General features: G+C 33.3%; 5 protein-coding genes and 1 long non-coding RNA gene across 8 annotated transcripts in view; 4 read left to right on the top strand and 2 right to left on the bottom strand.

Moving 5' to 3' along the window:
• The window catches only part of LOC139527865 (sodium- and chloride-dependent glycine transporter 1-like), a 15,487-nt gene extending 10,015 nt beyond the window's left edge, over positions 1-5,472 (bottom strand). For 2 of the 3 annotated variants that reach the window (XM_071323539.1, XM_071323542.1), the window contains exons 1-6: positions 5,368-5,472; positions 4,640-4,805; positions 4,262-4,393; positions 1,966-2,278; positions 1,071-1,203; positions 613-747 (exon numbers count right to left, since the gene is read on the bottom strand). In XM_071323539.1, coding sequence (XP_071179640.1) covers positions 613-747; positions 1,071-1,203; positions 1,966-2,278; positions 4,262-4,393; positions 4,640-4,805 — 879 coding nt within the window. In that variant the 5' untranslated portion in view covers positions 5,368-5,472. Of the gene's footprint in view, positions 1-612; positions 748-1,070; positions 1,204-1,965; positions 2,279-4,261; positions 4,394-4,639; positions 4,851-5,367 lie in introns of those variants that run through there. The other variant, XM_071323541.1, reaches the window with a different exon arrangement.
• A 15,679-nt stretch (positions 5,473-21,151) lies between these two features.
• Positions 21,152-31,408, top strand: LOC139527866 (protein HGH1 homolog). Its single transcript, XM_071323543.1, has 4 exons — positions 21,152-21,164; positions 28,061-28,726; positions 29,506-29,696; positions 31,139-31,408. Exons 2-4 carry the CDS (start codon positions 28,063-28,065, stop codon positions 31,397-31,399), a joined length of 1,116 nt encoding a protein of 371 aa, XP_071179644.1. The 5' UTR covers positions 21,152-21,164; positions 28,061-28,062; the 3' UTR covers positions 31,400-31,408.
• Positions 31,409-34,608: 3,200 nt separating this feature from the next.
• On the top strand, positions 34,609-35,628 carry LOC139526477 (uncharacterized). Its single transcript, XM_071321628.1, has one exon. It carries the CDS (start codon positions 34,609-34,611, stop codon positions 35,626-35,628), a length of 1,020 nt encoding a protein of 339 aa, XP_071177729.1.
• A 1,380-nt stretch (positions 35,629-37,008) lies between these two features.
• Positions 37,009-41,445, bottom strand: LOC139526478 (uncharacterized protein DDB_G0290685-like). Its single transcript, XM_071321629.1, has 2 exons — positions 41,421-41,445; positions 37,009-39,449 (listed from the first exon to the last, which is right to left on the bottom strand). Exons 1-2 carry the CDS (start codon positions 41,443-41,445, stop codon positions 37,009-37,011), a joined length of 2,466 nt encoding a protein of 821 aa, XP_071177730.1.
• A 5,684-nt stretch (positions 41,446-47,129) lies between these two features.
• LOC139527867 (uncharacterized) lies at positions 47,130-55,345 on the top strand. The gene is made up of 2 exons (XR_011665471.1): positions 47,130-47,264; positions 52,787-55,345. It is a non-coding gene; the product is annotated as an uncharacterized lncRNA (long non-coding RNA).
• Positions 55,346-59,200: 3,855 nt separating this feature from the next.
• Positions 59,201-64,150, top strand: LOC139527868 (uncharacterized). The gene is made up of 2 exons (XM_071323544.1): positions 59,201-59,373; positions 61,635-64,150. Exons 1-2 carry the CDS (start codon positions 59,361-59,363, stop codon positions 64,001-64,003), a joined length of 2,382 nt encoding a protein of 793 aa, XP_071179645.1. The 5' UTR covers positions 59,201-59,360; the 3' UTR covers positions 64,004-64,150.
• Positions 64,151-72,089: the final 7,939 nt, after the last annotated feature.

Genomic DNA, 72,089 nt, shown 5'->3' on the forward strand with positions numbered 1-72,089 from the left:
GAATATCTTGAAAGTTGACAGCCCATCCGACCTTCTAGGTAAGGAATCGTATATGATAAAAGTTATGAGGACAAAGATAAGTATAGTTAACCTTTGATTTCCCTAGATACATCACCTCCTAACATTATGTATACAAGCATTTGTCAACAGAATCATTAATTTCTTTGTTTTAGGTCAACTATCGAATGAGTTGTTTCACCTCCAAGAAATGGAACCTAAATTCTCCATCGACTGGACTCTCCGTTTTGACCGTATTCTTTCGTAATTTCTTCGTCATTGTGAAGATAAATAATGTGCCTTTTTATGGAAAGATCCAAAGAGATGCATAGATAGATACATTTGAAAAGTCTAAGGGAGGCTAAATGTCTGCCGATATCCAGCTCTCTCTAATTGTCATTTTGGGGTCCAAAATTACCGTCCTTCTCTCGTTATCCATCCATTAAACTATTATACTACACTTATACACTGACAATTCTAATCAAATAAGATTGGAGTCGAGCACAGATGCGGATTACGAATCCAAAAGACCAGTTTTTGAAGGCTAGTGATACAGTATTTGGACTACTTAGACCACTCGGCCACCGATGCCCTCATTTAGTAAATAATACTTACTTCAAATGTGAAGGCTTTTGCAAAATTTGGTTTAAAAAAGAATATTATGCCATCTACTGAACCGTCGAGGGTAAGTCCATGAACCAGAAATATAAATAGAAGTATGTATGGGAGGGTTGCTGTCACATAGACTATCTAAAAGTAGAAAAAAATTAAATTAAGATCATAATAAAAGTGAAATGTAATCAGCTCGGTATTGTGTTCAGGATATTTTCGTGTTACATGTAACCTACAAAGTTTTACAATCTAAACGAACAAAATAATTGCAAAGCTTTGCTTTTTATGCTTTTTCAAGATCAAATATTGAATATTTAAAAAAAAAACATTTACGATAAAGACAAAAATATATTAGTGATTATTTCACTTTTAAACATTCTTTCGATTAAGAGTGATACAGTATACATGCAATAACAACTATTCTGTAAGTTAAAAGACAAGACATTTTTGATTTTACAAACCTTGCCAATGCTTTTAACGCCTTTGATAACACACAACCCGACAACTAACCAGATGAAAAAGAAACACAACATCAACTTCAAGTTTATAGTACCGAGTTCACCTATCCCAGAAGACATCTGGAGCACATTCTCCCTGCAACATATGTAAAAGGTTGATAACATAATTACTGAACAAGTAGACGTATTTGTTTAGGGGCCAGCTGAAGGACGCCTCCGGTTGCGGGAGTTTCTCGCTGCATTTAATACCCATTGGTGGCCTTCGGCTTTTGTCTGCTCTATGGTCGGGCTGTTGTCTGTTTAATTTACACATTCGCCATTTTTCTTCTTAGTTGTATGATAACATTTCACAGATAATAGTAGATATGCGCCTAAATAAAACTAATGTAGTAACTCAAATCCCGTCCACTTTTCTCTAATGTAACATACCTAATCAGACTTATTACCGGGTTTGTATGAGCAACACGACGGGTGCAACATGTGGAGCAGGATCAAGTTATTATTAATATATCAATATTATTGAGTCATATATTCTATAATATTTTCTTATATGCGCCTTTTCTATATTACAATATAACATCTCAAACACTTTCTAAATAGTCGGGAATAATTTAAGTGGATTTTAAGTAGTGGTTAATTTCTATTGCAAAAATAAAGACCTAGTAGAAATTTCTAATTGTAATCCTGTAAATGATTTGTAGTCGTTTGATTGATTGTTGATTCTTAATGTCAAGTGATGTACTTGTTTGAAGCAGGATTAATATAAAACCTCTTTCATTTATAACTTCATCGTTAATCACAAAAATAGGAGGTTCCCAGGTTTGAACAGAAAATTGAATAAGTTAACTTGGTTTTTATCTTTTCATCATTTCTGAAAGGTAAATGTCAGATAATGTACCTCCAAAATTCTTCCGGTGCTGTAATCCAAGATCCATTTGTGGTGCAAACAACAGTCGCATTTACCAAACTTGCATTGTACTGCTTGTAACTTGTTACAGCATCAGTCTCATTTGTGGTCATGTTATGGTATTTAGACTGACATTTATACCCTTGATGCGAAATGCAATTTGGACTGTTCCATTCGTTGTCACAGGTTGTCCAGGGTAGGGGACTAACGAAAGAGTGTCCAATATAATACAATATCCAGGCGTTGATGATAGTATAAATTACACCATAAAGGAAGATAACTGTTGTCATGGAATATCCTACTCCTAAAATGAAAGACGAGGGATCTTTAAAATTTATCAATACATACAGGGTTTATCCTATTTTGGGACGTCGGTATTTGGCCTTTCAAGTTGCGGGAATATGGGTTTAGTGAATCTTTTTCCCCTCGATACACCCTTTTAATATAAAACAAAAATAATCACTTTGCTGAGAAGTTCTATGTTAATATAGAAAAGAAGATGTGGTATGATTGCCAATGAGACAACTATCCACAAAAGACCAAAATGACACAGACATTAACAACTATAGGTCACCGTACGGCCTTCAGGTTGCTAAAAATAATGGGAAAAAAAACAACATTTGAACGATTGTGTTTTTGTTCCGATGTTGTTTTGTTGTTGTTGTACAAAGTAACATCCTTTAAATGCGTTCGTATACCCATCGGTAAATGGTCTGCTATCCCTTTCGGAGAACCTACATGAGGTCTCTTGTTGTTGTACAAAGTAGCATACTTTAAATGCGTTCGTATACCCATCGGTAAATGGTCTGCTATCCCTTTCTGAGCACCTACATGAGGTCTGTTGTTGTTGTACAAAGTAGCATACTTAAAATGCGTTCGTATACCCATCGGTAAATGGTCTGCTATCCCTTTCGGAGCACCTACATAAGGTCAGTTCCCCCTTTCTTTTATGGGTTCGTGTTGGTCATGCATTCTAGTTGTCTATGTTGTATTTTTGCATTGTTTTGTGTATTGCTGTTGGTCTCTTGGTTTTTTTTAAAGACATGTTTGCCATGGCGTTGTCAGTTTATTTTCGACTAATGACTATGAATGTCCCTAAGGTATGTTGTTACTTTCGTTCAGTGGCGCTAATAAGAAATATCAATATTTGTCATTAATGACGACGAAAAAACAGTCGCCATTTTGCATAACGATCAATAATTATTATACCCATAGGTAATCCTCGGATTCCGCTATTCTCCTTCTGTAAAATCGGAGAGTTTTGACGAATGGATCAATGCCGTTAACAAAAACCCAATTGTGAAATATGTTTTGACGCTCTTAATGGTCCGAATGTCACGAGAATCGGGATATGGTGCAACAAACTTAACTATCCAAAACGAAAATTTGATTTCTGAATGTATCGATTAATGTTGTTGGGAACATGATCTGTGCTTACCTTTCAGTAAATGGCTAAACATTCTGAATTTGTCGACTAATGTTGTTCGGAACATCTGTGCTTACCGTTCAGTAATGGACAAATATTCCGAATTTGTCGGCTAATGTTGTTCGGAACATTCATGCTTACCTTTCAGTAATGGACAAACATTCTGAATTTGTCGACTAATGTTGTTCGGAACATCTATGCTTACCTTTCAGTAATGGACAAACATTCTGAATTTGTCGATTAATGGTGTTCGGAACATCTATGCTGACCTCTCAGTAATGGACAAGCATTCTGAATTTGTCGATTAATGTTGTTCGGAATACACATGCCTACCTTTCAGAAACGGACAAAAATTCCGAATTTGTCGACTAGTATTGTTCGGAACATCAATGCTTACCTTTCAGTAATGGACAAACATCCTGAATTTCACGACTAAAGTCGTTCGGAACATTCATGCTTACCTTTCAGTAATGGACTTACATTCTGAATTTGTCGACTAATGTTGTTCGGAACATCAATGCTTACCTTTCAGTAATGGACAAACATCCTCAATTTCACGACTAATGTCGTTCGGAACATTCATGCTTACCTTTCAGTTATGGACAGACATTCGGAATTTGTCGATTAATGGTGTTCGAAACATCTATGCTTTCAAATGTACCTCTCAGTAATGGACAAGCATTCTGAATTTGTCGATTAATGGTGTTCGGAACATCTATGCTTACAAATGTACCTCTCAGTAATGGACAAGCATTCTGAATTTGTCAATTAATGTTGTTCGGAATACATATGCCTACCTTTCAGTAACGGACAAAAATTCTTAATTTGTCGACTAATGTTGTTCGGAACATATATGCTTACCTTTCAGTAATGGACAAACATTAAATACATTTGTACATCCTTTCCCTAAAAACTGCCCAACAGATGCTTCAAGAAAGAAAATCGGCAAGGAAAATGTCACTAGACACACGATGTATGGTATTAGAAAGGCACCTGAAAATATATATTTTCAAATATCATTTCACAAACAAGACGATTTTATAAAAAGAGGTAAAGACAATGTATAGTTCAACAAGTGCCTTACAAAACACCAGTTTAGTTTTTTTTATCTTACATTTACCAAGTTTAGTTATTATGAAAAATTTCGTTGAGTATTTTACCCTTATATGTTCAGTATTCAGAAAAAATCATTTCTTGTTTAATTGCAGGTTTGACAATGTGCTACTAGTATACTCTAACCTCCTCCATTCTTCATGCACACGTATGGAAATCGCCACAAGTTTCCAAGTCCAACACTCCAACCCATGACTGATAAAATGTAATCCATCTTATTTGACCATTGTCCTCGATCAATTCCTTCATCAGCAGTAACTGTTGTTGTCTTGCTTAACGGCATCTTTAACATCTATGATATGAATACAAAACAGGTGTGTGCTTATATACATTAAAAACAACAATCAACTAAAATAACAGGAACATGCTTAGAATGAATAAGTAGGTAAAAATATTCATAATACAATAATACAGTACTTTAAAAAATATTTCCACCGGACGTTCTGAATAAACTCATCATAGAGGGGGAGGACAAGGGTAAGGGAGACAGGGAGAAAGGGGGTAGGAGAAAGGAGATGAGGGCTGGGAGAAAGGAGAAAAAGTTGGAGAAAGGAGAAAAAATAAAATATCTCTCCTTTTAAAAACATTTCTAATATTTCAAGAAAAAATATCTCAAAAGGAGATGTTTTATTCTAATGGGAGAAAGGAGAACGGGAGTAGTAGAAAGGAAAAGAGGGGTGGGAGAAGGGAGAAGGGTACCCCCTGTCCTCCCCCTCATCATAGATACCAGGATTGAAATTTTGTATTAGCACAAGATGCAAGTTTCGTCTACAAAAGAGTTAAAAAGGCCGAAAAAAGTACAAAAGCATCAATTAAGTGAAGGTCAAAGAAAATATTTATATAAATTAACTTACCTGCTTTTAAGCCTCGCGTATGTCAACGACTGATCAAACGAAGTCATTGAGCATAGCGAAAATGTCGTACATATAAAAAAAATGTTGAATAAATTTACAATTCAGTTACAGCATTTAAAAAAACAAACGTCAAGCATTAGTGATGTTAAAAAGAAATAAAATAAATATCCTAAAATTTTGTTAACAAAATTTGTCTCTCATTCAATTTATTCATTCAAATTATAAAAATTACCAAAAAATAAAAAATAAAAACATTATAACCAAAAACTATAACAAGTGATGTCTATTCAAGCCTTACTTGCAAATATGGCATTCATATTCATTATACATTTCATAAAATTTTAAATTATACCCTAACAATACATTTTCAAATTTAAGTGAATTAATTAATTTTACGAAAACAAAAAAAGATTATTTGGTAGGTCAAACAAGTGTACTGTCTAGTCTAACTGTAAACAGTATGTCATGGTTGGTCTTGTTTTGTGTAAAATTAATGCTATAACACTTTCATTATTATTTTTCTTTCAAATTTTTAAATTTAAAGTGTACAATACGTGTAGCTAATCGCAAAGCACATACACGTTTTTCACTGTAATTGAGCATGTTGAGGGTAGAAGAGAAATCAAGCAACTCACCTGTTAAATCAAAGTACTGAAGTACTGAACATCGGAAGTCCGCAAGTTCTTGTGGAAGGTCACTAGCACTTGTCTCAGGAAAACAAAATCACATTTCTAAACATGAAAAAAAAATCACATCTCTATACCCGAGGAAAAAATCACATGTCTATACCTGAAAGTGAGGTATATGTACAGAGATATATTTTTTTCTGAGACAAGTTCGTGTGTGGATGATGAATACATGACAGTGAATTCAACCTCATCGTGATAACAATTATATTGATATATTGATACAAATCAGTATAGTCTGGTTTGTTGTTATATATTACATTATTATTTGTATATAACAGTTACATGTATATAATGTTCATTCATTTGTATATTATTTATTCTACTATTCTAATAATAGTGCAGTGCAAGTGCATGGTGGACGCTCTGTTTTTAATAATTCGACATCTGACAGCTCTGTTATCAGGACAACTAGGAGCAAAGTCTACTCTGACTAAGACAACTCGGGCCAATTTAAAGACAATTCGGACCCCTTTTATAGAGAGTTCAGACTAGTTTGTAACACTTGTCAGACAAGTGGTTCTTCGTTGTTCCTACGTTTACTGATTTTTTCTCTCAGTTTATCCAAACTAACCATCTTAACTTGTTGAGTCAACTTGTCAATTTGACGCATTTCAATAAGTTCTGTACCTATATGTTGTTTAATCATGGCCTAACGACAATGAACGATATCAATATATAAAAATACAACAGCAAATATCTTTAAATGCAATGAAAATATAAATCAGTTATATATTCGTCTTAATATTATACGGGCCCTTTAGTTGTTGTAATAAATAATCCTAAAATCTTTCAAAATGATTGAAATGTCTTTTACTGCCATGGCCAAATGGTAATTTTCGACTATCGTTAGCGTCGATCAACTTGATCAAATTTTATATTATGGTTTGTAAAATCCTTATTTGTCAGATATCTCAATAATTTAGATATTACCGTTATAATAAAAAGAAATATAAGCGGACTTCTCTTGAACTGAATTTTGATGTGGGTAGTGTTATGCATTTACTTTCTACATTGGCTAGAGGTATAGGGTGAGGATTGAGATCTCATAAACATGTTTAAACCCGCCGCATTTTTGCGCCTGTCCCAAGTCAGGAGCCTCTAGCCTTTGTTAGTCTTGTATTATTTTTAATTTTAGTTTCTTCTGTACAATTTGGAGTTTAGTATGGCGTTCATTATCACTGAACTAGTATAATATATTGTTTAGAAGCCAGCTGAAAGACGCCTTCGGGTGCGGGAATTTCTCGCTGCATTGAAGACCTGTTGGTGACCTTCTGCTATTGTCTGTTCTATGGTCGGGTTGTTGTCTCTTTGACACATTCCCCACTTCCATTTTCAATTTCATGATTCGTCAAAATAAGTTGATTTTTAGCCCTTTTTTGTAATTTGTTGTTATATTTTACAAAAATCTTCTCCTCTGAAACCACTATGACAAATTTAACCAAACTTGTCCACAATCATCATTAGGGTATCTAGTTTAAAAATGTGTCCGATGACCCCGCCCGTGAACCAAGATGGCCAACAAGGCGAAAAATAGTACAATGGGTAAAATGCAATTTTTGGCTCATATCTCTGAAACCAAAGCATTTTAAATTAGAGCAAATCTTTGTAAAAATTTGGTAAATTGATACCAAATATTTTTCACTGTAACTACTGGGCCAAGTACATTATAGATAGAGATTATTGTAAGCAGCAAGAATGTTCAGTAAACTAAGATCTACAAACACATCACCTCCTCAAAACACAATTTTGTCATGAATCCATCTGTGTACTTTGTTTAATATGCACAGAGACCAAGGTGAGCGATACAGGCTCTTCAGAGCTTCTAGTTAAATCGTTTTCTGGATTAAAAAATAACAGTAAATTAAGCTGCCTTCAACATAATAAACATGCATTACTTAGATATAGGAAGATGTGGTGTGAGTGCAAACAAGACAACTCTCCATCCAAATAACAATCTATAAAAGTAAACCATTATAGGTCAATGTACTACTTACTTAGTCCTTGCTATGCCTTATGGCACATACGGCAAGGAAATCAGACCATAGAAACAGATGTAAGCAGTCCATTGTTTATATTCTTCTAAAACGAGTTCCATTTCTATTGTTTAGAATTTCCGCCTGAATATATGGGTTTCTTGTTCACAATACACACTTAAGCTTTATTTTTTGATTGTTTGATTACATGTATTACCTTTTATATTAACTTAAGCATTTAAATGTATTGACCCTAAGAACTTCGTTTTAATATTCTTTTTTTAAAGTACAGGGATGTCTGTGAACCCTATTTTAGATTAAATTCAACTTTTTTGTGAAAAAATGTTTTTTTTTTTTATTTCTGAAGAAATAAGTTTGATATATAATACATGTATCATGTAAAACTATTTTACATCATTTAAACTTGTCCACTTTGCTAGTATAAGCTTTGATAATAATTGAAACATGACACATCATTTACAACGAAATATCTTCATATTTCTTAAGAATAAATTGTAAACTGATATTCTAAAAAAAATCGCCAACGCGAAATGTATTACATGTACATGTATCGCCCACGTCACAAACATTTGTAAAATACCGTTTTGAATTACTTAATTTGACAAGATTTAAACATTTAATTTATTGTTAAAAAGACCACAATATACTGACCGACTCAACTAAAAAAGCAACACTCATTTTGTAGAATTTTGTTTACCAATACAAAAAGAAGATGTGCTATGATTGCCAATGAGACAACTGTCCACAAGAGACCAAAATGACACAGACATTAACAACTATAGGTCACCGTATGGCCTTCAACAATGAGCAAAACCCATACCGCATAGTCAGCTATAAAAGGCCCCGATAAGACATTGTAAAACAATTCAAACGAGAAAACCTTATTTATATAAAAAATGAACGAAAAACAAATATGTAACACATACACAAACGACAACTACTGAATTACAGGCTCCTGACTTGGGACAGGCACATGCATAAATAATGTGGCGGGGTTAAACATGTTAACGGGATCCCAACCCTTCCCCTAACCTGGGACAGTGGTATAACAGTATAACATAAGAACGAACTATAAAAATCAGTTGAAAAAGGCTTAACTCATCAGATGGACAAAAATACATCCCGACACAAAAAGACACAATGAACAGATCTGAGAGTACTCGCAGTTATCAAATCATGTTTGATCCTCATACAACTACTATTCATGCTTATCATACTTCTTTCTCTTCCAAAAAAATCAACATCTGACTTACCATTCGTTATTAAACATACCGGATTATTGAGATCGCACGAATTTCAGAAAGCGACATTTCGAACCAATAAAAGATTTTTACATTATTTTTTAGTTCTTTTAGTCCTTGGTCACACTTAAGGATGTTCGCTACTATGTTTAAAAATAGCAAGCTTTTTAAAAAACTGTTATGAATTGAAAGCATATAAATAAAGAATCAATAAAAGCAGAAAAAAATGGAGGGTCCGCATGCTTGTTTTCGAGATATAAGCCATAGCAAATTTAGCGGGAAATAATTCTGTCTAGACTTTTCATACATTTAACATTGGCACCTTTTTTGTTCCAAAAACTATGAAAAAATAAAAAGGATTTTATAAGATTTTGAAATTTTGCTTTTTGAACTGTATGTGATAAAATTATGGAAAAAAAAGTATGGGTTAGTGGTCAACATTTTTCAATGACAATACATGGATAAACCCAGAGTATTCCGTAAATCTGGCAAAAAATTAAAAAAAAGAGGAGCAAACATCCTTAAATCAGTTAGAAAATGTTGCATCTTTAAATTTCCAACACTGAAGTAAAAAAAACTGAATCAACCCATTAAAATTCTGCAAACTGGAAAGCTGCAAACCAGACAATTTGACGTCAGAAACTCGCCTTTCGATAATATTACCGATAGACGGAATTTGTTGAAGATAATCAATAACCAGATCAACACGTAGTGACAATACAACGTCAACAGAATTTGATTACGCAACGTCATTTGCGAGACAGACCTGCTCAACACGTAGTGACAATACAACGTCAATAGAATTTGATTACGCAACGTCATTTGCGAGGCAGACCTGATCAACACGTAGTGACAATTACAACGTCAATAGAATTTGATTACGCAACGCCATTTGCGAGACAGACCTGATCAACACATAGTGACAATACAACATCAATAGAATTTGATTACGCAACGTCATTTGCGAGACAGACCTACGTCAAATTGCTGAATGCCATTTTGCACAGATTTATGACATAAATGTTTCCCATTAACCGAACTGCCAAAGAATAGACTGCAGAAAAATCATTTAAAACCTTAATCTTTCAACCGTATATAATTGCCAAAACCCATTGTAATGGGTGGAACAATGGCAAAATCAGAATGTGCAAAACAGAACCTAAAATGTGCCGAACAGAATTGTTTGACCTTTCTGATAATCATCTTAGCGTTTGTTACAGACAGTCATTGTTTTTGACGGTGACGCGTTCATTGGTCAAGGGAAATCCAGGGTTTCAGTGTACTATACCACAGCATTTACATATTGAAAATGACGTAATCAATTCAACTTTCGAACTGGCATTTTTGTTTTAAACATTGAAGTAATGAAAAAACTATCTGTTCATAAGTGGTTTTTTTTTAAATTGCATATTTGAAAACGGAAATTAAAAAGAATAATCTAGTGTTGCGTTTCTAAAGTCGGTCAGTATATTTAAGTCGGTTAGGCAGAAGATTCGAATACAAAAGTATAATCATATTAAAATGTACGACTTCCAATTATTATATACCGCCAGTGTTTGTAAAGTGTGGAACTATTGATATGGAAAATGAATAAATGCTAAGTGTATTTCGTGCATTTAACTTATTTCTCACCGTTATGGATAAAGAACACAGATTAACCATAGCAGCATTACCTGCCCTGATGCACTCTCCATCAGTTCTTTTGGAACACATTTCATTCGTCATCTGATTCATAGCCTGGTAGTCCTAGCTTCACCACTGACAAACCAATCTTTAATATTCAGGGAAATAATTATATAAGGCACATTGTATTAACCGACGTAGATGGTCTGTTCAGACAGAGAACCGGTCGGATCATAAGCTTTACCCGAGAAATAAAATTCTTCTTTTGTGTTATTGTTACAACCGTACCCGTCTTGTCATATAATAGCTAAAATAGTTGAAGTTAGTGTTTCGACTACCAAACATGAAACACATACATACCTACTCCAAAAAAACATATATAACCGTTTTAATATATTAATAATTGGCCAGGCGCGTAGCTACGTTTACGTCAAAACGCCCGGGCGTACACAGGAATTTTGGAGAAAATATATTTTAAACTAAATGAATTAAAAAAACTAGTTATGAGCACACAAGCTGTATAATGCTTTTTCCAATCACTTGTAATTGAAGACAAAAGTGACGAAATTTACTTTTTAATCAAATGTTATGATATTATATTTAATAGTTTATTTTTTATATCAAAGTCTGAATCTAATGTGAATTATATTCATGATGAAATTCAATAAGTGGCTTGCATTTGAATGTTACACCTGACCATCAATAAAAATTAATTCAGGTCTTTCCTTTTACAAAAGAGAAAGACCTTACTGTATTTCTTCTGTTTCTTATTATTATTCTTCCGCCAAACTTTGACAAATTTAGCCTTATTAATCGTAAGGTGTGTCGCTTTCATGTTCACAATTTGTATCGGTCTCATGAATACCTATCCTGAACTCACCCTGTTAGTCGAAATATTTTGTCGGTTCGGAGTAATCCCTCCGAAACCCAAAAACTTTGTTATCGTTCCAACACCGTAACTATAATAGGTAGAAATAAAACGAAGGGTGAAATTTGTTCAGGACCAAACCCTGTTTCTTCGTTACATTTGGATCGAAAAGATTCAACGACTCATTGGTAGGGTTATGCCCCTATCAAAATTAACCGGTGTCGGTTGGCCACCAAAACTCAGAAACCGTAAGTCGTAGACACCTAGGATCTTCACCATTCATCATCAAATCATGTATCTTTGAAAAATACCTCAAGGTCAAATTTGTATGTTGACCTTGACCTTTGACTTAACACCTTGTTATGGAATAATCTCAGAAACCATAATAATTACAGAAGTTTTAAATAGTGGAAAATGTTTGGGTCATTACGGCGCAACTTTGTTACATTTTGACCAAAGAGATTTGACCTTTTTTATAAGGGGCATAACCCCAGTTTTAGGTTTCCGAAAAGACAAAATCAGCTTTTACTATATAACCAAAGGTCCTAGACCCATGGGGTCTTCAGCAATGACATTGGGGACTAATGACCTTGACAAAGGTCAAAGGTCAAGGTCATGTCCCATATAGCGAATTATGTGTTTTTGACCTAATTGAAAGGATTTTCAGTGTGTTTTAAAGCTTTTTAAGGTTGACCTTGACCTTTGACCTTACAACTTTGTTAGTCGAAATTTTTCATAATTTAAACCATTTTTGAACCAAAATATCAAGAGTTTTTCCCTGAGGTGATACTCATTTTTGACTTCATGTGAAACACAAAATGCACATCTGATTGTGGCTAGGCCGTTAAGTTTTAAATTTAATACCACACGACAGTGTCATGTGGTTAGTTTGATTAAACATTAAGGTAATGTTATATCATGTCGACAAAAAATATAGTCAGTAATTTATAAAAACTACTGAAATCGAAACATTAAATATAACATTTAATAAATTCTCATAAAGCAAGATAACAATTTTACATTGACTCACGTCTATACGATCCGGCCATGTCATACTGAATGGTTATAACCCATAAAGCGCAGGATAACAAATAACGGTCTATTAAAGGGCTATAACAATAATAAATACATATCTATCTAATTGAGTTCCATTAAACGACCTTGTGACTCTGCAGCTTTTGCTAATCTAACAGAAGATGATTATTTGTGTACACCAATTTGAAGCATACTTATTGCCTGGTAAAAAAATTACATTATTTTTTGTCATCGGTACGGCAGATTTTTTTTAAGGGCATTATCTCCCCCTTTGGCGCGTTTTCTTCCCTGGAGGAATCGTCTCTTTTCGGTCATATGGCAATAAGACCAAATAATTGGCATATTGCCCTTTTGGTATACCTAGTAAGTAATTTCTATTACATATAATGAATCACTTGAATAATTATAGATTATTTCGGGACAGTAAAAAGCATGAACAAGTTTGTGGCAGTAGCCCAACATCAAATACATTTGTATCAGCAAAAAAAGAATTTCAGAAAATAACAATATTTCATACCACGGAAACTTCTGAGCAATGCATATCATTTTAAATGCAATAACTCTTTAAAAGAATACTATTTAATAAAAACATACAAGAAATTAAAGAAAAATGACTTACATATTGTAATATCACTCAGTCACCATCGAAACCAATATAATTACGCAGAGAGAAGTCAATATGAAGTGGGATGAAAGACATAACGAGACAAGAGTAGGAGATATTTCAAAACATATAAAATCAGTTGTCATATTGGCAATTATACCACATCTCCTTCTTTGTATACTGACATATTCATCTTAAATATGGAATAAATAAATCATTCATAAACAAGTTCTGAAGCTATAATTCTGAAACCGTGCAAGTTGCACCAAAGCCTCAAAGAGTTGCTAACTTTCAATTTATTTATATTGAAAAACCACAAATTTCATGTTTGCATGAAGTTTGAGTAGACCTCCAAATAGCTATTGGGATTGTGCTGCTGGCTTGCTGTCTCATTAAAGTTTATCCCAATGCTCATATTTGAAATACATAATGAAGAAAAAAATAGATTTATTTCAATTTCAAGCAAAACGTTAACGTTTATTAAAATGATGACTCTCATTCTTTTTTCACTGTTGTTTCTTCTACTTCTACATCTACATGATCTGAAAAAAAACACAAAATACCAAAAAATAAAATTGTTGAAATTAGTGTGTGCTGTTGGAGTTTCCATATTTAAATATATAAAGCTTACTGGTAGTTTAAAATCAAGACAACAAATATAAAAAGGATTAAAAAAATGTTATGAGTAGCTGTTAGCTGTTTTCATAGATTTTATGTTTTTTCAACTGTGACTCTTCCATAATTACTATCTTGCAATTTGTCTAGTCTGTGTTGTAAAACCTGAAATATTGATCATTTTTTTTGCCAGTCAAATGAACTAGTAAATACTTTCAGTATAATTCTACAATATACACGAATACATTTACTTAGTAATTGTTAAGGCCATTTAAAGTAATTTCTTAAAATATTACTATCAAATTGTTTTTAATTTTGATTATATGAACATGTTGTTTGGTTACTGTCTCAACAGCATACATGTATGACTAATTTCAATGTTTTCTCGATGACATATTTGTTTCATGATATGTATGAATACTAGTAACCACCTACCTGATACATTTCCCAACCTAATCAAGATCTCCAAGTTAGACATCGGCATATCTATCATATCAGTAGAGCCTGGTCAACTAGGCAAGGATAATTCTCCATTCTACTTCAAAAATAAAAAAAAAATACTCAATTGAAATAATTCATATGTATCAAATGACTTTCAAAAATGTATATGAGGTTTTTTTTATGTGCATGATTGTGTGTGTTCTCATATACATGCAGGTCACAAAAATAACCATATAAAAATAGATGAAAAAAATCAATGATGGGTTAAATGATATAATACACCAGTAACTAAACAATACAAATCTAACAAGAATGTGTCAATGAGTAACATGGATACCTCACTCACACTATCATTTTCTACATGTATGTTCAGTGACTGTGGACCGTGATATTGGGGTCAAACATCTAATATGGCATTAAAATTAGAAAGGTCATATCATAGGGAACATTTGAACTATATATTTCAAACTGATTGGACCTCAATTTCATCAAAAACTACCTTGACCAAAAACTTAAACATGAAAAGGGACACACAGACAATCTATCAAACGGACGATCAGATCAGAAAACATAATACCCCTCTACTATCGTAAGTGGGGCATATAAATTCTTGGTTTTTTCCTTAGTCAAAATTATTGTACGTGCATAGCACAAACAAATTTATTTAGTTTTTTGACACAATTAATCAGATTATTTTTATTTTTATTCTATATACCACTACTCTATTGTAATGAAAATGGGGAAAAAAAGAAAAAAATCTGAGCATTGAGAATATTTTTTTTTCAAATTGGGGATCAGTATACATTTTAAACAAAACACCCACGCTTTCTTCAATTAGTCAATTGTTCAAATTAATTTAAAGTTGATTTAGAAAAATATATTGAAGGCGATTTCAGAGGTTTTTCTATACTACTAGGCTGTTCTTGTAAATGAACATGGTTTAATAAATTGAGAATGTGTTTTTGGGCCGCAAATACCCGGCCTGTAACAATATGCACCAGAGGCAGTCAACTTCCAAATACAGATGCAGGATTAATTTCATTAAGGCTCTTATGTAATTATAAGCATTGTGTATAAATTTCATAACATTTAGTTGAATCAAACAAGAGGAAGAGAATTAAAGCAACAGATTAAGTAATTCCTTCATTTTATAAAAGAAAATAAGTCATGAATGGTAAAAGTGACGCCACCCAATTTTGAACATGATCTGTTTTTTTGTGGTAATAGGCATTGTATACCTATTCGTTTTATAACATTTGTTTGCGGCAAATTAAAGTAAGAAAACGGAAACTCAGCAATTTTTTATTTAACTTGTGCTATGGATAAAGACTGCATCTTTTTCTATGACACATTGTTGTGTAACTGTTTCATTGTAATTGGTTTCAATAGCCAAATGGTCTTAAGTAAATAACTTCTCTATCACTATCCTGTCAACACAAAGGTTGTGAATTTCAAAGCCTTTCAGTTTGACTATAATCTTAATTGACTGTCAATTTTACTAGCTTGGATCTTGGTTCTCTTCAAGCATTATTTTCTAACTCAACCAATAAAAACCAACTACTACGAAATAGTACATAATGCTGAAAGTGGCATTAAACACCAATTAACCATTGACATAAATCACACATGTGACAGAATAATTAAAAATTTCACACCTTTAAATGTTGTGTTTTTTGCACTCGGGGACTTGCTTTTAATATAGTAAATATTTGATACATGTATTGACAAAAATATTTATGTAAAGCATATAGTATTACTTAATCAAATAGCATCACCATATTTTCTTAATTCTTGTGCGTTTTGTACAGCAGCTGGTATTAAACCTAAACAGAAATTATAATAATTTTTTTTCAAGATTAGATTGATAGCATATGTAATAAAAAAATTAAAATCTAAAAGCCAACTTTTTCTTGTTATAACATATTAAAACTTGGCCTTAGTTTTCACTTGCTAAGAGCTATATATATTTGTTGGGTTGCTTTTCATGTCTAATAACCATACGACCATTAATTACTGGCTTATTGACAAATCATTAGTGTATCATTATACATTAAATGAAGTATTTTTTTCTGTAGCAGTATCTTTGTTTATTTGGCCTGTTTTTGAATTTAGTTGTTTTTCTGGTCTCTTTTCAAAAGTGCACATGTTTTTTAAAATATATTCTTTCATCTTAGAAATTCATCTAATTTCTATAAGGATAAACAAATACTTGTTTATTTTATCAAAAAGGAGGACACTTCATGAAAACGAATTTATTAAACAAATACAGCTGTGTTAAATCTGAGTCTGATGATGTTTTCTTGAAGAAAAAAAAAATGCCTTCAAAATATTTTTTTATATATTTCTTTTGTTGGTAGTTCTTTCTGCATTATCAGTGGCGCATCCAAAGGGGGGGGGGGGGGGGGGGTCCAGGGTTTGGAACCCCCCTTTGTTTGACGATCAATGCATTTGAATGGGAGCATATAGTTGGAATCCCCCCCTTTACTCTGGGTTGGGAACCCCCCTTTTTAAAATGGCTGGATCCGCCCCTGATTATATAGTAAAAAAATGAAGGTGGCATATTTAACTGTAGTATGTTGTAGTATGAAGTCCAACATTTACTGTCTCAACTCTTTGGTGATTCTCGTAAAAATAACACGCATCCCCGATAAAGACTCGTAAAGTAAAAGTTAAATAAGAAATATACTATAGTTTCTCGGGATATAAATAGACAGACCCTAAATAAGACAGTCTGACAAACAACTCGACCGTCTCCGTTTCAATCAGATATAACATAGACTCATAGAGTATGCTGTTTTAGTTTGGCGTAGATATTTCTTTATTACTTTTAACAATTCAAAGTAATACATATCCAACATACACGGCTTCTTTGGTGCCGGGCTGCCATACTTTTTGCGATGATTGTTTACATTTTTTGGCTAACACAAATGCCTTTAATTTTCACGGAATTACACAAATCGTTAAATGAGGAAACGTTACAAAGCACAACGGGCTTTATCGTGTTTCTGTCCCCTACCCTCTCATAACGGTACAGTTTATTTTACTGTTTGCGATAGATGTCGCTTCCGTACGAATAAAATATAATGAATAAAAGAAAGATTTTATGATGTATTTTCACTTACCTATTGCATCTGATGACTGATGACATCGTTTCACACCAGGACTGTCACAAATATCCTTTTTTTCTCCAAATTAAAAACCATCACCATAATAAACCATGAAATCATTATATACACTATTTACACACTGGTAAGACTCCTGAAAGAAAATATATATTGATATACTTAATATCGGCCTATTTATTACATTGCCGCATAATGCAGCATGTTTACAACATAAACTGTACGTCTGAACGAGGCTTACCATTCCTTTATAGTAATTTGAACATCAGTTTATTCATTGTTAAGGTTCATTCCGTGGACAACTTAACGGAATAAAGCGTAAATAGAAAATTGAAATTTAGCCTAACCTATTATGAGGTTTATTCCGTTAACATTGGCTATACAGGATAAAGTGTATAAAGGTAAATGAACTTACCTAATGTCTTAGACTTCGATGAACATAATGACGGACAGTTCCATCAATATATTCATAGCGACCCATTGTCACATTATAGCCATATAACTTATAACTTTTTTTTTCAAACAGTTTGAATAAGGCTTCTATGTGCCTTATGCCACTTCCATCCCTGCATAAGCCCATCAAATTGGCCCATTCTATCAGAAGCACTGGATTTAACCCATTGATATAACAAAATGCACAAAGAATAATTCTGTTCCAGTGCTTCACGTCTTTAGTCCAAAATATTTTTCTAATATTCTTTGGCCATAACTTTGCATCACCAATAACATCCTGAATTACCATCCAGGCATCACGTATTTCTTTGTTCCTGGACATGTTAGCAACTGAAGTTTAAAGAACAATATGATACATTCTAATGATTTTGATATCTACTCACCTATTGAAAGTCATCATCCGTGGACATATCATAAACAAAGGCTTGTTTACAATAGGGATTTTTTCCTTTTCCCTTTCCCTTTCTGGATGTACCTTGGACTTTGGAGGCTTTCTTTAATGGTTTGAAGCTCTTTGGGTGGAAAAGATGCTGTTCATCGTCAGTTTCCTCATCAAGAACAATAATGTCTGTTTGTTCTGTTGCTATAGGTGGGGTTGGGGGTAACTTGCGTCTCTTGTTTTTTCCTATGTTGGAAGGGCCTGGTTGGGCTTCATCTACAGCTTGCGGTATATGTCTCCTACGCCTCTTGGTGACATGAGGTGGTGTTTCTGATGGCAAACTCCTCGACATTTCGGCTTCTTGTATCTGGGGTGAATCCACCTGTTCTTCGTCTGATTCAATATCACTCCCTTGGATGATGGTGATGTTGTGTTCTTTCTCATCGTCTTTGGTGGGAGGGGTCCAGGTTTTAAAGAGTGGTCTTGAGTACGTAAACTGGGGTGGACCTTGAAGATGGTAAATACTCTGTAACAGATCAAAGAAGGCAGAGTACATATTCTGCCTGTGTGCATGGTTGCGCCACACGATTTCTGCTAAATGTTGCTCGAAAAGATTTGTATTGGAACCATTAATACGGCGAAAATGGTCCTTGGCCAACTTCCATGCCCCTTCTATCCTATTGGTACAGCAATGCACAATCTCACCAGTCTCATTGTTCACATACTTCTGCTTGAATGTGGTTTTGTGAACCACAGTAAAATGTTCATAACCAATTTGATTAAGAGTCTGGTATGATGCCCACGAGTCGGAATAGATACGGGATCCTGGCTTCACATGTTTCTGTATCAGAGGAATCAGAGTATTGGCAGATCTGTTATCGACAGGGTACATCACCAGTTTATTGGTAGATCTTTCTATTAAGCCGAAGATCCAAATTCTAGTACCCGATGGCTTCCCCCGGTTGTATTTCACCTTTCTTCCAAATAGACTCTCGTCTATTTCCACCTCACCTTCCAGGACAGTACTGCTGTACTCACGGTACACATGCTCACAAAACATTTCACGAATGTAACTGGCCCAATTCACGGCAGTGTTCTTATAATCCATGTTAGCAGTTTTTGCACTCATTGACAAACTATGTCCTTCTAAATAGTATTTCACGAAAACTAGGAGATCTCGGACATTGAAGGATGATCGTTCAAAGAAAGAATACTTCCTAATACCAAACTCGTGACCATTTTTACATCGAAATGTAAATCCATCTGGTTTGTTGCTTCTTTTGTTAATTCGGCATATTTGGGAACAAACTGAACATTCAAGATCGTCAACCAATAGCCCCCTCCTACGTAACCATTCGAATACAACGGGATTTGATGAGCGAAATAAATTGGTAAAACTCCAAATATTGCCAAAATCTTGAAAGCCAATATCAACAGCATCATACTTCTGAATATCATAACTACCTTCGCCGTGTTTTTTCCTACGCCGCGTGTCTTGTGCCATTTTGATCAATGAATACGTACCTTAAATATTTCGCATTTTATACTTTCATGACTTAAAAGTATTCACTTTCTTATATAATATAACTCTCTATTGTATACTGTCATGACTTAAAAGTATTAACTTTCTTAAATAGTATAACATTTAAAAAAATACACTATACCTTCCTTCAAATCGATAATATACCTGTCCAATATCTTGATTAAAATTCTATCTAAAGGTATCTACGGAATAAACCTCAGCGAATAAATAAACTGATTTCCAGTTCACCTATAATTTTTCATTGTAACCATCACAATACCAACATGTATTAGTCAATTCAATAATTTATTTACCTTTCAAACAAGGTATAGTTTAAACTATCCCGTTTTATTTTTAAACATTTATTTTTTGTTTTTCCCCCCAAAAATATCTATACCCCTTTTTATATATAGTCTCCCCAAAAGAAAACCCTTTAAGATCGTTAATTATTGAAGAATTATAATATATTTATTAGTTATCATTTTTAAAATATAAAATAGTACTGTATACTGATCTTGAATCTGTCCCGTATCTAAAATAGTAGTATAATTATACTGATCTTGAATCTGTCCCGTATTTTTAAAAAGATATAGATACATTATTGTATAATTTAAGTATTTCTTCTCTATTTCAGAAAGAAAAGAAGTATATACTGATCTTGAATCTGTCCCGTATTTTTCAATATTACTATCTACCATTGTATAATTCTTTTATAATTCATTAATAAAAGTAGTATATACTGATCTTGAATCTGTCCCGTATTTTTAAAAAGATATAGATACATCATTGTATAATTTAAGTATTTCTTCTCTATTTCAGAAAGAAAACTAGTATATACTAATAAATAGTAGTATATTCTAATAAATAGAATAAAATAAAAGTAGTATATATACTGATCTTGAATCTGTCCCGTATTTTTCAATTATTATATATACTATCGAATACTTGTATGTGACTTCGTCTTCTATTTTCTTATATATTTTTTCGACGAAATGAAGTGATTTTTAATTATTGTGTCTAATAATGCTCATAATACGGGATAGAATCAAGATTATACTAATACAGTCGTATTTAATATAATTTTCAATTTAAAATCTTTCCTTTATTCCTTTTTTCACCAACCAATCACAAGTGATGTTAAATCAAGGTAAAATTTCTTCAATCCCGTAAGGGAGAGAAACACGATATAGCCGCACATATATTTGAATCAAGTTAGTTTCTTGATAAGTGACTGTTATTTATTGTTGATAGTTTAATATATTTGCACAGTATGAATTCCCAACCCATTTAAAGCCATACAAAACCACTGGAGTTTGAAATCCTAGCAATAACTGTGTAAAAATATGTCAAACTCGACTATCACAGTCAGTAGAGCTTCTCTCGAAGTGCCTCTTCTCTTTGAGAGGAGCTCTAATGTGATAGTCGAGTTTTTGGCATATTACACCGTTATTGCTATGATTTCAAACTATGGTGACAAAACCACCCTAACCCTTACATTAGTCCGAGATTACTCTGACGTCCAATGGCTGTTTTGCCAGACAAGCTGTGGCCGTGGGACGTCAGAGCTCGTCCCATATCAAAAAGTGGATATTTGCCCACCCAAAATAGATGCGCTGCTTCGTCGCTTCTGGTGCCGATTGAGGGCCTTGGAATTATATAAATCGGGCATCTATTTGATCATTTTTCATTTATCTCTTCATTTATGTAAGTTTAACCTACCTGCCAACCTTTATTTTTCCATATTTTAACAGTTTTCACAGAGACCCATCGATTTCTGCATTTTGACTTTCATTTTCAAAGATTATCACGTGACCACGAGAAAACAGTGCAAATGACCATAATGTAACACCTCGTTCATTTACGATGCAAGTTATCTAAATGTCCGAGAGCTTCCAATTGTTATCGTGGTTGGAACTAAATGCTTAATACCGATCTCCTGTGAAGGAGATGAAAAATCGTGGTTGGCTTCTAAAAGTTAAACATCGATCTCCTATATATAAAGGAGGTGAAAAAATATAAATATTTTCATATTTGAGTCTCGAGGCCACGAACTCTCTCGTAACTTGACGTCCATTTGAAAGTGAAAGTCAAAATGCAGAAATCGATAGGTCTCTGTGAAAACGTTAAAATATGGAAAAATAAAGGTTGGCAGGTAGATGAAAATTAAATAAATGAAGAGATAAATGAAAAATGAACAGATTGATGCCCCATTTATATAACTCCAATGCCCTCAGTCGGCCCCAGAAGCGACGAAGCAGCGCATCTATTTTGGGTGGGCAAATATCCACTTTTTGATATGGGACAAGCTCTGACGTCCCACGGCCCCAGCTTGTCTGGCAAAACATTTCAAAACAGCCGTTGGATGTCAGAGTAATCTTGGACTACCCTTACATGTACCTTGCTGCAGAACCTTAGCTCTTAGATCCTTATGACAAGTTATGTTATTTTTTTGACTATTTGTACGCAAATAGGAAAAAAAATAACATAAGGACATAAGAGCTACAGTTCTGCACCTAACACCTACCCACTGTGGCTAGCCAAGGGTTTCGATAACCATGATATAAACCATAATTTACATTTCACTCCCCTTTCCGAGATTGTATAACCCTTGGCTAACTAAGATAACACGTGCACTAGTCATAAGGTTTCCAGTTATTTGAAAAACCCCTAGACCTACACTGGCAACAGTTGAAAAAAGGGGGGGTCTAAACACAGAAACAAAAATTGCAAAATTGTTGCACAGAAATATAATAAAAATGGGGAAAAACAAAAAAAATGACTATTAGACATGAAGACCCTGCCGTCATCTTTAAGTGTCTCATTGTATATATGATTTGAAAAAAAGAGTATTTAGGTATTTTATGCACAGGGCTCACGCTACCAGGCGACTTGGGCGAAGAAGTCGCCTTCCCGAACGTCACTTCGCTTTCCCCGACCCCCAAAAGCGAAAACAAGTCGCCCTGTTCTTGACGATACTCGCTTTCAGTCGCTTCCGTCATCGGACATTTTCAATTTTTACCAAGTTGATGAAACATCAATTTTTTATTGATAATTAAAGAAATTCAGACATAAACGATTCATTGTCTTTAGAAAAGAGGTTGAAGCATTGTCTTCGCAATGTGAAGCAGGTTATTTGATAAAAATACAACTTTTTATCACTTCGTGCATTTCCGCAAGTTCTTACTCGAAAACGTACACCAACCTAAATTTCGGCGGCAAAATAAGTTTGTTACTTCATTTAAACGTGATAAAAGTTGCCTCCAGTAAATGTTTAATCCATTTATTGCATTAAAAACGTTATGTTCCTTTCCAAATAACTTGTCAAACATCGTTTATTTTTGTAAATTTTCTTGCATTCGTCCGCCATTGACCGATTTCTAAACTACGGATCTAAACCGGACCAGCTATGACCGAAATCCGTACTTTTACAATAATTACTACGGACGCACGGATGGAACAGCTGACAGAAGAATATTGATCCCAAAAGGGAAAATTACGCATTCCACACGCATTAAGAGACTTTTGGTTACATCTAATTGATTGGTGTATATAATTCCCTATATTTTTTATGGATTGTTTCAAACTATTGATTAAAATTGCTTAACTCTGAGACTATTATACTAATATCAATATATTATGGCCAAGCTTAATAACTTTTATATTTTTTTATGAGAAACACTGAATTTCATACACAAAATAATTTTTAATTAAATTGTAATTGATATATTATAATTTCTTTACATTTTTAAAATTTTTTTTAGTGCTAGATATTTAGTTGGTAGTTTCTCACAAGAACCTTAGTAAAATTTAAACAACTTTTAATTTAAAATGTTAATTTAATTGTAATTTTTTTACTCAGATATGAATTGAACAATACAAAAAGAACATTATTTACATATGGCCCTTTCAGGGATGGGCATGATTACAGACAAATGTAATCAATTAATAATCGATTACATGAAGGATTTTTGTGCAATCGATTAATAATCGATTACTCAAATTTTAGTATGTAATCGATTACAATCGATTACTTTATCAAAAGTAATTACATTACTTTTCGATTACTGTCAATTACATACTTCAACATTTCAACAAAAAATAACATGAGTAAAACATAATTATATTGCTCAACATTTGTATATATAGTGGAAATTAAGATCTTTACCTAATGCATCATTCAAAGCATTGTTTCTAAATTATTAGTTAATAGCTGCTTTTTAGATCAAATCTCTTGATGAAAATTAGAAATATTTAAAAAATCTCGTAATTTTGACTTTCAACATATATGAAAGATGTCATCGCATTGCAATAATCACTTATTCATAACTAATTGTTTTTCAAAAAATTAGCTTTCTTACTGACACGTTAGCTTTTTTGTTTTTACTCTTTAAAAAAAATATTTTAGCATAGTTTATTACAATGTTTAAGGAAATATAAAAAAAAGTAGAATAATTAATTAGTTCAGCTAATTTTTAAGATCAAAATTTATTTTTATAATGACATGCATGTTTTAATACTTTTGTTTGGATAACCACCCTAATTACAGATTATTTAACTGCCACTGGAGTACAATTTATAACCTGGGGCTAAATATTGTAAATTTCCTTCTTTATTAGACATAAGATAATTGAAATAAAAACAAAGTATGTTTGTTATTGATTAGAAGACTTTGATCATCTCATTAGTAAAGGCAAGAATGTTGTTAACTTCTCCAATCAAATTATATACAAAATATATTTATAGTGTCAAAGGGATATATGTATCTATTTCTAAAAAGAATTGCTATGCATTGCCATTGGTTCATTGTTAAAAGGATTTTGTGTTCGTTTTTAATTTAATTTATATACATGTATATATATCATAACATTTAAGAAATCAACTGTTAATGTATTCTAAGCTTTAATTTCAACTCTGATTGAAAATGATGTTTTCAGGAAATTTAATACAAATAAGCTTACTACTTTTAAAAAATGTAGTACAGAACTTAACGAAAGACAGACACATTTCTTATTTAAGATCTATTTTATTTTTTCAATCTATTTTCTTATTTAAATATTAAAGCTCTTGAATTTTTGACAAGCACATACATCCATTTGTTTCAAAAGCTAGATATAAAGTAAATTTAGGTAGGGGAGGGATCTGGTTACTCATAATGCAGCTAGAGACAATAGATAGAAATAAGGCAGTTGCTTAAATCTCAAGTATTGTTAATGCATAATATTTTATCTGTACTACAAAGTGATAACATACATATTTTCCTCTGAAATAGGTTATTTTTCATCAAACTATTTTACTAAAGTAATAGAAATGTAATCGAAAAGTAATCGATGATTACATCCAAATTTTTGCTGTAATCGATTAAATTACGATTACATGTAATCGAAAATGTCTTCGATTACAGATTACTGTCGATTACTTGAAAAAATGTAATCAATTACAATCGATTACCATTACAGATTATGATTACCCCATCCCTGGGCCCTTTATACTATTGTAAAATCCAAACATTGTAGCGCACCGCGCGAATGAGCACTTCTCTTTCAAATCTCACCACTTCTCCCTATCAGTTTCAAAAAGAGAAGTCACTTCTCCCTATAATTCTGAAGTAGTGTGAGCCCTGATGCAGGCTATTAAAGAAGAGAGAAATTTATATCATGGGAACCAGTTCATTAATACAAAATCTAATTTTGGGAGGGAATAGTCCTGTATACTTTTTCAATCAAATGTTGGACAATCATAATAAATAAATAAGAATACCAACAAGAAACATGTCGGAAAATAACATTGCACGTAACAAAAATAACCCTTCAGCAACCTCGTTTACAGCTTTGATGGACAGTGGAATCAGTGTACATGTACACTTCATAAAAGCAATAATGGAGATGTCACAATAATGTATATGTTACCCACCATCTAGGTCGATCATTCATTATCACAAACATGACAAATAACCAACTCATCAGCACTGCAAAAAAGTAGGGACTTGGGAAGTCTGTTATTACGGCAGAGGAAGTCTAATTCCTTTAAGAGATCCACAGAACTCCTTGGTACAAAAAAAAAATTTATATAACACTAAACAGATTCATGTACAAAATGTAGATGTATTATTTTTCATCATGCTTTACACCATGTACACTGTAAATAAAATTGAGAATGGAAATGGGGAATGTGTCAAAGAGACGACAACCCAACCATAGAACAGACAACAGTTTTTATGAATTTTTAAAATACATGTAGATTAAAGCTCATATTGATTTCAATGAATACCCAATCAGAATCGAATATCTATAATTGAAAACACATGTTAGTTCAGTCTCTCTTTTTACCATGTTTACACATTTTGGAGACAAATCATGACTACATGTAATCATTAACATGATTAATGACAATATTCATTATTCATTTCATCAAATTAAAAATGATTCACAAAAGAAAACATGTTTACCTTGAAGGTGTTTGTAGAATGCCACTTTATTTTAAAACATAAAAATGAATTTCCATAATTTTTTTTTATTTACCATCATAGCAATACACTAATGATTAAAAACTTATTCAACACAAAACCTTTATAAACCGTTTGGAACAGATTCAGGGTGCCACTGTCAGTCAGGGGTACTACTTGTACAAGTAATTTTTATTTACGTCAAGAAGTTAAAAAAAAGTTATACTTATATCATGTATATATAAGTTAATTATAATCATGTTTGAATAGTCTCCCCTTAATTTTCTCAAAAAAATCACTTATATAAGTGAATTTTTATTACAATCCCACAAAAATTATGACAAATAACCAAATCATCAGCACTACAAAAAAGTAGGGACTTGGGAAGTTTGTTATTACGGCAGAGGAAGTATATTCTTATACATCATGTACATCATGTACAAGCTGTAGTGCTGATGATTTGGTTATTTGTGATAATTTTTGTGAACTACAAATGAAAATCGAAAAAATAATGCATTTATCTCTTTTAATACAGATTGATTTCTTTCAATATGAAATGATATGAGTGAATATTTGTATAGATAGCACATGTACATGACATAAAATCGGCAAAAAAATCTTCTTAAATTTGGCTTAAAAACATAAAATCTCTTATTCTACTCCATAGACCTGATAGATTTTTCTTAAAAAGCTATATGTTGTTGACACATAAATTTCTGTTTTAATGATACATGTATAAAATAATCATATGGCATGTATATATGGTCACCAACTTCGTTTTTTGTCTAATAATCAATTTGTTATCTTGTTGGTAGTAAAAATGTCAAAAATCAACATTTTACAGCCTGTAACGCATTGGTTACAATAATTTCAATGTTTTGTGGTTTTTTTTTCTCACAAAGAACAAGACTGTGAATGATGCGTACTGTAAAAATGAAGTCAGTGACCCTTTCTTTGTTTTGCACAATTAAAATAGAAATTTATTTATCAATAACAAATATAGTTTTTTAAGAAAAATCTATGTAGTAGAATTAGATTAGAGGTTTTATAATTTTAAGATTAATTTTAGAAGGTTTTAGATATAGGAAGATGTGGTGTAAGTGCCAATAAGACAACTCTCCATCCAAATAACAATTTATAAAAGTAAACCATAATAGGTCAATGTACGGCCTTCAACACGGAGCCTTGGCTCGCACCGAACAACAAGCTATAAAGGGCCCCAGATTGCTAGTTTAAAACCATTCAAACGGATAAACCAACGGTCTAATCTATATAAAAAAACGAGAAACGAGAAACATGTATAAATTACATAAACAAACGACAACTACTGTACATCATTCTATTTTGTGTGCTTTTATTATACAAATTTTCATCCATTCTAAAAGAATTCAGTCAGTAATATTTCAAATGATAAATTAGATAATGCATTATTTTTTTAATTTTCAGTTGTACTTCATTGAGCCAAAGTTGTATGCAAAATTTTACTGAAAAAGGTGACATACATGTAGCCCATTTACTGAAACTTGACCTCAATAGAACATTTCAATAATTTTATAACCAAAACCAAAATGGAACGAATACAGCTAACTTTTTTCTGATAATTAAATCATTCATTTAAGGTCATATATATTGTGTTGTGACTTCAGCTTATGATATTTCTTTCAGATATGACAGAACACAGTAAAGAAGACCTGGAGAAAGAGTTTTCTCCCTTTCTGAATCCAGCAGCCAGAGGGGATGTCAAAAATATTGCTATAGACTATGTTTTGGGAATGACTGGAAAGGAAGATGGAAAACAAATGATTGCAAGCAGTCAGAAATTTTTAGATGGAGTTATCTCTCTTTGTGAAGATTCAGATGAGGGTGTTCATAATAAAGCATTTAAAGCTTTGACCAATATTGCAACAGATTCCAAATTAAGTTTACAGATTGTTAAAAACAATAAGTTTTCAGAATTTATTGTGAACTGTTTCAAAAAATTCTTAGACCCAAGTTTCAGACAGGCTGATAGTGTGTGCAAATTTGTTTCAAACTTGTCAAGGCCAGAAGAGTGTGCAGGCTGTATAGCCACAATCATTCTACAAAGCAAAGATGTCAGTTTATCAAAGATTGTAAATGCTATGTGCAATGTGGAATATAATCTTAAGTCAAATTTACATTTCCTAGCACCATTGCTGGGTAATTTGTCACAGGTGCCACAAGTTAGAACAGAACTTATGACAGAAAGAGAATATGTCATTCAGCGATGTTTACCATTCTTAACTTACCAGGAATCTGCAATCAGAAGAGGAGGAATAGCAAGTCTTATTAAAAACTGTTTGTTTGATACAGGTTGGTAGATATACATATGAACATGTTGAAGTTAGCCTGACACAAAGATATATATACAGATAAAGTGGGGAGATATATATGCAGATTTGTTCCAAATTATGATAAAAAATTACAATAAAAACAAAAGGGAATGCATACAAATAAGGTTGGTAGGAAAATAACTCGGCCTCGAAAGTAATTCTATTTAAAAGATTTCTGCAGGTTAACATAATTAAGTTTTAAAAGATTCTAACAAAAACAAAAATATCATTACATTTTGAATTGCTGTTGGCTTAGTAAAAATTTTACTTCTGTATAATAACATTATCAAAAATATATAAGAAAAACATGTACATGTAGCATTATTCATGCTTTTACTGACCATGCTGACAACAAACGTGCCAAATGTTTCAGCTGGAATCTAAATGATGATACATTTTTGGGTAATTACTGATTTGAGAAGACAGGAGAAATTTGATTTTGATTTTTGATGTTTTAACACCACTTTTAAGCACCACATTTATGTATTATATTATGGCGGCCAGTTTTTATTGGGGGAGGAAGCAGGAGTGCCCATAGACAACCACTGACATTCGACATGTTCGATAGGAAAACTGACAATCCTAGTCAATTAAGATTGGTACAGGAGGAAAAAAATCCTTACATGAAACAACAAACACAAATTACAGTGATACACATGACAGGTTTGATTGAGTAATGCTTACATTATTATGGCCCAATGGAAAATTCACTAAAATGACTGATAACTAGTTAATATTATTTTATTTCACATATTACAGGTTACCATGACTGGTTGCTAGGAGACAAGGTTGATTTACTTCCTCGATTGTTGTTGCCCTTGGCTGGTGGGGAGGAGTTTGATGACGATGACATGGAGCGACTGCCAGCAGACCTTCAGTATTTACCTCCAGACAAACAGAGAGAGTCTGATCCAGACATAAGGAAAATCATCGTAGAATGTTTATTTCAGGTTGGTCAATGTCAAAGATTTTGTGAGCTACCAGTTGAATTTTGTCATTTTCCATGTTTTTGAAATCTGACTACTGGGGATTCATTATTATTATATGTTATTCAGGTCTCAGACAGGGTATATACTGTGACATTCCCAGCTTAGAGTTTATATCCCCTGAGCCGAAGGCGAAGGGGATATAAGCCCTAAGCCGGGAATGTCACAGTATATACCCTTTCTGAGACCTGAATTACACATATATTACGGATTACCCGTGACTTAATGTTATTTTCCGGTGCAGGTATTTGATGACAACACATATATATTGAAAAACCCAACCTGATATGTTCGGCATACGTGAAGGATTTTCTAATTTGCTATGAACATAATTTTATCGTGTATGTAATAATTTATAATAACACTTTTAACATTAAATTTAAGTATTAAAAGTGTAAATTGCGTGTTTTTGTATCAGAAATGTATTATTGACTGAAGCATGTCATTATTTTCCCTCTGTGAGCCTCTGACAGTCTCATAGCTTTTGACTACGTCACATAGTAACCTGTGTCATGATGACGTTTTTGAGGTTCCAATTGGGGATAAAAACGTTGTATATACCCCGGCAGTTTCCTGAATATATACTGACATCTCTGTGTTGTTATCCAATCAAAAACCTCGACACATTTGTAATCCGTAATATATGATTATATTTGGATATCAATTTTTCCTGGATTTCCTGGTCAAAGGTAAACCAGCAATTTAGGTGTTCAATGAAATACGAATATAGGTTAATGTTTGTCTGCAAAACCAAAATCAAATTTTCAGGAACATACAAGTTTTCCTTAATTCATGAAAATTGGTACCCTCTAAAAAATAAATGAAACCACAGAATTTTGAGCTGATAATTACTGAATTCTGTGTTCCTGCAATAAAACCAACGGGCTTATACAGGATATGTCAAGCACTATGCATACAAAGTGATTAAACAGATTCAAGAGATACCACCATTTAAATTTAACAATTTTTTCAGGTTTTGACGATTTTGGGGAGTATTGTGACAATAAAATCTTGTGCACACAACATTATTAAAGAAATTATTGAGATGTTTTTATTATTTGGATAATGGGACTGTATTATTATTAAAATAATAAGAACTCACATTCTAATATTTGTTGCATATTTATATATATATATATATTCATATTTGTATGCAGATTTTTTTAAAACTGCAATAGTTAATCATATATTTTTTTCAATTCTACAAAGATCTGATCACAATATTATAAAAAATGTACACAATAATTTCTGAAGTTACAGTATTGTCTGTTGATTTTAGCTGTGAAATCTTTACTGCAGGCAGAAGTACAATGGATCTGTGTTTTACCTTCTAATAATAATAATAAGAAACAGTTTAATTTTATGTGAAGTGTAATATGAAAAACACATTCATTTTATATTTTCAGCTTTGTGCAACAAAAAAAGGGAGACAATTTGTCAAAGAAAAGAACACATATGTCATAATGAGAGAATATCATCAATGGGAACCAGAACGTATGAACAATCCTGCAATAATGAACTTAATAGATGTTTTAATAGGAGACGAACCAGCTCCTGAACATGAAAACTTACGGGAAGTTGAAGTTCCAGAAGATTTAAAAAAGAAATTTACAGAAGACGACGAAGAAGAAATACTTCAAATTAAAAATGAAATAAATTCTCAATAAATTTTTAAATTGTTGCATGTTTTTTAATTAACAGCAGGAATTATGGCCCTTTTCAATTGGAAATTTGTTATTCTTTTCTTACTTTGCATTTTGTGGAAGCAATTCCTACAGGTTTCATGAAACTTTGCATTGTAAGATTTTTTAACACAATGACACACATATAATTAATCCTGATACACTTATAAAAATTATAATAGAAAACCAGTATGTACTTTGTGGAAGCAATTCCTTATAAAGGTTTCATCAGATGTTAATAAAACTTTGTATATTGGAAGATATGTATATATGAAGATGCATATACAATGTAGGCCATTATCATTGACAAATCTTGCACTTTTACACTTGAACAATTTTTACTCAGTATGTACTTTGTGGATTTACATATTTCGTCAGATGTTTATGAAACTTTGTTTATTGGAAGATCTGCATGTGAAGATGTGCATTTAATAAATATGGTACTCCACTTTATAAATGTAAACTATTATAGGCCAAGGTACGGTCTTCAACACAGAGCCTTGGCTCACATTGAACATTAAGCTATAAAGGACCCAAAAAAATACTAGTGTAAAACCATTCATACAGAAAAACCAACGGTCTATTCTTTATAAACACAAGAAACAAGAAACACTTATGAACCACATCAACAAACGACAACTACTGAACATCATATGCGCATATAACACTGTAAAAAGAAGACCATCCTTGTCCAATTAAAAATCCTAGTTGTGTCTCTTTACACTCACATAAATTTTGATACTACCTATTTACTCAGTGTCCTTTGTGAATTTAAATCCCCATAAGTGTTTTATCCAATGCTCATGAAAATTTGTATTTTTGAAAAAAAATTATGTTTAGATTTTGCCATTTGATAAGGGACTTTCAGTGTTTGAATTTTCCTCAGAGTTCAGTATTTTTGTGATGTTACATTTTTATTCAGTTTTAGCCTCTGTCTGTTCGGCTGTACATCCGTCCATAAGTCCCAAAGTTGGTTTCAGTTCTTTAATTTTAGTTTGGCTTAACCAAATGTTATGAAACTTGTACACAATGCTTATTACAACAAATTGCTCAATATTTCGTTTCCGTTCTCTAACTTTAGTTTGCCTCAACCAAATTCTATAAAACTTATACACAATGCTTATTACAACAAAATACAGATCAAGGTGGAATTATTTTGGTGGGTTCACTTTAACAGTTATAGAGTTATTCCCCTTTACATTCTCTAATAGAAGTTGGCCTCAACCATATGTTATGAATATTATTCACAATGTCTATACCATAAAATACAGATTAAGTTTAAATTTTTTGGATGTCATTTTTATTGGTATATAGTTATGCCCATTTTCAAATGGAAAAAATGCTGATTTTTTCGTTTCTGTTCTCTAAATTCAGTTTGCCTCTACTAAATTTTAAGAAACTTATATACAATACTTATTACAACAAAATTCAGATCAAGTACAAATTTGGCTAGTGTCAATTTTACAGTTCTTCACTTATGTACCTTTATAACTTTATATGATATGCAAGCAGAGGCATCATCAGTGTCCCCTTGACACATTCCCCATTTATTTGTACATTTTTAAGAGAGAAGATACATAAGAGATTTACATTTTCAAGAGAAGGTTTGAAAAAATAAGAAGGGACTCGCTACTAAATTATCAACAAAATGGATTTTTATAACCTTTCAATGTAATTGTTATAGAAAGGAGGGCTTGTTACTACGGAACAGCAAGATTGAAAAACATAAGTATCAAACTTGACCTAATAACAAAATGTCGAAATTTGAAAAGCATTGGTTGAATAGTTCTTAACTTAATATATAGAACAACTATGATACAGTTAAAATATCGAATTTGACATCAATGTTGAATATTCTGACCCCTAAGACTATATATTTTTACATAAATTAACTTGTGTTGAAATCTTTCAAGCTTCTAAGGAAAAATATATATGTACCTTGCAATGTTAACATGTCCATCAGACAGGGTTCACCGGACCTCGATCTCATTGCATGGATCATTGATCAAGGGTTAAAGTTATGTTATTAGGCCGTTTCTCAAACACTAAAAGCAGCAGGTCAACCATGTGTGGTGTAGAAAATGACTGTATTGGGAACATGTCAGTCTGGCAGGTGTCATCTGACCTTGACCTCATTTTCGCTGTTTATTGGCCAATGATAAGTTTTTGTGTTTTGATTAGACCGTTGGTTTTCCCGTTTAAATGGTTTTACACTAGTAAGTTTGGGGCCCTTTATAGCTTATTGTTCGGTGTGAGCCAAGGCTCCGTACATTGACCTATAATGGTTTACTTTCATTAATTATTATTTGGATGGAGAGTTTTCTCATTGGCACTCACACCACATCTTCATAGATCTATATTATAAGCAATACGTGAACTATATTTGGTGTATGGCACGATTGCAATGAAAACAGGTCTATCTGGCAGTTACTATCTGACATTGACCTTATTATTATGTTTCATTGGTTAATGTTAAGTTTTGTTGTTTGGTCTATTTTTAAAGAACTATAAGCAATAGGTCAAACTAATTTTGTGTATGGAATGATTGTAAGGTGTTTGTTTGTCTGGCAGTTATCATCTGACGTTGAACTCAATTTCATGGTTCATGACCATGGGTCAATGTCAATTTGTTTGTGTTTTGGTCTGTATCAAGTTCTTTAAGCAATAGTCCAACTATATTTGGTGAATGGGATGATTTTAAGATGTAAGTCATCTTGTAGGTATTAACTGAACTGAACTAGCTGTCAGTTGACTGCGAGTACCCGCAGATCTGTATCTAGTGTCTTTATGTTGTTAGGATGTAGAAATACCCGGCCACGTCCACTTGTGTTTTTGTCCATCTGATGAATTAAGCCTTTTGCAACTGATTTGTATAGTTCGTTCTTATTTTGTACTGTTATACCACTGTCCCCGGTTATGGGAAAGGTTGGGATCCCGCTAACATGTTTAACCCCCGCCACATTATGTATGTATGTGCCTGTCCCAAGCTAGGAGCCTATTATTCAGTGGTTTTCTTGTTTATGTGTTACAATATTTGTTTTTCGTTCATTTTTTTGTACATAAATAATGCCGTTAGTTTGTTGTACATTGTCATTTCGGGGTCTTTTATAGCAAAATACGTTTCAAGAGAGAAATTGCAGGATGCAACAGAGTGTTGGATACTAAATTGCCAAAGAACTTCATTTAAGGACGAAATGTTATACTTGAAATTAAAGGATACTAAACCTACTGTTTCAGTTAGACAACTTAGATTGTACCTGAATAACAAAGACGCAATTTGCTGTGGATGGAGAATTCATAACGCACCTGTTTGTGAAAATACGAAATTTCCTTATTTGTTACCTAGAAGTCATCCTTTTACAAAATTAGTTGTTCTTGATATACACAAGTACATGAAACATTCAGAAGTGACTCAGATACGACAAACTTACTGGAAACCCAGAATTCGCCAATACGTAAGAGGAATTTTGCGAAATTGCGTAATTTGTCGAAAAATCAACAGTAAACCATATACAGCACCTGATCCGCCGCCAGTCCCAAAAGTTCGATTACTGGAAGCGCCGCCTTTTACAATTACCGGCGTCGAATTTACAGGAGCGCTGTACGTTCGAGATACACATGATTCTGAAAACAAGTTTTTTTTTTTATGTCTATTTACTTGTGCTTCAACGAGAAGCGTACACCTGGAAGTTGTACCGGACTTATCAGAAAAATCATTTCTACAAGCCTTTAGAAGATTTGCTAGTCGTAAATCTAGACCACACACCATGATTTCGGATAACGCCTCGACATATTTAGCCGCCTCGGAAACATTAAAGAAATTAACCGAATCACCATCGCTAAACGATACGTTATCAACATACGGAATAAATTGGAGATTTATACCGAAAAGAGCGCCCTGGTATGGTGGATGGTGGGAACGCTTTATAGGAATTACAAAAACTTGTTTGAGGAAAACATTAGGCAGATCTTACGTTACCATGGATACACTTCAAACAATTCTGACAGAAATAGAAGCCATCATTAATGATAGACCATTGACCTACGTATCACCGGATATTGAAGACGAGGAGCCGTTAACTCCGTCACACTTACTGTACGGAAGAAGAATAACTTTAACGCCGTATCCACAACCGAATATTGAGTACATTGCCGTGAATAGTGGAAAACAAGAACTGCATAAACATTTGAATAAACATTTGAGTTTAATGTAGCATTTTTGGAACCGGTGGAAATCCGAGTATATAACGACGCTCAGAGAGTTTCATCGCCAAACAGGAAACAATTTACAAACTATTCAAGTTGGAGATGAAGTGCAAGTCCAAGATGATAAATTACCGAAAAACCGATGGAACATTGTCGTTGTTGATGAATTGATCACCGGAAACGATGGTTTTACACGAACAGCTATAATACGAACTAGTGCAGGACGTACTTCACGTCCTATAGTACTGTACCCGCTCGAAATCCGAACAAACATTAACAATTTAGATGACAAAAATGATGATACTCCGAATTCAACAGAGAGATTGACAAGAGTTCTACCAAAACGAGAGGCATCTGTCCGAGCTCGAGAGAACATCAAGAAATGGACTACCCAAAAGTGATAGACTTCGTTAAAAGTGAAAAATTAATAAGTGAATTATTTGAATTTGTTTTAGAAAGACAATTAATTATTTAGTTTTCAGTAATATCTATTCGATTGACATTTAAAGTGATAAATAATTTTATATTTTAACTTTTGTCGGCCCCGAGAATGTCGGGAATTTAGCGCGAATATTTACATGTTAACGTTGCTACTTGACTTATGTATTTATGACGTTACTTATATAGCAATGGCTTGACGTTAGAATAAACACGATCTATAAACAACGCATTTTATCTACTTTACACAACACCCTTATTTATAAATTTAGCCCAGTCCGTCCGAATTTCGATACATGATAGGTCCGGCTATCTCCTCATACAGCTTTTATATTTTGTAGGTTGTATGAACACATGCTATAAGGATTAGGTTTTCCAAATATTCTTTAAATGCCAGGTATATTGGTTCCAAAAGATGTACTTCATCGTTTCAATTTTGAATGCTGGGTCCTATTAATTTACTATACAGTATGGGTTTTGCAAGACCGTTCGATGAGCGATAGTTCTTAACATCTGCCGGCTTGTGGTCACTGGTATATGTTTCATTGGCAATCATAACACATCGCTTCATTTCAAAATACACAAACATCAATTGGATGAAAACACTTATTAAATAACAGATTAAAACCCGTAACAAAAATATTACAAACAAAACAAGATATTACTAGTAACATGATCATAAGAAAAATAAAACTATTTCAGGGAAATAAATCTTAAAAATTCACTACACGTGTGTATCAACAATTGTACAAATACCATATGCGTTATTTATATTCTGTGGTGTCATTTACTTGCAGTGTACTTATTTTCCCAACAAATTCCATACGTGAATTGGCATTGTAGGGTATGATATTTGTTAACTTTTATTTGTCAGAATTAAAAAAAAAAAAAATGATAACAAAGTTTATTTTTTTTCAGTAGATTTCCGAATTTTTTTACTGTGGCGCTCTTTATTCCTTTCCACCACGATCATGTTCAGCTTTACCTTTCCCATTGGTCATTTCCATTTTAATCTCCACCTTGATCTTTTCAACTTGATTATCTTTACCTAGATCAATTCCATCATTTCCACCTTGTTTATCACCACCTTGATTATCTCCACCTTGATTATCCCCAACTTGAACATTTACAGTTTGAACATTTCCGTCTTTATTTTCATCTTGATTTACTCCTCCTTGTTTATCTCCACCTTGATTATGTCCTCCTTGATTATCTTTACCTTGATTATTTCCACCCTCATTCACACCTTGAACATTTCCATCTTCATTTCCAACTTGATTATCTCTATCCTGATTATCTCCACCTTGATTATCTTTACCTTGATTATCTCCACCTTGATTATCTTTACCTTGAACATTTACAGGTTGAACATTTCCGTCTTTATTTCCATCTTGATTATCTTTACCTTGAACATTTACAGGTTGAACATTTCCGTCTTTATTTCCATCTTGATTATCTTTACCTTGAACATTTCCGTCTTTATTTCCATCTTGATTATCTTTACCTTGAACATTTACAGGTTGAACATTTCCGTCTTTATTTCCATCTTGATTATCTTTACCTTGAACATTTCCGTCTTTATTTCCATCTTGATTATCTTTACCTTGAACATTTACAGGTTGAATATTTCCGTCTTTATTTCCATCTTGATTATCTTTACCTTGAACATTTACAGGTTGAACATTTCCGTCTTTATTTCCATCTTGATTATCTTTACCTTGAACATTTATAGGTTGAACATTTTCGTCTTTATTTCCATCTTGATTATCTTTACCTTGAACATTTACAGGTTGAACATTTCCGTCTTTATTTCCATCTTGATTATCTTTACCTTGAACATTTACAGGTTGAACATTTCCGTCTTTATTTCCATCTTGATTATCCTTACCTTGAACATTTACAGGTTGAACATTTCCGTCTTTATTTCCATCTTGATTATTTTTACCTTGAACATTTACAGGTTGAACATTTCCGTCTTTATTTCCATCTTGATTATCTTTACCTTGAACATTTCCGTCTTTATTTCCATCTTGATTATTTATACCTTGAACATTTACAGGTTGAATATTTCCGTCTTTATTTCCATCTTGATTATCTTTACCTTGAACATTTACAGGTTGAACATTTCCGTCTTTATTTCCATCTTGATTATCTTTACCTTGAAAATTTCCGTCTTTATTTCCATCTTGATTATCTTTACCTTGAACATTTACAGGTTGAATATTTCCGTCTTTATTTCCATCTTGATTATCTTTACCTTGAACATTTACAGGTAAAAATTTACCTTGAACATTTACAGGTTGAACATTTCCGTCATTATTTCCATCTTGATTATCTTTACCTTGAACATTTACAGGTTGAACATTTCCGTCTTTATTTCCATCTTGATTATCTTTACCTTGAACATTTATAGGTTGAACATTTCCGTCTTTATTTCCATCTTGATTATCTTTACCTTGAACATTTACAGGTTGAACATTTCCGTCATTATTTCCATCTTGATTATCTTCACCTTGATCATTTACAGGTTGAACATTTCCGTCTTTATTTCCATCTTGATTATCTTTACCTTGAACATTTACAGGTTGAACATTTCCGTCATTATTTCCATCTTGATTATCTTTACCTTGAACATTTACAGGTTGAACATTTCCGTCTTTATTTCCATCTTGATTATCTTTACCTTGAACATTTCCGTCTTTATTTCCATCTTGATTATCTTTACCTTGAACATTTACAGGTTGAATATTTCCGTCTTTATTTCCATCTTGATTATCTTTACCTTGAACATTTACAGTTTGAATATTTCCAACTTCATTTCCATCTTGATTATCTCTACCTTGATTATCTCTACCTTGATTATCTCCTTCTTGATCATTTCCACCTTGAACCTTTACAGTTTGATCATTTTCATCTTCATTTCCGCCTTGTATATCTACACCTTGATCAGTTTTGCCTTGATTATCTCCATCTTGATTATCTCCACCGTGATCATTTCCTCCTTGATTATCGTCATTTTTATTATCTCCACCCTCTTTCACATTTTTCATATTTACAGTTTTATTATCTTCACCTTGGTTATCTCCTCTTTGATTATTTCCGCCTTGAACGTTTCCGTTTTGATTTTCTTCACCTTGATTATTTTCACCTTGATTATCTCCACCTTGATCATTTCCACCCTCTTTCACATCTTTCACTTTCACAGTTTTATTATCTACACCTTGGTTGTCTACACCTTGAACATTTCCGTCTTGATCTTTTTTGGCTTGGTTTTCCCCACCTTGATTATCTCTATCTTGAACATTTTCACCCTCATTCACATCTTGGACATTTACAGTTTGGTCATTTTCATCTTTATTTCCACCTTGATCGTTTTCACCTTGAACATTTCCTAAAAATAGAAGTGAGAATGTTGAATGATTATGTACGCATACATCAATTAAGTATTAGTTATAAACATAGTCATGCAATATACGAGGGTTTGAAAAGGGTTCCTACAATTATGTATTCTTTCATTTTTTTAAAGCATTTGTTTCTATTCTTTTTAAAGATTTCTAAAGATTGTCTATTCTTTTAACTTTTGCACTTTGATATTTTCTATCATTATTTTTTGTGGGCCTATTTTTTTGTGATCTTTATTTCTTTTCGTCCATTTTTCGGCATCTTAGCTAAGAGAATTTCGAATCCACGAGGTAATGATTTTCAGTGGTTGCAATCGTAACTGGCTGCATCCAATCAAAAAAACGCAAATAACATGGTGATCACTTGTAAACGAGAAAATGTAGGTTAACAATTACCACGTGCTGATTGTGCACACTGAAGAGAGTTCAAGTGCTAATATTAGTCAATAATAATTTATTCGGAAATGGGCGTGACATAAATCAACCTATAGATGGCGCAACGTTGTATAATCATAATTGTTGGCTTAATTAATCTGCCAAGGGTGGAAAGGAGAGTGGATTGCAACCCTAATTTAGAATGTAACACGTCTTCTGATTGGCTGACTTTATTTTGTTATCATCCCATAGACATAATTTAGTCATGTGACCGTGACGTCATCAACGATTTTTCATGGTTTTCTACGGTTTAAAATGGAATTTAGAATTAAATTATAAGAAATGACTGTAATATTTTTTTCTGTCTATTCGAAATAACATAAAAAATTTGGTGCACACTGTTAAATAACCCGCTACGCGTGTTATTCAGTGTGCATCACATTTTTTATGTTATTTCTTCATAGACAGAAAAATTAGGGGCCCTTTATAGATTGCTGTTCGGTGTGCAAGGCTGCGTGTTGAATATAAAAAAAGAAGATGTGGTATGATTGCAAATGATACAACTCTCCACAAAAGACCAAAATGAAACAGAAATTAACAACTATAGGTTACCGTACGGTCGTCAACAATGAGCAAAGCCCATACCGCATAGTCGGTTATAAAGGACCCCGAAATGACAATGTAAAACAATTCAAACGAGAAAACTAACGGCCTTATTTATGTAAAAAAAAAAAAACAAAAAAAAAATATGTAACATATAAAACAAACGACAACCCCTGAATTACAGTCTCCTGACTTGGGACAGGCACATACATACATAATGTGGCGGGTTTAACATGTTAGCGGGATCCCAATTAACCCTTCTCCTCAATTGGGACAGTGGTATAACAGTACAACATAAGAATAAACTATAAAAAATCAGTCAAAAAAGACTAAACTCATCAGAGGGACAAAGGAACATAAAAAGAAATCCTAATTCATCAAAGTTTGACTTTACGTAAGGGAGTTGGAACCGTAATGTCTTACTTTATCAAAATTAATTTTCTGTAGAAAGTTATGAATCGTGTCAGTGCCGTAGCAGTTTTCGCTACCAATTATTGAAATATGGGCAATGATTCGAAATTATAAATGTGATTTTTTTGAAATGCTATATTAAACAAAAATCGCGAAACCTGTCCATTCACATGTTTTGCAATGATAAAAAAACGTTGCAAAAGTTACTGAATATAATGATAAAGTTATTACTTACTCGGCCGTCCAAAGACTTGTTGGGTAAAACAAGAAAGTACGACTAATATCAACAAGACTGAAAATATTTTCATGGCGTCCGAGTAGTTGGATATCGATGGGTAAGGATACTATTGTATAATCAATAGTGAACTTAGAAAAGTGTTTCTTTATATACATGTACTTAATTTCTGCTGCAACATGCCGTTTACTTGTTTTTCGACGGTTGACTTGCATTGTAAGTTTAAAAACCAAAAAATTACCATATCACCTTACATTCACAAAAATGTCACGCCTACTTGTAACACATACATGAAAATGAACTGAATTTATTTTGTTTGTACTAAAGACACACTAACCTTGCATATACAATGAATGCAACATCTTGATATTGGAGTCATACTCGCCTCACAATCGACAAGCCTCGGATGAATCCGGTACTCTCGTATATACAGGGACGGAATCGACCGAGTGTAGACATCACAATCGACAGGCCTCGTGTGAATCCGGTACTCTCGTATATACAAGGACGGAATCGACCGAGTGTAGACGAGTAATCAACCTTACATAAAAATGAAGCCAAAGAGTGCAATATCTTTGAATTGGTGTCACACTCACCTTACAATCGTAAAAAAACAAATATATATGCACTACAATATTTGCCAAGGTTTTAATGAAACCATATATGTTACAATGAATTAAACATTCGTTTAATCGATATTAATGTACATGTTTTCTCAACCTTTTAAGAGCAATGCGACAGAAATCACGTGATGCGGGATTTATTTATTTTACTAGCAGTATTGGAGGGGAAATATTCCATGTAGGTAAAAGTGTCTATATAATATATCTTTAAATTCCAACTTGACATATTTAGTAAAACGTATGATTATTTTCTTAAAGGGCCGCTAGCTGTCAAATTAATGTTCACCGATTTGACTCAAATTCTCATCTTAGATTTATAACAATGTGAAACATTTATCCAAATTATGAAGACTCTTAAAAAAACAATTTACAGTGAATTGGCTCGATAAGATATAGCTTCGTTTCGTGTGTATTTTAGTGTAGACGTTATCTAATAAAATATCGATACTGATGACATCGAAAGCAAACGACGGTCACATAACAGTTACACAATACATATAGAAAAAGAGCTTGAATATGAATAACACGACATCTACCGCATATTTCCAAAGAGACATCAATACCGTGCGCAACGCTACAGCTCAGTGGACCATGACCCTCTTTATTTCTATATCAGAAGCAAGTAATCGTTTGGTGTCAGAACCTTACGTTAAAAATTTTGGCGTTACATTTGTTTGTTTATGTGTTCTTTATAGAAGTTTATACGGAAAAGCGCTTCGGACGTACCAAACTGATTATTATAACACTGATTTTGCAGTTGATAGGGTGGACACTGTCGTGTTAAACAGCACAGTCAGTGTTATATATCGATAATTATCGAGTCTGAACTATAAACAAAACGTGCAAGGAATTTCAATCTAAGTTACTCGATAATATTCTTAAATTTTGTTTCAGTTACTTTATCACATCAGATTGTAATTTTGATATATGAGGACTATATAACAGAGTGATACTTTAATGAAAAACTGTCAAATATGACATCAACAAGACATCGAGGGCCGAAATCTTTAAATATGGCGGTTAGCTTTGATGCGATTAAATAAATCAAAATAATAATTAGTTTTGTTATATATTACATTTATCATGATACTAGTTATAAATGAGGGGGGGGGGGGGACAAGGAGTACCCTTCTTCCTTCTCCCACCCCTCTTCTCCTTATTTTATTTTTTTTTAATTTACCGGAAAAAAAAGAGATATTTTATTTTTTCATATTTTATTTTTTTCTCCAACTTTTTCTCCTTTCTCCCAGCCTTCCTCTCCTTTCTCCAACACCATTTCTCCTTTCTCCTACCCCCTTTCTCCCTGTCTCCCTTACCCCTGTCCTCCCCCTCATAAATGAAATTTATGAAAAGAATACTACAGTACAATAAAAGCATCACATCTTGAATTTCCTGAAATATCAAACAATACAATTAACCGCTGCTACCTCAGCTAATTTATTAAAGCAGGGTGCAAATTTTGGTCTGAGATAAAACAACTTTTAAAGTTTTTATTGAGTTGTTTAATCTCAGCATATGACACAGAAAGACAAACAAGGGCGATGTTGTGGATGTGACTGAAACAGGAATATAACCTCTAGCAGTGCGCATGCGCTGTATCATGTCAGACCATATGCATCTGAACCATTTGTTGTTCAATGTTGTTTATCTTTGTTTCTGTATCTATTTTGTTTAGGGGGGTTTGGATATTGACCGTTGGTACGGTCTTTTGTACAGGCTGTTATCTTTTGTTTGCTCTTTTTTCTACCAGAGTTAGTATAAGCTAGTCTTGGGATTGGTTATTTTTTTCTAGTTTTTAACCAGCCAGAATGTTGATTTTAAAAATTCTCCTGCTTCCCCTCCTCAGTATATCAGATAGTAATACCCGTATGTCATATATCATTATTTGAAAAAAAGGTTGAATCTCAGAGGGTTAAATTGACAGTTTAAAGAAGCAGTATTGCAACAATACAAAAATATGTTGATAATTCATTAAATTTGAGATTTCTCAAATTGTTGCATTGTCGCAGTGATTGTATATTTATATGTGAACAATGAATGTAACATCTTGGTGTGTGTTTTTTTCGATCGCACTAAGAAAAACCTACTGCAGACGAGAATTTGTATTTCTGACGCTTAAGACGCAATGACCGTACTATTAGATTTAATATCACATTTTTGTTCACTTTTCCCAAACGCACTGAGAAAAGCCTATTTCGATTTGTGATACCGGAGACGCGATGACCATACATCTACCATAAATGTACTAATGTTGTTTTTTTTCCCCCAACGGCACTAAGAAAAATCTACTGTGAACTTCGATGTGTTATACCGGAAACGCAATGACCATACATCTATACTGAATGTACCATTTTGGTGTATTTTTGCCAACAGCAAAATGAAAACCCTACTGTGAATTTCGATTTCTGATACATAAGACGCAATGACCATAAATTTACAATGAATGTTATATTTTGGTGCATTTTTTCCAACAGCACTAAGAACAACCTACTTTCAATTTCGATTTCTGATACTGGAGACGCAATGACCTTACATTTACAAGTTTACAAGATATGCAGATACATGAAATAAAACAATGTTTACTTTATAATTTTCATTTCTGACCTAGATATTTAACCTAGATTGTAAATATTATTTTGCAAATATTTGATTAATTATAGAAAAAAATGTGTTTTAAACCAAATGAATTGACATGTCTGTTACTGCCGTGATATTAAATATTGAATCTTAACTGAAACAAATTGTTTCTTTTGTATAACTTCTTGCATGCACTATAAAAGTGTTTTGAAATTAAAAAAAATAAATATTATCAAAAAATTAGAGAAGCTTGAATCTATATATACCGTATTAGGTCACTAGCACACTATGTAACTAATAATATTGACATGTGAGAAACTCAGTAAATCAATCTTAATCGATGAATCGATATACAATGCATTTCCGATCATCATTAAAAATGAAATTTAGATCCATATAGTACTGTGGTATTGATTCTGTTGCACAAAGACGTGGATGTTTTTACCAAGGCAAAATATGGCTATAAAATGACTTTTAAACTCTTATGGGGTTTGTTTTTTGCTTTTAAGAAATATAATCTTGGCCTTACGCTTGTTTAAACCTTCTAAACACTATCGTGTATAGCCAATAATCTTGTGAAAGAAAGGAAAAATACAAGTCATTCCAAAACATAATCATAGTGTCAAACTCTTTCTCAAATAAGGCTTATTTCCAATAATGTATCAGTAAGACTGGATCATGTAATAAGTTTTGGAAAACACACATGGCTATGTTGTTTAAAGCGTCCATAAAGTTAGTTACGATCCGTGTAAACTTATTGGTGATTTGAATAATTTATTATAAATGTAGCACTATAATGAGCTTTTTGAGTATTGTTTTTTTCGGCACAAACGTTGATTTTGTCAATATGCAAAAATGTTTACTAAATATTACTGCAAGGCAGCTGTATATTTGAGCTCCAACATTTTATTGCTACTTATATTAACATTGAACAAAATTCTGTCTTTCTAGCAGATAATGACATCCTTTTAAAATCCATTGGAGGATTATTGATTGATATTTCAGTTTTTGAGGATTTTTTTTAGTTGTCAGTGGTTTTGTACTGGCTTTTAGTAAATGATAGTACTACATTGTATGAGATTGGTACTTTGTGTCAAAGTTGTTTTGTTAATTACTTCTGTATGTGGTGTATCGATCTGATGAGCCAAACATGATTAACTAAAACTGATTTTTGTGGTTTGTTCATATATCACTTTGTGCTGCGAATCAACGTTGCTAGGTTAAAAGCATTGGGAGCCTGCAAACACCGCAACATTCTGCTTATGCCTGTCCTAAGAAGAAACCTGTATCTCAGTTGTTTTCGTTTAATTGTTATTGTGTATCATATTTGTTTTTAAAGGCTGACACTGTCGAAATAATGACAGGTTAAGACGGTCTACATGGTTAATCACAGTTGACAGGTTGAATGAAATGGTCGACAAGGTTTTTATCACAGTTGACAGGTAGAAATGACCGACAAGGTTGTATTACAGTTGACAGAATGACAAGGCAGACAAGGTTATGACACATTTGATAGGTTGAAATGGTGGACAAGTTTATAACACAGTGGACAAGTTGACATATTCGACAAGGCTTTGGCACAGTTGACTGGTTGACAAGTTGACATGACCGACAAGTTTATAACACAGTAGACAAGTTGAGATATTCGACAAGGTTTTGACACAGTTGACATGGCCGACAAGGTTATAACAGAGTTGACAGAATGACATGACCGACAAGGTTACTGTTTTTCTATAGCTCTGCGGGGGGCAAAGTCGTACTATTGGTAAATATTTCATACAAAAATAAAAGTTGTCACGAGGCATCGTACTCGCAGTGTAAACATAATGTAATGTATTTATGAATGCACACAGACCAATGCACACACTAATTCAACTTTTGTACTTTTCGTGTTGCTATTTTTCTGAGTTTTATCTCGATATACATATTTTGTGCACTCACCATCTTTTAGATGCACGATAAGAATTATATAAGATTGTACCTGCACGTGTAGCCAAGTAGGAAATAGCAATCAATTATATAATACGTTTAAAAGTGGAAGAATAAATTACGTAATGCAATTGGCACGGTTTATTTTAATTTGGGTGTACGTTTTTGAAGCACACCGGAGTACTTCTACTATACGTAACGGCCATTACATTTGATATCGAATAGGATGCTTAGATATGGGGCCGTATGAAAGACAAAAAAAAATCTTTGAGAATACGTTTTGTTTACCGGATTTTCGACGAAAAATGTATGTTATTGATTTGGGGATGTACACGGCAGGCGGGCGTTGGTGTGTGGCCGTGCGGGCGGGCGACAGCCAAATATTGTTCGGGCTTTTACATGAACCGTTCAACCAAAGCTTTTAAAATTTAAATATGTTGTTACTGATGACGAAATAGAGGTCAAGTTCAATAATGGCGATTTTCACCTTTCCTGTTCAGAAGTTCAGAAGTTTTGCAGTTAAACATGTTAAAGTATGTGTTGGTGATAATGATGCCAGAGCCTCTTGTAAGACTTGGACTATTTATCGGATTTGTTATAACATAAACAACACGACGGGTGCGACATGTGGAGCAGGATCTGCCTACCCTTCCGGAGCACCTGAGATAACCCCTAGTTTTTGGTGGGGTCCGTGTTGCTTATTCTTTAGTTTTCTATGTTGCGTCGTGTGTTCTATTGTTTGTCTGTTTGTCTTTTTTCATTTTTAGCCAGGCGTTGTCAATTTATTTTCGATTTATGAGTTTGACTGTTCCGATGGTATCTTTCGTCCCTCTTTTGTAATAAATGTTGAAATTGGCTTATTTAGTACATAAACTTAAATGAAAACGAGGCCACCAGAAGTCAAACGGAGTACTGAAGTTTGATTACTTGAAATGAAACTATAATAGTCAGCGGAGTACCCTGAATTTTGAAACAAATTTCACACTACTGAGTGATGTTCACACAGTTTATTTTCAATCGTCTATGATATAAGTAGAAAGAAGCATCCATGGGTAAGTTTAATAAGTTTAATTTGTTTTAAGGTTTTATATTATTGCACGCTGTGAAGAACTGTTCAATGCCGTGTGTCTGTACGTACTAGTGGCGGATCAAAAGAGAAAAAAGGGGGGTCGGCGGGTTGGAATACCCCATATTTATACGATCAATGCTTCATGTTCATTTCTATAGCAGTAACGGCTTATTTCTCCAAAATCACTTGGATGCTATTCTGTTTACAGAATACAGAATATTATACTGATCTATACTGGCAGCAAATAAAAAGAAAAATAGAGTAGTTAACGAACCAATCCAACATGTTTTTGTCAGGGATACTTTGTTGGCCTGATGTAAAGACAAATAACGGTCCGTACCCCTAACTACCCTCATTTACAGGTAGTAGTTAAAATTATAATCCTCTATTTCAGTCTACCAACAGAACCTATATAATGCAATATCATTTGTTTTCGTCTTAAATATGCATGAAATATTTGCCACTGCACATTATTCAAACAACAATTAATCATGCAAGCAACAAGCAAGAAAACGACAAATATAGAACTCTAAAGAGACTACTTCAATTACTTTATGTAAGGCAGCAACCCTAAAAAAATCCATAGCCCCTCCCCCCCCCCCGAATATCAAATGGTTGTAGCCTAAATGTTTTATCAATGTGTTTAACAGTGATAAGGCCTCCTTCTAAGACTAAGCATTGTGTCCTTTATTTTATACTTCTTTGATCTAAATGTATGTCCATGTTTTAATTTGTATAATTAAAAAACAGGTCAAAATAAACAAGGATTACATGTATGTGTATCAGTCACATGAAAATAAAGTAAAAACAGATGTGTGGATAGCAACAAACATTACACAAAGACATATAAGCGGCAACAAACAGTCTTTTAATATATATATATATGGTTATATATATTTATATTTCCTTGCCCTGGCTAAAGAAACTCAATTTAAATAATACTGAAAAAGTTCTCTTGATTGTTATTGTTCTGAAAATTCATGAAATATTTGTCACTGGACATTGAGTAAACAATCAACCAGTCAATCTTATTTCCGAGATATTATAATATTTGAACATAAAATGTTCACTAGAAAGTAACTAGATCGAAGCATGATCTATTACATAATACCTACAGCGGACATACTTCTAAACATTGGAGTTTTTTCTTTATATTAATGTCATTCCTGAAAAGATCAACGATGTATTTTTACAATATTTAGTGTTCGAATTTCAATATTTTCCTAAATGTCTCGCATTGAAATTTTTATGTTTAAACTTTGTATCATTGCATATAAAGTGACGCATCGTTAGGATTAACTTTATGTGGAGCATCGCCGTCCGTCGTCCATTGTTCGTTAACTTTTACAAAATTTTCTCTTCTAAAACTACTGGGACAAATTAAACCAAACTTGTCCACAATCATCATTAGGGTATCTTGTTAAACAAAATGTGTCCGATGACGTACACCGCCCAAGAACCAAGATGGCAGCCATGGCTAAAAATAAAAAATAGGGCAAATCTGACTGGGATACAATTGTTCAATAGGCCAACATCTATCTGCCCTGAAAATTTCAGACCAATCAGGCACTTGTTTTTGGGTTACTGCCCCTGAATTGGCAATTTTAGGAAAATTTTTGCAGCTTTTGGTTATTGTCTTGAATATTATTATAGATAGAGATAAACTGTAAACAGCATTAACACATGACATGGGTAAAATCTCTTTGTTTTTACTGTGCTATAATCTGGATAATGCACAGCAAAGGTGTGCATTAACTACCACAGATATACTGCACAGTTCAAATCTATTTTACCTTTAGGGGCAGTTCCTAGATTTTGAAAGGGGCACTATTCTATCAAATTAAAAAAATATATCACCGAGTGTAGCGAGACTAAAAATAATATTGACGATTTAAAGGCAAAACACGATACGGATACTTTGTCCAATCCTAGGGTGAACGACATGTTCGTCCCCACCCCGAATCCGTCATCTGACTTGAAATTACGACACAATTGAACTTTGTACAAACATCGTAGTTTCAAAATAGGAAAAAAGAAAGGTTTCTCATTCTTTTTTTTTTTACATCTTAGCTTGATCATAAAATGTTTTATTATATTTTGCGTACAACATAAATCTTAAATCAGTGTTTTAAAGTCAGAAAGATAGTTAAATCATTTTTTGGTAATTTCCGCCAAAAAAGAAATGTATCTCAGAATATCCGAATAAAAGAAATCTGATTTGGATTAGTTTTAGACTCAATCGAATTTATAACGACTTTTTGAATATCTATTCCCCATATTTTTGGATCGAATTTAAAGGGGATCATATTTAAGTTTGTTTGAAAACAGGGAGATTAGCTGGAGATCAATCAGACTTCATTTAGATGGACGTGTCTTAAAAATTAATACAGTAGATACAAAGAAATTTGGGGAAGGGGGGAGTAAAACATTGGAAAGAGAAACGTATTTCCCGCTTATTCAATATTAAAAATTTAGGTAATATAACTAACATCTTCCTCGGTTTATCTTTCTCTATTAAAGCATATCATTGATGGAAAGAAATTCAAAAGCAATTAATCTAAACTCAATAACCCTTCCGGTTATGATTTTTTTTTTTCATACAACGATTTGAAAGTACTCAATTTGTCAAAGTCTTACACGCCACTTATTAAATAAAAATGGGAATAGATTTAACAGAAACAATAAAAAAAAATCTACCATTAAATCGCAATTTTACAAAAGTCTAAACCCCCAAAAAAGTTATCAATTTGAAACTTACCAATGAAAGTCGTATTTCCCCCTTTCTTTACCCTACAATAAACTTTCCTAGGATACGTGGATTGCGGAACATCGTCCACATCTAAAACGTTCACGTAAATTAATGACGTCATGTGTTAATGTGCCAATCAAATCTGTATATAGAATTTAATCTGCACGCGCTCAGGATGACTCTTTAACCCGAACTCCTACGTCGTTCGGGTTAATAAGGGTCACCTGAGCTGTGCAGATTAAATTCTATATATCGACTTGCTTGGTCAATAACTATAACTTAATGTACAGAAAAGTAAGACCTACAAATAAGTCATGATCAAAATGGTCAATTGACCCTTTAGGGAGTTATTGCCCTTTAAAGTAAATTTTTAACAATTTTCATAAATCTATCTTGAAAACCATAATATATGTAACAATGTGGTAAAAATCAGGTACACATAAAATAGAACCAAAAAGTAAAACTTGCTGCGTCAAATTGGTTACTATTACAAGTGTAACATTTCTCTTCCTTACAGGATATAATAAGTCTATTATATTAACTTCATGTAAAATGTCAAGACATCAGTCTTATTACACCTTTATTCTATAGAAGAGGGGTTAAGTCCATTCAATTTGTTGTTATGTCTGTTCGTCTGTGGTCAGATAACGGAAAATGAAGTTTGTTTCCTAAAACATTAGGGTTTTAGTTGAAAATATCGCTATTTATCACTAATACGTACATCCATTGAATGACAGTGTTTTCCTATTTAAATGGGGAATACGTTGAGCTTTATGCAACCTATGCAAACATTTGATTAAAAATATATTCAACCTATATATATAAAAGAAGATGTGGTATGATTGCCAATGAGACAACTATCCACAAAAGACCAAAAACATTAACAACTATAGGTCACCGTACGGCCTTCAACAATGAGCGAAGCCCATACCGCATAGTCAGCTATAAAAGGCCCCAATAAGACAATGTAAAACAATTCAAACGAGAAAACTAACGGCCTTATTTATGTAAAAAAATGAACGAAAAACAAATATGTAACACATAAACAAACGACAACCACTGAATTATGCCTACACACAAAATACAATACGTGTTGTTATAACAATTATATTTTAAGCATTAAATATTACTCTTTAAAAATTACGTATTCTTTTATGGTTTCTAAATTAAGACAGGAACAACTAGATATCATAGAGATGGGAGCCATCTCTGTGGGCCCCGCTGTGAATAAGGTGCATTAAAAAATTGTATCTTTACCATAGGACATGGGTTTGTCAACTGAAATCAAAGTTTTTGACCTTGACCTTTGACCTAGGAAGTTGTAAATAAATTATGACACACCCTTTGGTGTTGGTTTATAAACATCTTAAGTATAAACTTTGAAATGATAACGGTTCTCAAGATATAGAGCGGACACGATCTTTACCAAAGGACATGGGGTTGTCAACTGAAACCAAAGTTTTTGACTTTGACCTTTGACCTAGGAAGTTGCACATAAATTATGACACACCCTTTGGTGTTGGTTTATATACATCTCAAGTATAAACTTTGAAATGATAACGGTTCTCAAGATATAGAGCGGACACGATCTTTACCATAGGACATGGGGTTGTCAACTGAAACCAAAGTTTTTGACCTTGAACTTTGCCCTAGGCAGTCGTTCATAAATTATGACACACCCTCTGGTGTTGGTTCATATACATGTCAAGTATAAACTTTGAAATCATAACGGTTCTCGAGATATAGAGCGGACACGATCTTCACCACAGGACACAGGGTTGTCAACTGAAACCAAAGTTATTTTTACCTTGACCTTTGACCTAGGAAGTTGTACATACATCATGACACGCCATCTAGTGGTGGTTAATAAACATGTAAAGTATAAAGTATGGAATCATAATGGTTCTCTAGATATGGAGCGGACACAAAGTTAAAGTGTTACGGACGGACGGACGGACAGACTAATCACTATAGGGCGACCCGCCTAAAGGCGGGGCCCTAATGATCATTAAACTGTCTCTCCTTTTCTATCGTCAGTCATTTCGTCTTTATATATAATATGCAATGCAAGATGAGATTGAAACAACCAGGAAGACATACCGAGCATAACTTGGCGTCCATTGTCTACTTTCCGTCGTCTTTCGTCTGTTGACTGCAAGATGAGATTGAAGCAGCTGAGGAGGCATTAAGTGTTATTGTTTTCTGTCCGTACGTCCGTACATACGTCTCGAAATTGGTTTCCATTCTCTTACATTAATTTGTTTAACCAAATATTATGAAACTTTTAAACAATGCTTACTGCTACACACCAAAGTTTGGATGTTGGCGGCGTCATTTTATCGTATTGAGTTTTGCCTCTTCACAACGGATCAGTTTGCTGAATATTTTGTTTCTTTTCGTTAACCTAAATTTGCCTAATCCAAATGTAATGAAACGTTTACATAATGCTTATTACCACACAAAAACAAATTTGGAACCAAATAATTGCAACAAAAAATAAACAAACGGACTGTATTACATACAAAACAAAAAACAAAAACCAAAAATGACAAACAGCAACCAACAAAAACCAATGAATTTCAGGATCCTGACTTTGTACAGTTTGTGCCAAAACTTCCACCTCGAGTTCCTATTCAGCAGATGTAAACACTTTAACAAGAAAAATGTGTCATTATTTATCTTGTACCTAATAAAAAATAATATGGTAAACAATTCTATAGAAATATTCTCGTAACTTTTAAAATTCATTTTTTCAGAGTCTTTCGATAATGGTACCGACTCCTACTAATCTCGTCTGTTGACTAGTGTTTTAAATGCTGCCAGCTTTTCTACTGAAGAAATAGAACTTAAAAGACGTTCATCAAAGTTTTTCATTCATTTGGACGAACAGCTTTGTTCGGCACTGGCTTATGATACCATTTACGTTGGAAGTATAACACAAGGTATAAATGGTGGACTGTATTACTCAGGTGAAGAAAGTGACATCGACGCCATCTTGCCTTTTTTCGAAGAAATCTATGTTAACGATGGACAGCTTTCAAATTGTCTTGACAAAGGACTTCCTAAGCCAGAAGTTTGTCCAGACAAGTGGCGATATATGGTTTTCCAATCTTCACTTATTTTTGAAAGACCATCTTTTTTTCGCATTTCATAATGAAGATTTTCCCGGTTATATGAAAATATATTGCACACCAGATATCCCTTTTTCATTTGTTAAGATACCTTCAACAATGAAAGATGGGTATCTTGAAAATAAATCTTTTCACAACCTTGTAAGGAAAACTGATGCACAAGATCTTAATATCACAACTGAGACAACCAATCAATACGAATCGAATGGTCCGGCTGTTACCGAAAAGTGCTTTACGAGAAGTATTTTTTTTGGTACTAAACAAGAATCATTGACAAACGACAATGTACCCTGTCTAGAATTTGACGGATGGCCATCTTGCGCAACTTTTTGGATTTCTCGCCATAAACCAAATGGATGGCCTACAGACGAAATTATTAAACAAGTTGTTTAAAAAAAATATTTGTTGGCTCCAGTTGGTCACCGCGATAGCAGAGATAAGGATTTCCAGTGGCGTCTATCTATGCGCGGCGAAAATATTCTTTTCGCACATCTAAATGAAGTACAGCTTCACTGTTACATACCATTAAAAATAATTCTAAAGGATTATATAAGGCCTTTACTTAGTACCGATAATAAAGATATCTTATTTTCTTACTGCATGAAAAATTTGATATTTTGGTGCGCAGAAGGAGAAACAGTTGACTGGAAGGTTTCAAACCTTGTATGTTGCTTAAAAGTTTGCATAAGAAAGCTTGTATTTTATTTACAGGAAAACTGTTTACCACATTATATTGTTGAAGGTAGAAACTTGTTCAGCTCGATACTTAAACCAAATATTTCAAAAATTGTACAGAATGCTCTTCTTCGCTCAAACGAAAATATTATGGCAGTATTAAATCTAAGATCTTTTCAAATGGTTTTTTTTTTTAGACTGATAATTTTCTACCTGAGCTATTGAACAGCTTAACTGAACGGTCTATCATTCTCCAGTGCTGGCATGATAAGATAAGACGGTTATTTCATGACTTTACCACTATTGATTTTTTTTGGCTAAATTATGACCGGCATGCATCACTAGAAAGCATATACATATATGAAGATGTACTGTCTGAAATAGAAACATACGAAGGCGTAACAGTATTCCAGAATGATTATAGTGTAATGATTAACAGTATTATTGGTTTGTTATCATATTTCTTTCACAGACGAAACTGCGATTATGAACATATGAATAAAGCCATGGAACATTTGTTTGAGACTTTTAAATCATCCAGACCGTGTATTCGTTTACGATTAGTCACATTTTTTCTTATCGAAGAACAGTTTGAACTCGTTATTAACATGTGTTCAGATATTATCCAAAAGAAAAGAAAACTGATTCCACCTAAACAAATTTGGAACCAAGTAAATGGAAGCGGATGTAAACTTAATGTGGTGTTGCGAAGCAAGAAGTTAAACCAACTATGTCAACCTAAAGAAGCCATTTTAGCCGAGTCGTATTCTCAGCAAGTACCCAACATACTGACATCAGAAGACAATGACATTGTTGAGGAATCCAAAAACGGTATGTTCGTTGATCCTTATTTCAAAGTTACATACATGACAGCGGAATTATGGGCGGTTCCGGATGTTATACAACTAGAACTTTTATCGGTCCCAGAAAGGCTGAAGAAGTTTAATGAAGATAAATTCCATTGCCCAAAATATGATCAGGTTCCATGTATAAGAATACATCCTCTGCTTAATTGTTATCTTTTAATATATCTAAGCTACGACGCACTTAGAAAGAAAACGGAACGTAATGCTATATTGGCAAAAATCAACCATTTGAGCGCTGATGATATGGCTGTTGAGAACAATCAAGTTTTGTTTTACAACATTCTTGTGTATTGCAACAGTAAAGCCGGATATAATAAGAGAGCAGCACAATATCTAGTTAGGTCATTGATAATATTCCCATGGCGACATAATGCTGCTTTTGGATATCTGAAGGACATCGTTCAACAGTCTCTGACCTTGATAAGAACACGGAAGGAAAATGCTATGTAATTGTTCACTTCTTTCGTCTGTCAATCAGTCAGTCACTGACCTTGATAAAACATGCAATTCTTATGTTTTTTACGTCAATCAACGGGATTATAGCGTACATTGATGTTGTAAGTTATGCTGTCAACATCGCTACTTTGGAAAAAATGAATAATATGTATAGATTATAGTTGTGATATAAATTCTTCTGTTTAAATTTGTTTTTAGATATTTACACCATTACAAATCTAACTTTTTTTCAATTTTTTTTTTATAGTTCGTTCTTATTTTGTTCTGTTACATCTAGGTTAGGGGAGGGTTGGGATCCCACTTACATGTTTAACACCGCCAAATTCTGTATGTATGTGCCTGTCCCAAGTCAGGATTCTGTAATTCATTGGTTGTCATTTGTGGATGGGTTACATATTTGTTTTTCGTTATTTTTGTACATTAATTAGAACGTTAGTTTTCTCGTGTTTGAATTGTTTTACGTTAGTCATTTGGGGGCTTTTATAGCTGACTATGCGGTATAGGCTTTCCTCTTTGATGAAGGCCGTACGGTGACCTATAGTTGTTAATTTGTGTCATTTGGTCTCTTGTTGAGAGTTGTCTCATTGGCAATTATATCACATCTTTTTTATGATTACCATAGGACTGGTGTGCTTATCACGTAGGAACAGACGAGTGCTACACATGGAACTGAATCTGCTTTCCCTTTCGGAAAACCATCTGTTTTTTTTAAGGTTTCAGTAACTCAGTCTTAATAATTCTACAAGTAATTCTTTTGTATTTTGTAAGACTTCTCGTATTTTTTCCCCCGTTTAAATACATTGTATATTATTTTTAATGTCGTTAATGGTTTCTCCTTGATTTTGGAGATTTAAAAGTCCCTTTTTACCATTTTTACCCGTTTCTTTTAATCTTGATTTTGACTATAAAAGGTGCATGCATTCACATGTCAATATTTAACGAAAATTGTCAAAGATCTGCATCCAACAACAAACAAATTAGATGCAGTAGTTAAAGTTATATTCCTGTTTATTTTCCTTTATTAAGTACATGTAATTGTGGGTCTATTTCACGCACCAAAAATGTTCTTTATGTTTTCTTTCAATATTTATATTTACTATTAACATTAAACGATATATAGACCATTCTATACTTTCAAATTGACATCGTTTTTAACAAAAGTATTATATTATATGTAGAGTTGTTACAAGGGTTCGTTAGCGTGCAGGGGAGCACATTCTTCCTACAATATACATTGTACTCTGTACTGGACAAGAATTCATTATGTTAGATTTATCATCAGTCATGTGATTAACGGGCCCATGAATAACTTCTGGGTTAAATATCTTTTCTATTTAATCGTACGCCCAGTCATGTAAGCATTCTTATGCCTTCATTTCTTGTCAGATTTTAATGACATTATCTGATATTGATAAAATTGAGATGGGAAATAAGTCTTAAAGACAACAACCCCAACCAAAGAGCAGATAAAAGCCGAAGGAAGCCTTCTCGAAAAGATAACAATTACCATTGTACAAAATTTACAAGTTTAATATGATTATGAAAGTGCGTACAAATTAAGGAAAAGATTAACCAGCTATGAATAAATATTTCATGTTAGTATATTTTGACAATGGTACCACTGCAAATGAAACAGATGTTGTTTGGTGCTAGACAGCTACATGCGCATAGCACTGTAAACGATCTTTCGCCTACATTTTTTTAGAGGCCTTTGATCAAAGTACTGAAGTACTGAAAATCGAATGACCGAAAATTCTGGTGGATGGTCACAAACACTTGTCTTATGTTGAGGATGAATATATAAATGACAGGGAATTACATACATCAACAACTTCAATAATATCAGTAACGTAAAGCAACAATATCTACCGAGGGTATCATCACTATTAGTCACAAACATCAACAAGATCAGTTACGGACATTAAAAATAACAGACTCGAACGTCAACTATATTTGTAACAGATAGTAATGATATCAGTCACAAATATCACCAATAGAAGTCACGGACATCATCAATAGAAGTCACGGACATCGTCAAAAGGAGTCACGGACATCAACAAAAGGAGTCACGGACATCAACATTAGAAGTCAAAGATATCAACAATAATAGTCAAGGACATACGCAATATATGTCATGGACATCAACAATATAAGTCATGGACATCCATTGAATAAGTCAAAGGCATCAACACTATCAGTCACGAACATCAACAATATGATCAGTCACTGACATCAAAAATATTAGTCCCGAACATTATTAAGAAATCAACAAAATTTGCCAAGAGCATCAACAATATTAGCTACTGAATGATGACTTCAATAATATCAGGAATTTCGGCGAGTTAATTTATAAAAGCTGAGTACGTAATATCTCTAAAGTATACACAATATTGCTCTACAAAGGAGTTTTAAAAGTAGTTAGTTTCATTATCTTCAGAAATACCTGGAGTGTCACTTTAAATTATTATGGATTTCTCAAACATACGACTTCTTTTTGAATTGAACTATAATCATCAAGTTTTGAGTGAAAACGAAATTGATTAGATTTGTAAAACGTTCTCTCTGTTTTTTGTCGATCCTGCGACTTTTGTCGCAGAAAGCTCGACATATGGATAGTGATCCGGCGGCGGCGGAGTTGGCTAACTTCTTAAAAGCTTAATATTTTCGAAGGTCGAAGACCTGGATGCTTCATACTTTGTATATAGATGCCTCATGTTACGAGGTTTCTGTCATCACATGTCCATTGTTCTTGACCTCATTTTTGATTGTTCAGTGACTACTTGAAAAAAAGTTGTAATTCTTTGTTAATTAAATTTCTCACTTAATATGAGTACAAATGTAATAGAATAACTATAATTGGTTGCACTGTCCTCGTGCCCGTCAGACAGTTGTCCCTTGACCTCGACCTTATTTCATGGACAGTGAAAAAGGACAAGTTTTGGTGGTCAAGTCCATAACTCAAATACTATAAGCAATATGTCTGCAATATTCGGTGATTGGAATGATTTTAAGGTATACATGTCCAACTGGCAAGTGTCATCTGACTTTGACCTCATTTTAATGGTTCAGTGGTTATGATTAAGAGTTTTTTTTTGTCTGTTTTTCTTATACTGTATGCAATAGGTTTACTATATTTGGTGTATTACCATGGATTGTAAGGTACACATGTCTAGCTGTCAGGTGTCATCTGACCTTGACCTCTTTTCATAGTTCAAGTGGTCAAAATTAAGTTTTTTATATTTGGTCTTTTTTCCAACATTTTTTGCAAAAGGTCAACTATATTTGGTAAGCATGTCAGTCTCACAGGTTTTATTTGACCCTAACCTGATTTTCACGGTTCACTGCTCAGTGTTAAGTTTTTGTGTTTTGGACTGTTTTTCTTAAAGTGTAAGCAATTGGTCAACTTTATGTGTTGTATTGAAGAATTGTAAGCTGTACATGTCTGCGCATCCCTTGCATGGTTCATCTGACATTGAGCTTATTTTTATGGTTCATTTAACAATGTTTAGTTTTCGTGATTAAGTCTGTTTCTTAAAAACTATAAGCAATTGCTCAACTATATTTACTGTATTGAATGATTGTAAGGTGTAAATGTATTTGGTTTATATGAACTTGAACTCATTTTCTTTGGTCATATTAAGTTTATGTGATACTTGTAGTAAAGTTTTATATTGAGAGCTATCAACATAATACTAGTCTAATGATTAGTAAAAAAGGGCTAGACATTTAAGCATGTACACACTTGTTATTTCTTTTCTATGATGTATTTGATTTGAACATCGGTAAAAAAAATGTTAACTGAAAATTTGCACTGCTATAGGGTTATAAATTTCAAACGACTTAATGGATATTTTTGTTCCTTGGCACATAGAAATACATTTTATCTTAAAGTTTTGTTTAAATTCTATTACAAAAATGGCTTCGTTTATTGTACATGTCAATGTGACATTTAATCATTATGTTTTGTTATCTCTTTTTATTGCATTGACTACATACGGTATCTAGCAACGAAGTAAACAGAACATGCGTATTGATTTTACATAAGTAATTTACTAACCTTCTTTATAGCTGTTGTTCAACGATACTCGGTAATTTTGTACTGGTCTCTGTAATAATCACTTATTCTAAAAGTTTGAAATATATTTGTGTGTTTTGGAATTAGTTATTTTTACCACTTTCTGGACATATTTGTTTTACGTTTTATGATGTCAAACGGTAAGTCATTGTTGATTTTTATCACTTATAAAAACATATATAAATTTGATGGATATATTTGTCATTACAAATATTCATTCAATTACACATGAACATGCTATATTACTTAAATTGAAATCCTTATATGGGTACCAACATGTGTGTACTTTTCTAGTTACTTTAATTTTGCAAGGTATAAGTAGTGTAAAACGGGCAGTTTTTATGAAGACTATACACGTGAAAATACCCTTGCATGAATGAAAAACGAAAACACCAAATTGAAATGATAAGAAGTTAGCACGCACGGAAGAGAGGAGAAAGAAATATTCAAACTTGGAATTCAATACGAAAATATAATAACTCATAATCGAAAACGATTAGAAAACGCCGTCATGAAAAACAAAGAAACAAACAATAGCTTACAAAACACAAATAGTTTTATTTTCATGGTTCATTGAGTGCTTGAAAAAAAATCGTTATGATAATGTGTCACTTACTAGTATTAGGAGTAATTGGATAAATATAGTTGGTATATGGGTTCCTTGCCTCGTCTACATATCCATCAGACATGATTTATCGGAACTCGACCTCATTTCATGGATTATTGACCAAGGCACACACAAACTGACTATACAATTGAGAATGGAAATGTCGAAGAGACAACAACACGACCATAGAAAAAAAAACAACAGTAGAAGGTCACCAACAGGTCTTCAATGTAGCGAGAAATTCCCGCACCCGGAGGCGTCCTTCAGCTGACCCTTAAACAAATATATACTAGTTCAGTGATAATGAATATCTATTTCGCAGATACTTTTATCAGTAGATCCTTTCTATGTGGTGAATGAAATGATTGAACGGATTAAGTTTCCGACTGAAAAGTTATATCTGATCTTGCACTCATTCTAATGCGTTCATTTGTCAATCTTAAATGTTAAATTTCTTTAAAACTCTAACCTCAGATTATCGTTACGTCGACGTCTGTCATTCTACGACTTGCAGTGGCTTATTAAACTAGGAGATGATTTAATTTCTATACAAAATATGTAATTTGGCAAAATAACACAAACCAACTCTAGTTCGTCATTTGGTCTCCTCCAACTCAATGAACTCAATGCTCTTGAACATGGTACTTTATTTTACCTTTTTAAGTTTGTTGATTTGAGCGACTTAGAGAAGTCGTTTGAAGACAAAACATGTGTATGACCCCTTAAAAATGTATACTTATTCAGCGAAAATTGACGAAACGCTATGTTCCAAATGCAACAAAATAATAAGATATAAAATCAATCAGGAATAGCAAAGGCCAAATGTTCCTTGATTGTGACAGGCGTCAAAATGCGGCGGGGTTAAACATGTTTTGAGAGATCTGAACCCCCTATTTCTCTAACCAATGTTGATTAAAAAGCACACTAGAATACGCACAGTAAAATTCAGTTTAAAAGAAGTCAGATTCTGCTGTTAGATAAGGTATTAACAGAACATGCAGAAGGCACTAAGAAAATATGACAACGATGAACAATAAAGAAAAACAAAAGGTTGAAGAAGAAATGTGTCTATTTTCGACGCAAAAGCTTGATAAATGAATCAATATTAATCCAAAAAAGAATGCCATCTTTAAATACTTGACAACAGTAGTTTGCATTAAATATTACCATAAAAGATGGAATGTCAAACACCTGCTGTATTACATTTAAGGAAATTTAAAATCATCTGTTTTATCGTAAATTTCATGAACTTTTAGTATTTAGTTTTTTGTTATATTCCTAGAAAGGACAGTGTTCATTGATAGTATTAGCCTCATTTAAAGTCAGTTCAGCAGGAAAAATATGTTTAGTGAACACACTGACGTTTGAGTTTATCTATATATTTTTCTCTGTTATGCTAGCACTATTAAAGGATATTTCAATCAGCTGTACGTTTTATTCATGAACATTGTTCCGACAAACCATAATTTGTAAAAGTGGGACGAATGATACTGATAAATCGAAAATAAACTGACAACGCTATGGCTAAAAAGACAAAAAAAAGACAAAAAGGCAGACAAACGAAAGTACATACAACAAAATATAGAACAATAAAGACACAGACCCCACCAAAAAATAGGGGTGATCTCAGGTGGTAAGGAAGGGTAAGCAGACCCTGTTACATATTCAATTTTTCAAAGTTCCTATTTTAAAGCGGAAATAATTTATACATATTTTGCTCAATTTCCACTATATAAACCACACTGCTAACATCATGACAGTTAATTGTCTTATTTGATTTGATTTTTTTTTCAGAGATTTTCAACGGTCAAGCCGAAAATACACTATCCCAGTTGTTGAAAAGTGTCTTAGATGCTTCTGGATTTTCCTTTGCAGAAATAGAATTCAAACAGCATTCTGAAATTTTTTTCACACGTTTCAACAAAATGCTCTGTGTTTGTGACGATACCATTTACGTTGGAAGTAGAACAGAAGGAATATCAGGCGGATGGTATTATTCAGGGGAAGAAAGCGATATCGACGCCATTTTGCCGTTCTTTGAAGAATACGATGTTCACGATGCCCAGTTCTATCTTGACGAAGGAATAGAAAAACCAAATATAAACGAGAACCCATGGATATATTTTACTGCCTATTATACATTATTATGTTCAAGAAAGACGTTTTTTGCTTTTTACGATGAAAAATTTCCGGGTTACATGAATATATATTGCCTTCCAAATACTTATTTCTCCTCTAGCAAAGAACCTGCAAGAGCAGGTCATGTGTATATTGAAAACAAATCGTTTCAAAACCTGGTAAGGAAAACCGACGCCCAAGACCTTAATATCACTACTGAAACAACGAATCAATTTCAGACCCATGGACCAGCTGTAACTGAAAGGTGCTTTAGCAGCTCTTTTTTGTTTTCAAAATATGAACTTTTGGTAAGTGACAATATACCTTGTCTATATTTTGATTATTGGCCACCTTGTGCTTATGATTGGACAATTCGTTACAAACCAAACGGATGGCCAAAAGACGAAATAATCAACCAGATTGTATCACAAAAATGTATGCTGGCTCCTGTTGGTCACCATGATAGCAGTAACAAGGATGTTCAATTTCGTCTCTCTGTGACAGGTGAAAATTTGCTCTTCAAACATCTCAATCAAGTACAAGTCTACTGTTATATATTATTAAAGATAATTCTGAAGGATAAACTCAGACCGATACTAACTAGTGATAATAAAGATATCTTGTCATCTTATTGCATGAAAAATGTGGTATTTTGGTGCGTAGAAAGGGAATCTGTCGACTGGACGGTTTCTAACCTTGTCTGTTGCTTACAACTATGCATTGGAAAGCTAATATTTTATTTACAGAAACATTGTTTACCGCATTACATTATTAAAGGTAGAAATTTATTGAACTCAAAATTGAAACCGGATATTTCCAAACTTTTACAAACCGTTCTTCTTCACCTTAACTCAAATGTTATGGACATTTTGCAACTTAAGTCCTTTGAAATAGTTAGACTTAAGTCGAGAGGTTTTCAACCTGAATTACTTATTAGATTGATTGAACGTTCAGTAATATATAACTTTTGGTCTGCTAAAATTGTACGATTATTTCATGATTTTACTACTTTTGAATTCTTCTGGCTACATTACGACCGACAGCCATCACTTAAAAGTATAGACAAATATGAAGATATACTGTGTGAGATAGAAAGCTACGAATGCGTAACAACTTTTAAGAAGGACTATAGTATGATGATAAAAAGTATTATTGGACTATTATCATATTCTTTGTACAGACGAAACTCAGCGTATAAGGAAACTTTTGAAACAAAGGGCATGTTGTTAATTGAGGGGACAAAAACGTCCAGACCTTGTATACTTTTACGATTAGCAACATTTTATCTGATGGAACAACAGTTTAATTGCGTTCTCAAAATATGCGTAGATGTAATTCGAAAGGAAATTAAAATTACTCCGCCAAAACAAATATGGAACCAAATCTATAAAAGTAACGGAAAACTTTGTATATTGTTACTGCAACTAGAGTTAGGCCAACAGCGTCTACTCAAAGAAGCAATTTTAGCCGCGTCGTACTCTCTACCCTTGGCATCAATATACAGACAGTTCCTATCATCTGATGCCAATTATATTCTTTATGAATTCGAAAACGGAATGCTCGTGAATCCATATTTTAAAGTAACATACATGACAGCAGAATTGTGGGCGGTTCCGGATGTTTTACAACTTGAACTTTTATCGGTCCCAAACAGACTGAAGAAATTTAATGCAGACAAATTCCCTTGCCCAAAATATGATCAGGTTCCATGTTTAAGAATACATCCTTTGCTTAATTGTTATCTTTTAATGTATCTTAGCTACGACGCACTTGGAAAGAAAACACAGCGTAATGATGTTTTGAATAAGATCAATAGTTTGAGAGCTGACGAAATTGCAGTTGAGAACAATCAGGTTTTGTTTTACAATATTCTTGTGTATTGCAACAGTAAAACCGGTTATGAATGTGATAAGAAGAGAGCAGCAAAATATGTAGTTAGGTCTTTAAAAAAATTCCCATCGCGATGTAATGCCGCGTTTGGATATCTGAAAGACATAGTTCAACAGTCAATGACTTTGATAAGGACATGGAAGGCAAATGCCTAAAAAATTGTGCACTTCTTTCTACTGTCAATCAGTCAGTCACTTGATCATGATAAAAAAATTGAATTCATATGTTTTGTCAATCAACGGGATTTTAGTTCACATTGTTGTATTAAAAACATTAACGGTACCAATTTTACTGCACCAGATGCGCATTTTGACAATACATGTCTCTTCAGTGATGCTTGTGGTCAAAGTATTTGAAATCCAAAGCTTATATAAAAGATGATGAGCTATAATCCAAAAGGTCCAAAAAGAATAGCCAAATCCATGGAAGGAACCAGAGCTTTGCATGAGGGAGATACATTCCTTAATTTATAATAAATTCATATATTTTGTAACAGCAAATTTTAATAACACAAAAAATCCGTATTTTCATGCAAGTACCGAAGTACAGGCTACTGGGCTGGTGATACCATTGGGGAATAACATTCCAACAGCAGAGGCATCGACCCAGTGGTAGTAATAACATTAACGGTACCAATTTTCCTGCACCAGATGCGCATTTCGACAATACATGTCTCTTCAGTGATGCTCGTGGCCAAAATATTTGAAATTCAAAGCTTATATAAAAGATGATGAACTATAATACAAAAGGTCCAAAAAGAATAGCCGAATCCGTGAAAGGAATCAGAGCTTTACATGAGGGAGATATTAAGTTATGCTGTCATCACTACGACTTTAGAAAAAACCAAATATTGATAAGCATTAAATGTATAGATTATCAGAGATGTAATATAAATTTGCAAATCTATATAGCTAACTTTATACAAAAAAGTTATACTTTAGTCATACCAAGACCGAACTAATTTTATGTTTCACAAAGATTTTTTATGGCTGCTTATATACCAGCCAACAATGCTGTCGTTGTCACGTTTCTCACAACTTAGTACCCTCATTCGAAACAAGCTATCAAATCAGGTGTAATCAACTATTTTTGTCGGAAATTGTTTGGACCACGGCAGGAATAACACATTCACAATAAATCCTATTTGTTTAGTGTATACAATGATGGTCACCCTAGATAAGTGGGGAAAATGAATACTGCCACTAAATTCATGATTTTTTGGGGCATTTTTGTATTACGTCCAGCAGCAAATACTCCATGCATTTTCAGGACAAAAACAATAGATAGGTCGACATAAACAAAAAGTGAGACATTCAGACTGGCAAAGGTATTGAGATTTTTCTGATACAAAGCATATTTTAGCCTTGCGTTTACTTACCTCTCGGATTGATTGATTGCTTGGTGTTAAACGTCACTTTCAACACTATTGTGCTTTTTCGTCATAGTCAGTTTTTATTAGTAGTTTAAACTGGAATGCCCAGAGAACACCACCGACATTTGGTAGACAAGCTGACAATCCTAGTCAAGCCATACACACAATAGTGATGAAGGGCTAGTGATAGAGTAGTTCGACTACTTAAACCACTCACTGAGGCCCGTAGTCATATATCGACACTTCGTTTTTTAAAGCCACATACTGCCCTTAGAGAATTTTTGCAAAGTTTTTTTTTGCGTGAAAGAGGGCGTGACACTCTGTCTTCACAAGACATCGAAGGAGAGGGGCGAAAGATACCAGATGGACATTAAAACTTATAGATCGAAAATAAACCGAAAAGCCATAGCTAAGCTTAATTCAGGAATTTCACATCCAATATTTTATGGTAAAATTCTTCACAAATAACAAACATATCGGCATTCACATCAAAAGCTAACCAAACCTTTAAACAGACTGATTCGGGAAGGGTATCGTTTCGATACTATGTTCAGTCATTAAGGATTGTATACTTTGGTATTAATATTGATTCAGCTATATACCAAGTCATGAGCCTGTAATTCAGTGGTTGTCGTTTGTTTATGTGTTACATATTTGTTTTTCGTTCATTTGTTTTAATATAAATAAGGCCGTTAGTTTTCTCGTTTGAATTGTTTTACATTGTCTTATCGGGACCTTTTATAGCTGACTATGCGGTATGGGCTTTGCTCATTGTTGAAGGCCGTATGATGACCTAAAGTTGTTAATGTCTGTGTCATTTGGCAATCATACCACATCTTCTTTTTTATATAGAGTATTTTCATCGGAAATAAACACATATATTCTGAAACCAGTTATTGGCATGATACGGGTTATGTTCTTCATGTTCTTCTCATATATTTAATGATGGCATGATACTGAACCCCATAACGAGAGGTATTATACTTGACTTTCAAACGATGGAATCATAATCGTTCAATTAGTTTAGTTAAAGTCTGGAGCTGGCATGTCAGTAACTGCTAGCTATATATGTATAGTAGTTCTTTGTTCATTTATGTATCATTGATATTTTGCCTAGTTTCAAATTCTTACATCGAACTCGACCTCCTTTAAAACTGAGTTTTACAGTGCGTATCGCTATGTGTTTCTTTTATTCTACATTGGCTAGAGGTATAGGGTGAGGGCTGAGATCTCACAATGCACGTTTAACCCCGTCACATTTTAGCGCCTGTCCCAAGTCAGGAACCGCTGGCCTTTGTTAGTGTTGTATGTATTTTCAATTTCAGTTCATTCAAATGTTTTCGATTTCAGTATGGCGTCTAATTTCCACTTAACTAGTACAAAAAATTATTAAGGGGCTAGCTGAGGACCACCTCCGGGTGCGGGATGTCTTGCTGCGTTGGATACCCATTGGTGGTCTTATGCTATTGTCTGCCTTTTGTTGTGATTGTCTCTTTGACATATTTTAAACAATAGAAAACAAGACGCAACATAGAAAACTAAAAACTAAGAACCCCACCAAAAAACTGGGGTGATTTCAGGAGCTCCGAAAGGGTAAGCAGATACTTCTCCACATGTGGTACTCGCCGTGTTGCTTATCAAAGAGTCATATTCTTGGAAAGGGAACGGGTTTGTAGTTACGACATAAGGAAAATATCCATACCATATATAACACGGATATTCCGTAACGATGAATTCGAACCAATACGTGATGGCGTCCTCAAATTTACGACGGGATGACTTCAACTTCACCATTTAGACTTGTAAGTGCTCTCACAGGTACAATTATTTTAAAAACTTATACTATGGGTTACTGTCAGCAATACCTCTGACAAGTTATAAAATGGTGGACGATCCATTTAAAAAAAAAAAGAAATTGCCCTTTGGAAATATCAGATTTGCTGGATTGTATCCATTCCGATGGACGTGGCTGTATATCTGAAAATCCTACTTATTCAAATAGACGCCAATTTTGTTTCACTGTCTGGACATGCGAATTCTAAGTGACCACATTTCTATACCCTTTTCAAACCTATGTTAAAGAGGAACATGAATAGTGCCTTGCAACAGGCCACCAACTGCCCTAACAGAATTGTTGCAAAGGTTCTTTTGTGTGCAAGGGGACGGGCACCTCTTTCTACACTGTACACGAGAAAATATATTGGACGAGTCCATTGTAAAAAATTTATGAAGTTCTATCAGTCGTGAATATTAACAATATCAATCACACAAGTGACTTGAACAATACTTAACAAGTGTTAAAGTGAAAACGAAATCGATTTTATAATACATTCTCTCGTTTTATTTTTTTTGGTATGATTTATTAGATTTGAACATCGGTAAACTAATGCTGACAAAATTTAAAACATGCAAACATGTTAAATGTTAACAACATATGTGCACAGTTAAAAGTATCATTGATTACAAACAATATGGTGGATATTTGGGTTACTTGGCCTAAACCGATGTGATATTTAATCTTTTGTTTAAATTGTATTGCAAAAATTACTTGGTTATTGTACTTTTCAATGTGACAATTTAACTATAACTATTTCTTATCTCCATTTATTGCATTGACTACATACTGCATCTAGCAACGAAGTAATTTAAAACATAAATGTTTATTGATTTCAAATATATTAAGTAATGTACTAAGTAAACCTTCTTTATAGCTCTGTTCAACGATACCAGGTAATTTTGTATTAACTAAGTTTCTAAAAGTTCTGACATTTTAGGTTTGTTTCGGAATAAGTTAATTTTTTACCACCTTCTGGACATATTTGTAAAACAATATTAATATTGCGCTTTTTATTTTTAGATACTTATAGTCAAGGCTGTTATACGCTGCATAATGTCAAACAGTAAGTCATCACTAACAAAAAAGGATATAAACTTGACGCATATATTTGTCATTCCAAGTATATATTCAACTGCACATGAACATGATGTATTAATTGAATGTACTTAAAATCATGTGAATTTCTCACTTATTTGGAGTAATTGGATAAACATATTTGGTTATTTGGGTTCAATGAATCGTTCTCATATCGTCTACATATCCGTTAGGCAGGATTTATTGGACCTTGACCTCATTCCCTGCATTGTTGATCATGGCAAAAGTTACTCGACTATATCCGTTTTGCAGCTATTATAATCAGTTGATCATCTCTAAGTGACGTATGGAATGATTGTAAGGGATAAATGACAGATTTGAAGGGATTCATCTGTCATTTTATTCTTATGTTTCATTGGTTGATTTCAAGTGCTAAATTTCTTTGAATTATAACGTCAGAATATTGTAACGTCTGCCAGCATATAATGTGCAGTGACGTATTGAACTTGGAGATGCTTTGATTTGTATAAAGCATGTTAAGTCGAAAAAAAACCAAACACACTAAGCAATGCTAGTTCGTCATTTTGACTGTATAGTGGGATCATTTGCAATACACCACATCTTCCAACATATCTGTTAAAGAACGTTTATTTCAATTTTTGTTTGAATCTACATTACAATAAATGATGTTCTCTCTCCTCCTTCATGCTATCATATGTTTGATTATATGTTCTTGGCTAGAAACTAATAAAATAATTAAATACATACCAATTTCTATGAAAAAGACATTATACAGTTAATAACTTAAGATTTACAAAATGTCTGCAAAATAGCCAATATCTTACTTAAACAATGTTGGAAGCTTCGTTGAAAGAATTAAGATTTTGGTACCACAGGGTCCCATTAACAACTCAATCCCCGTTAACTGTGAATTAGCCTGACAAATTTGAAGGCGCACAATTATTTTTTTTTAAATTAAGGCAAAACTTGTTTGCCAAATCAAACTAGAACAACAAGATAGCTTAAATAACTCACGAATTTCCGATTGATAAACAATCTTTAAAATTTTAAAGCAAGATATGCAAAGATATAATATCTTTCGAAAAAAAGAGACCATTAAACATTTTAAATAAAATTGAGAATGGAAATGGGGAATGTGTCAAAGAGACAACAACCAGACCATAGAAAAATAGACAACAGCAGAAGGTCACCATATAAATAAAAGTGTCAATCCAACGCATGAAGACTTCATCTGAGAATATAAGTGTATTTCTGTATAAGTCTAATTATGGTGACTATCTATAGTAACCTTGGAAACATATCGAATGTCTATAAATAATTATAAGTTCATTAACCTTGAATTATTTCGTAACTTACAGTAGTTTTTCTGCATCGACAATAGATTACCGTAACTTTATTTTTCATATCGGTAATAGATTACCTGAACTTTATTTGGCAGAATTATTCTGAGTTCTGGGTACTCAATGCTCTTGAACAGGGTACTTTATTTGACCTTCTTAAGTTTTTGATTAGAGCGACATAAAACTCTTTTGTAGACGAAAAGCGCATTTGGCGTACACACTTTAAATTTTTGTATCAATGATGAATAAAATTGAAAATGGAAACATGGAATGTGTCAAAGAGACAACTACCCGACAAAAGAGCAGGAAATAGCCGAAACCCACTATTGGGTCTTCAACACACCGAGACAATTCTACACCATGAGAAGGGCGCCAGCTGGCTCTTTGAAAAATGTATACTTGTTCAGCAAAAATGAGTGTAACGCCACGCTCAAAATCTTGTAAATGAACCGAAATAGAAAAAAAAAGAGAAAAAAAAAGCATGATTAACAAAGACTAGAGGTTTCTGACTTCAGGCAAGCACAAATATGCGGCAGGGTTTAACATGATTTGTGAAATCTCAACCATTCCCTTATACCTCTAGCCATTATTGAATAAAACGGTACACAAAAAAACGCACAGTAAACTTCAGTTTAAAATAAGTCTAATTCCGATGTTAGATTAGGCAATAGAAGGAACTTAGAAAAATAACAATGATGAACATAGATTAGGAACATCATTCAAAAATTAGTAATTAACAATAGGGAACTTAAATTCTTTAATGTTGTCTTAAATGTTAGAATATCTTCTTGTTAAAGATATATATCAAGATCCTTGAAAGGAATATGTTCGTTGTTAGTGTTAGCTTTATTCAAATTTCTGCAGAAAAAATCTATTTAAGTGTACATACTAAATTCGGAGTTTTTTTTTATATATTTTTCTCTGTTATGCAAGTTTTATTTATGAACATTTCAATTAGCTGTAAGTTTTATTCACGTACACTGTTTCGACAGACTTAATTTTTAAATATCCTTTTTCCGGATGAAATGTCGTATTCAAAAGCAGTATAACTTTATGTGTATTGTGTTTAAATATTATCCAAACTGGTAACAGGTAGAAAGTTGATTGTCTCAACCTTTTTTGTTTTTTAGGGTTACGCAATGGTCGAGCTGAATATACCCTATCTCAGTTGCTGAAAAATACCTTAGATGCTGCTGGATTTTCCTTTGCAGAAATAGAATTCAAAAAGCATTCTGATTTTTTTTTCATACGTTTCAACAAAAAGCTCTTTGTGTCTGCAGATATCATTTACGTTGGATGTAGAACAAAAGGAATATCAGGCGGATTGTATTACTCAGGAGAAGAAAGCGATATAGACGCCATTTTGCCGTTCTTTGAAGAATACGATGTTTACGATGGCCAGTCCTGTCTTGACGAAGGAATAGAAAAACCAGATATAAACGAGGACCCATGGATATATATAACTGCCTATCATACATTGTTATGTTTAAGAAAAACGTTGTTTGCTTTTTACGATGAAGAATTTCCAGGTTATATGAAGATATATTGCCTCCCAAATACTCATTTCTCCTCTAGAAAGGTACCTGCAAGAGCAAAACATGTGTATATTGAAACCAAGTCGTTTCAAAACCTGGTAAGGAAAACTGATGCAAAAGACCTTAACATTACTACTGAAACAACGAATCAATTTCAGAACAATGGCCCAGCTGTAACTGAAAGGTGCTTTACCAGCATTTTTTTGTTTTCCTCAAAACAAGAATCCTTGGTAAGTGACAATATACCTTGTCTTTACTTCGATTATTGGCCACATTGTGCTTATGATTGGACAACGCGTTTTAAACCAAACGGCTGGCCAGAAGACAGAATTATTAGCAAATTGTATCACAAAAATGTATGCTGGCTCCTGTTGGTCATCATGATAGCAGTGATAAAAATGTTCAGTTTCGTCTCTCTGTGACAGGTTAAAATATTCTCTTCAAACATCTGAATCAAGTACAAGTCTACTGTTATATATTATTAAAAATAATTCTGAAGGATAAACTCAGACCAATACTTAATAGTAGTAATAAAAAAGTATTGTCATCTTATAGCATGAAAAATGTGATATTTTGGTGCGTAGAAAGGGAATCTGTCAATTGGACGGTTTCTAACCTTGTCTGTTGCTTACAAGTTTGCGTTGGAAAGCTTATATTTTATTTACAGGAACATTGTTTACCACATTACATTATTAAAGGTAGAAATTTATTGAACTCGATATTGAAATCTGACATTTCAAAACTTTTACAAACCGTTCTTCTCCACCTTAAACAAAATGTTTCGGACATTTTGCAACTTAAGTCTTTTGAAATGGTTGGACTAAAGTCAAGAGGTTTTCAACCTGAATTACTTGCCAGTTGGATTGAACGTTCAGTAATATATAACTATTGGGTCTGATAAAATTGAACGATTATTTCATTATTTTACTACTTTTGAATTCTTTTGGCTACATTACGACCGACAGGCATCACTTAAAAGTGTAAACAAATATGAAGATATATTGTGTGAGATAGAAAACTACGAACGCGAAACAATTTTCTATATTATGATGATAAAAAGTATTATTGGACTATGTCATATTCTTTGTATAGACGAAATTC

This window comes from Mytilus edulis, chromosome 6, assembly GCF_963676685.1.
Source record: "Mytilus edulis chromosome 6, xbMytEdul2.2, whole genome shotgun sequence".
NCBI lineage: Eukaryota > Metazoa > Mollusca > Bivalvia > Mytilida > Mytilidae > Mytilus > Mytilus edulis.

Bases quoted from the DNA above. Each gene is read 5' to 3' on its own strand.
- LOC139527866 (XM_071323543.1), top strand. From the start codon at position 28,063: ATGACAGAACACAGTAAAGAAGACCTGGAGAAAGAGTTTTCTCCCTTT. The intron at 28,727-29,505 runs GTTGGTAGATAT...CACATATTACAG, and splicing joins AAACTGTTTGTTTGATACAG to GTTACCATGACTGGTTGCTA. The intron at 29,697-31,138 runs GTTGGTCAATGT...TTATATTTTCAG, and splicing joins TCGTAGAATGTTTATTTCAG to CTTTGTGCAACAAAAAAAGG.
- LOC139526477 (XM_071321628.1), top strand. From the start codon at position 34,609: ATGTTATACTTGAAATTAAAGGATACTAAACCTACTGTTTCAGTTAGA.
- LOC139526478 (XM_071321629.1), bottom strand. From the start codon at position 41,445: ATGTTGCATTCATTGTATATGCAAG. The intron at 39,450-41,420 runs GTTAGTGTGTCT...TTCTATTTTTAG, and splicing joins GCATTCATTGTATATGCAAG to GAAATGTTCAAGGTGAAAAC.